General features: G+C 37.9%; 1 protein-coding gene across 1 annotated transcript; it reads right to left on the bottom strand.

Moving 5' to 3' along the window:
* Nucleotides 1–33,191: 33,191 nt before the first annotated feature.
* Nucleotides 33,192–44,523, bottom strand: LOC149200907 (uncharacterized). Its single transcript, XM_089401121.1, has 3 exons — nt 43,433–44,523; nt 40,909–42,685; nt 33,192–33,329 (listed from the first exon to the last, which is right to left on the bottom strand). The coding sequence occupies exons 1-3, from the start codon at nt 44,521–44,523 to the stop codon at nt 33,192–33,194; spliced, it is 3,006 nt and encodes a 1,001-aa protein (XP_089257247.1).
* Between the last annotated feature and the right edge of the window lie 27,566 nt (nt 44,524–72,089).

Raw genomic sequence — 72,089 nt, 5'->3', positions numbered from 1 at the left:
TTGTCTCAATTCTTTTTTGTTACATTTTAATAAACCGTTTTGTTATATCTTAATAAACTGTTTTATATTGAACATAATAAACTATTTTACATGAATATAACACGTTGAATCCACATATCATAGCATCACTGGATGCAATGAGTGTTAAGTGGACTATTCAAAAATCATGAGAAATTAGTCAATTATGGCTACCTCTCATGGAAATGGTCATAGATGAATGACTTACTTAACAAAGTTGAATCCCAAAAATGATATCTAATATTAAACTTGTCATTTCTCTGGTATCTTCATTTTTGGATTTAATGTAATATTACAAACGTGGTTATGTATGGATGTTTTCTAATGCAATACAAAAGAAACAATTTAAAAAAAATAAAATCAATGATTTATAGCATTAGAATTTTGATAGTTTCATGGTTTTAGTGTAAAATTTGAAAAATAAATAAATTATAATTACTCCTTGAAACCTTTTTAACAACAAAGTTTGTATATGAAAATTACATTGAAAGAAAGAAATACATTATTTTAACATTCAGGAGGCTAAAGATCTATGGGACAGATTGATTTTTCATCTGCTTGATGTATTCAACCCTTTTTCTGTGAAGCTTCACTATAAATGCTCCCACCTTCTCGACAAACCCCTTGCTAAATAGATTATCCCAAGAGCTAGCTGCCATCACATCTGCATAGCTTTCCTTGTCGTCTTTGAAGGCCTCACATTCTAAAATGAAATGCTTTTTTGTTTCCACTTTTCCGGAAGAACAAAAAATGCACTCTCTTTCCTCTCACACTTCTTTTGGCCTTTTCCAGCGCCCCGTTTCACAACGGAGTTGATGAGAATTAGTTCTTAACTGAGCAATAAGAATTTTGGCTCTCCAAGAGATATTGACCTCTATGTATCCTTGTGGTTGATGACTATGAGTGGGATTAAACACTTCAATATAATATTTTTTTCTTTCTTCCTAGTTCCTTATCCCAAGTATGCTTGTGGAATTTATCCATAACAAAAGCTTTTATCTCTTTGCTGTTTATGGGACACATGTTCAAACAAATACCCCATTTACTAAACCATTTGTTATTTTTTGTATCCAAACTTTTTCGTTGTTGCACAATTTGTTATTAAAGACAACCTTAGGCCATTTACCCTCTTCCATTTGCTCAATTTTTTTTAAATATCTTATGACTCGCACCATAGCAATTGCTTCAATAGGAGCAACCCCTATTTCACTTAACAAGATAGCATAAGGAACTGCATTTTTAATCTTGAATTTGTTTGTAATCAAACGCTTTTGAATTTTCTCAATTTGTTTCCACTGCATCTCGGATGCACTGCTGGCCCATAGTTCACAACCATAGAGAATCATCGGAATCACTAGAAGCCCAAAAAGAGTTTGAGTGGTTTTCGAGTCCCATAACTCTGCTTTTCTACACCTACTTTGAAAAGCATAAAATGCTTTTCAACCCACCAAAGTTCATTTTTTTCTACAACCATCCCAGCTTAGATTTTTGTTGAGTCAATTCCAAGGTATTTGTAATCCGCAACTTCTTCCAAAATGTTTCCTTCAAAGTAGAACTTATGTTGGTTATGTTTTCTTTTTTAGAGAAAACCACTACTTTCATTTTGCTGATATTGACTTGCATCCCCACACTTCTATAAAAATGCTCAAGGGATAGTAAGTGCTCTTGCAAATCAAGAACCGATTTGGCAATCAGAATAAGGTCATCTGCATACAAAAGAAGCCTTATAACAAACTTGCCCAAATAGATACCATCACCCCCTTGCGAATTTAACCACTCCTCAAGCTTGTCGATATATAAACCAAAAAGGGTAGGAGACAGTGGGCAACCTTGCTTGACCTCGATATTGCTTCTAAAACTTTTAGAAATGCCTGCTGAAGTTATAATTTTGACTTTCACCTCTTCATACAGCCTATGCACAACTGCTCTCAAATGTTTAGGAACCCCAAGTTCCTCCATTCTGTGCCAAAGCTTATCCCTAGGAACCGTGTCAAACGCTTTTCTGAAATCAACAAAGCAACAAAAGACGTCTTCCTTTTTCTCCCAAAATTTTTCAATGATTTGCCTTAGAGTTATACAATGATCAATTGTGGAATGTTTAGGTCTAAAACCTACTTTCCCTTTAGCACACTTATCTCTTTCTTCTACCCATTTGCTAATTTTATTCTCTAGCATGCTTTCAAATAGCTTTGCAAACAAAGAGTTTATCATGGTGGCCCAATAATTGGAGGGATTATTGACGTCGCCGCTCTTGAAAAGAGGTATTGCCATACTAGTTGTCCAATTTGTGGGGAGCCCTTGTTGTATGATGTTGTTGAATTTTTTTGTAATGTGAGGTGCAAGGATCTTTGAGCCCCACTTTAGATATTTTTCTTGGAGTTCAGCTGAGTCCTTCGCTTTTCCAACACCCAACTTCTTGATACCCATCTCTACCTCTTGCACCGTGAAGAGTTCAGCATCAATGTTAACCAAGGGGGGAGGGTCAACCTTAGGATCTTGGTCATAGAGTTGTCTTGCATAGTCAAACTATTTAGAAACTGTAATACTATTTCCAGTTTGTATCTTTCTCGGTTGGAGCTCCTTCCAAAATAATTTGGGATTATTTTTTCCAAGGAAGATTAGTTCTTCCCTCCATGAAACCATGAAATCAACCTTTTTCTTGCTTAATAGCTGCTTGTAATATTTGAGCTTTATGTTATCCTTGTTTGACTCTTTCCATGTTCTCCTTGCTTTTTTGCAATCTTTGTCAAACCAAGCATTAACCAGAAAGAAATTTGTTTCAGACTTCTTAATTTTTTCTCTGTTGCACTTTGCAAGTGTGCATTGAATTAAATGTTTTAATTCATGACTATTAAGGCCATGAATTGTGGATTTTATCCTTCTCGAAGAGCCTCTCTAGTGTCATTTTGAAGGTATTACAATTTTCTGGAGTCAAAAGAATTCTGCCCTGTGGGAGATTTTGTTGGACATGCTAAATTTTTTACTCTAATTGTTTCTTTCCAGTCCAAGAGAAACTTAAATAAATTGGCTTGTGTTATGATTTTAAGTCCCACAATTTATCTCTAATCAAAACTTCCTCCATTTTCTCACACAAATCATGCGAGCAAATTACATAATCTACTACAATTGCTCCATTGTAAGTATTGCAAGTGAAATTACCAGACTTTTCCCATCAAGTCAAGCCATTACAAATGACTAAATCAAAGGCCCCACATAGAGTAAACAATTGTTCACCAAAGAGATTGCAACCCTTCTCCTCTGAAATTATTTTCCACTAATGATTACTCTTTTCTGTAAGCCAAATAGGGTCGCAATCTTCTTTACATCAAAGAATGCTAGCTTGCTCACTTGCAGTCCTAGCATCGAAATCACCCACTGTAAGGACTTCACCTAGCTTTGTGGTCAAGCCCTCTACTTTTGACGGTTTCCATTTTCTGATATTTTAAACCAAATAAATTTGCTTATTTGAGTCTTCTTTTTCTAACTGAATGAGACGACCTTCTTTCTCTCTTACTAAAACCATGATACCCCCATGCCCTTTGCCATTCCCCATTGCCCTGTTCCACACTGCCATCTTCCAGTATCCTTCAAACAGAGGTGTCTTGCACCCTTCATGCTCATGTGTTTCTATGAGGCAAATTATGTCTCTTTTTTCCGCAATAGGCCCTAACCCAGGTCCTTGTCTCCATGGGTAACCTCTGCAGTTCCAACAAACTAATCTTAAGGAAACCTGGGTATGACTTGATTGCTATTTATTTTGACATGCAAGACTCACATTTGAGTCTTTGTCCCTCATTTCCTATACTAAGCTTGCTTCCCGATTTTCTGTTGAAGAGTTTTTTGCCTCTTCTTTATTCCCATTTTGCTGCTATGCTTTGGAAGGAGGTCTAAATCACGCTATCACAACTTTGCCTTTATAAACCCATGCTCTCTTGCATTCATCTCTTGCTGCCCTAACTTGTTGGGTCCCTATAATACTAGTGATTACCCCATTGCTATTGTAGTTATACCCCTTATTTATATTTTTGTGCCCCTATTACCACCATGTTGTTATTTCTGTGCCCCATAGATTCCCTCTATTGTTATTTTTGTGGCATATATTATTATTGTTAGGTCGACTGGATTATATTGTGACTCCTTAGGCTCCTATAAATAGAAAGGAGGTTTTGTCATTTCTATCATCAAATAATTGTTCATTTATGTAATGTAAAGGAGGTTTCCCCCTCGAAGAGGCTGAATTCTAAGGCGTTGATCTATCTTTTCTATCTTTTCTTGAGCTGGTTTCATAACATTTGGTATCAGAGCTTTGGATTCTAGGGTTTCGCTGCTCCAAACAGGTCATCGTGGAATTTTCGCTATAACTTTTTTTCTGTGATGTTTCAGAAGTAGCAAAAATAACCCATTTGAGAAGAAATTGCACTGAAACTTGGGTCCGAATTTCAGAGCTTTTCGCGCGATATTTGTGGAGATATGATCTGAGGAAGTTGGTCTTTTTGCAAACTCCTGAATTACATTCAAAACATGTGACCTGGGGAAAATCGTCATAACTTTCTCTTTGGGGATCGGATTGAAATTTCGTGAGAAGACGGACTGTAGTTTCTTGTATGCGTGTTTCAGATTCAAAGGTTGAAACATTGACTCGTGGCACATTGTACAAGTTCGCTCTACTGAACTAGTCTAAAAGAAAGTCACTGTGGGAGATTTCACATAACTCTTCCTTGGAGAATCCAATTTAGGTCAGACTTTTGGCATTGAAAAGAGGACGCAAAAGGATACTACAGGTCGCAATTTCAGAACTGGATGATCCGAAATTACAGAGATACATCAGATTTAATATCAGGCTTCTATAAAGTGAAAAAAGGTGTGTAGTTTTTTTAAATTTTTGTGTAAGCTTGGTTTAACGGAATTAAAAGGGAATAGTAAAGCATTATTATCGGTAACTGATGCCCCGAGGAAAGAAAATACAAACACCTAGTAAGGAACCTGAAAGCTCTAGCATGACTCATGAAGAAGAGGAAGAAATGCTACATGATATATCAAAATTACAAGAACAAGTGCAACAAATGTCACGCTCACAAAAGCTAACAGATGCTAAGATAAGTGGCGTGGAATCTAAGATAAATGGCATGGAATCTAAGATAAAGGGCATGGAAGCTAAGATGGATGATTTGAAGACAGATTTGAGGACAGATTTGAAGACAGACATGGCAGATTTGAAGACAGATTTGACAAATTTTCTACAAGAAATACTTACTCATGGTGAAAAGGTTGTAAAGGAAACTCATGATGTGAACAAAAGTAATGTTAATCATGATTCCATAGACGCTAATGTTGGATCGAAGACCCACCATATTCCAAAAATCGATATGAGGAAGTTTGATGGCAAGGATCCCGCCACATGGATATTACAGATGGAGCAGTTCTTCGATCTCAATAATGTGAAAAACACACAAAAGGTACGTATGGAAACTGTATATTTGGAACCAAATCAGTTTGTATGGTATCAATGGCTTTGCTCTCGTAAAAAAATTATCACTTGGGCAATTTTTACGGAAGAATTTATAGCACATTATGAAGATACAAAAAGCAACACTTTTTTTAGCCAATTGATAAGTCTCAAACAAAAGGGTTCAGTAACGGAGCACATTGAGGAGTTCCAAAAATTGAATATAAGGGTAAAAGATATTCCAGAGGAGCATAAGATTGATGTGTTCATAGGGTCTTTAAAGGATAATATCCAACATGATGTTCGCCTTTGGGAACCTGATTCATTAGAGCAGGCATTCAGGTTAGCAAGAAAAATGGAAATCAAAATTATGGCAACCAGGAAGCATACCACTCACAACTATAAATACGAAAGTGTTGTTGCCCCTAGTCTTCCACAACCTATAAGGTTGACACCACAACAATTGGAAGAAAAAAGAGCAAAAGGGCTTTGTTACAGTTGTGATAACAAATACACTAAAGGTCATAAGTGTGCTGAGAAGAAATTATTCTACATAGATTGTGAAGAGGAAGAAGAAAAGGAGCAAGAAAGGTCAAAAGAAGAAGATATACTCCAGGAACAAAGCCTAGATGAAGAACAAATAAATCTGACCATATCTTGTAATGCATTGGCGGGAATTACCACTCCTCAAACCATCAAGATAAAAGGACAAATCAAGAAGAAAAAGGTAATAGTGTTGATTGATTCAGGAAGCACCCACAATTTTATTCATTGTAGGGTAGCAAAAGAATTGAATTGCTTCCTATATCCAGCACCAAAGTGTCAAGTGATGATTGCAAATGGAGGAACAATAAATTGCTCTTGAAGGTGCCATAATATCAAGCTATCCATGGGAGAATATGTATTGACTAGCCCAATGCTTTCCATTCCAATGGGAGGTGCTGATGTTGTACTAGGAGTCCAATGGCTACAATCCTTGGGTACAATAGCTTTTAATTTTCAAGAACTTTTCATCAAATTTTCTACGGAAGGAAAGGAAGTTGAATTAAGGGGTATTGTAGGGAAACCAAGAAAGATAATTAGCTCTAATGGTATGACAAAGCTTCTAAAAAAGGAGCAAAGAGGTGTAATTGCACAATTATGTTCGCTAGATGTTTCCACATCGGAATCATCTATTTCTCCAGATCTCCAAAAAGTCCTGGACAATCATTCCAAGGTATTTGAGACTCCCAAAGGTCTCCCACCTATGCGTGATCATGATCATGCTATTCATTTGATTCCAGGAAGTGTTCCTCCAAACATCAGGCCGTACAGATATCTCTATATCCAAAAAAGTGAAATTGAACGTATGGTTGCAGAAATGCTAGAGGCTGGTATAATTCAACCGAGTTAAAGTTCTTTCTCTACTCCAGTAGTATTGGTGCACAAGAAGGATGGATCATGGCGCATGTGTCCGGATTATAGGGAGCTCAACAAGCTCACTATTAAAGATAAGTTCCCCATTCCTGTCATTGATGAATTACTGGATGAATTGCATGGATCAATTTACTTCACCAAGTTGGATCTTCGTTCGGGATATCATCAAATCAGAATGAAGATTGAAGACATTACGAAAACGACATTTAGAACTCATGAAGGTCATTATGAATTTTTGGTCATGCCTTTTGGCCTTACTAATGCACCTTCAACATTTCAAGGTTTGATGAATTCAATTTTCAAACCATTCCTTAGAAAATTTGTGTTAGTATTTTTTGATGATATACTAATCTACATCAAGACTTGGAAGGATCATGTTGAACATGTTGACACGGTGCTACGCTATTGGAGGAGAAACAATTATATGCAAAAAGATCCAAATGTTTCTTTGGAGTCCAAGAGGTGGAATATTTGGGTCATATTGTATCTCATGAAGGAGTTAAGGTAGACCTTAGCAAAATTAAAGCCATTAAGGAATGGAAAATCCCCACATCCATAAAGCATCTGCGAGGATTTCTTGAGTTGACAGGGTATTATCGCAAGTTTGTTAAGAATTATGGGAGAATAGCAGCAACTCTAACAACATTATTGAAGAAAGATGTTTTTTCATGGACTCGGGAAGCAACAAAGGCCTTTGAACATCTTAAAGAGGCAATGTGCCAAGCACCGGTCTTAGCTACACCGGACTTCACAAAAACCTTTATTGTGGAATGTGATGCTTCAGGAAATGGAATTGGTGCTGTTCTAATGCAAGATGAAAGACCCATTGCTTTTGAAAGTCGTCCAATCAAGGGAAAGTTTTTAAGCAAAGCTATTTATGAGAAGGAAATGTTGGCAATACTCCATGCACTTAAGAAATGACGACCCTACCTAATGGGAAGACACTTCAAGGTAAAAACGGATCATGATAGCCTTAAATACTTTTTAGAACAAAGATTATCCTCTGAAGAGCAACAAAAGTGGGTCACAAAGATGTTGGGTTATGACTTTGAAATCATCTACAAAAAAGGGAAGCAAAATGTGGTGGCAGATGCACTCTCAAGAAAGGATGATGATGTGGAAGCATTGTTGTGTGCCATTTCTATTATCCAACCAGATTGGATAAACGAAGCAAGGGAGGAATGAAAGAATGATGAAGAAGTGTGGGCACTTATTCGAAAGCTACAACAAGATCCCAGTACGTCTGATACATTTAGCTGGCAAAATGATTCATTATGGTACAAAGATCGCTTATACCTCTGTAAGAATTCCCAGCGAAAACAAAAGATTCTTATGGAATTGCACACTTCTCCCTTAGGAGGGCACTCGGGATTTTTAAAAACTTACCACAGGGTTAAGAAGGATTTTTTTTGGGATGGACTTAAATCAGATATTCAAAATTTTGTGGCGGAATGTTTGGTTTGCCAACAAAATAAAGTTGAAACAATTAAGACACCGGGTCTATTACAACCTTTATCCATTCCAAGCCAACGTTGGGAGGAGGTTTCGATGGATTTTATCACAGGTTTACCCAAGTCTGAGGGAAAGAGTGTCATCATGGTGGTAGTTGACAGACTTACCAAGTATGCACATTTTTGTGCATTATCACATCCATTTAAATCTAGTACAGTTTCTACTGCATTTATGGAAACAATTCAGAAGCTACATGGAAACCCAAAGATTATTGTAAGTGACAGAGATCCCATTTTCACTGGAAATTTTTGGACAGAATTATTTTCTTGTCTTGGTACTCATTTAGCTCATAGCTCATCTTATCATCCTCAATCTGATGGGCAAACTGAGATAGTAAACAAATGTTTGGAAGGATATCTTCGCTGCTTTGTATCTGATAAACAGACACAATGGGTCAAATGGTTGCCTCTGGCTGAATAGTGGTATAACACTTCCTTCCATACATCAACAAAAATGACCCCATTTATGGCACTTTATGGGTATCAACCACCATCCATCACATCATATTTAAGAGAAAATTCTAAGGTTCAGGCAGTGGAACATCACATCGAACATCAACAACAAGTCCCCCAACTCTTAAAGGATAACCTCGTGTTGGCACAAAATAGAATGAAACAACAGGCAGATCAACATCGCAGTGAAAGAAGTTTTGATGTAGGTGATTGGGTATTCCTACGGCTACAACCATATAAACAAATGTCCCTAAAGAAAGTTAAGAAGGATAATAAATTATCACCAAAGTATTATGGTCCGTACAAGGTGTTGCAAAATATTGGTACTATGGCATACAAATTGAAGCTTCCTGCAGCTTCTCGATTGCACCCAGTTTTCCATGCTTCATGTTTAAAGAAGGTTATAGGCGACAAGCTCCCAGTGCAAACAATATTGCCAGAACTTGATGAGGAAGGAAAAATTATATTGGAACCGGAAGCAGTCACAGAAACAAGAACTCGACAGCTACGAAATCGGTCAATTTCAGAGTATCTTATCAAGTGGAAGAACTTATCCGCTGAAGATTCCACATGGGAGGATGAGAATTTTATGCAGAAGTATCCAGAACTACTCAAGCGTTGAGGACAACACTTTTTTGAAGGAGAGGGGCATGTTGGGTCCCTATAATACTAGTGATTACCCCATTACTATTGTAGTTATACCCATTATTTATATTTTTGTGCCCCTATTACCCCCATGTTGTTATTTCTATGCCCCATAGAATCTCTCTATTGTTTTTTTTGTGGCTTTATATTATTATTGTTAGGTCGGCTGGATTATATTGTGACTCCTTAGACTCCTATATATAGAAAGGAGGTTTTGTCATTTGTATCATCAAAGAATTGTTCATTTATGTAATGTAAAGGAGGTTTCCCCCTCGAAGAGGCTGAATTCTAAGGCGTTGATCTATCTTTTCTATCTTTTCTTGAGCTGGTTTCATAACAAGACTAATCTTAAGGAAACCTGGGTATGACTTGATTGCTATTTATTTTGACATGCAAGACTCACATTTGAGTCTTTGTCCCTCATTTCCCATACTAAGCTTGCTTCCCGATTTTCTGTTGAAGAGTTTGTTGCCTCTTCTTTATTCCCATTTTGTTGCTATGTTTTGGAAGGAGGCCCAAATTGCGCTATCACAACTTTGCCTTTATAAACCCATGCTCTCTTGCCTTCATCTCTTGCTGCCCTAACCTTTAACATTTCCTCCCTCCTTTCTTCTTGTTGTCTTACACTTAAATAATGTACATTAATTTTTCCCATAGTCTTTCACCCCTTTAATAATTATGTTTGCTGCTCTATTTTGTCTTTCCTTGCCTTCTCTATCTTGCATGTTGTCAATCCGAATGTTTGTTTCTCCTTCTTTATTAGTAGAATTGCTAATAACTTGAGCGCAAGTTTTGGAAACTTTGGTGGAATCTCCTTTACTTTCTTCTCTTTCTTTCTATTCATGGTTGTTTATTTGAGCAATCATTTTCCCTTTATCCTGGGATGATTTTGTATTCACCACCTTTGTACTTTCCACTACATATTTCTTTATGTTTTGCACATCTGCCTTCATGCGTTACCATTCTGTCTTCCCTATTAGGAGAGCTTCCTATAGCAACGTCACTTGTTCTTTCAAAACTTTATTGATTTATGCTAAAGCCTTGTTCTCAGCTATTATTATATGAATTTTATGAGCTCTTTCATGCTCTTTAGCTTCTAAAACCTCTAACCTTTGTTTTGCATTTAACAATTCTTTCACATAAAGATAAGATGACCAGGTGAGAGGTGTGGATGTGGGACTAAATAAGGCATAATCATCAATGACTTTTCCTGTGGACTTCTTATTGCCACGTGCTTGTAGATGGGACTTGTTTGAGTGCTTATTGCGAAGGGTTCAAGTACTTTCCTTTTGAGACTGTTTTTTCCTTGTCTGCTCCCATTTTAGATGGGCTAGTCTTCGTTTTAAAATGCCTCAACATTGTTTGGCATTGACCCAAACCCACTTCCAAGCTTTGGCGGATGAGGCAATTTTCACTTGTCCTAAATCATTTGTCTCCACATGTTCTCAAATTTTTTGTCTCTTTTTCATGTTTGAATGCATTTTCCTTCTAACCTATTCTGAGAAATATGTCATTTGTCTCCACATGTTCTCAAATTTCTTGTCTCGTTGTCATGTTTGAATGCATTTTCCTTCTAACCTATTCCGAGAAAGATGTAGGTCTATAAAATGCCAAGATCACTTCACACTGCTCCCCGTTGTTAAGGTTATGGTTGCTCTCTGTTAGGCTATAGGCTACTCTCTGCTTGCTGCTCGATACTTCTGCTGCATAAAAGCTCCTTGCTCTCACACTACTCGTTGTTCATTGCTTGCTGCTCTCACTGCTGATCAGGCTGCTCACATTGCTGTCCACACTGCTCGCTGCTCGTCAACAAAAAAATGCAAAGATTAGAGTCCGACATTGATTGCCCATGAATTACTGAAGTAGGTGCGGATAAATTCGTCGATAAACAAAATCTGCCCATGAACAAAGTCTGCCTTCTCAATTTCTCAGAGATCATAGAACAACAATTTAAAGCCACATTATCATTATCTGCACAAATAAACATTCATTACATCCGCAAGTTGAAGGCACAAAGTGTATAAACTGAAAGTTGCAGTGCCCTCACACTTGCAATTGATGTTCGTGTTTCACTCAAATCAGATACCGAGCAAGAGATCTGATGCTGGACCTTCCTCGAATCCGGCTGATACAATCCAACAGTTTATCCAACACGTTGATAATCTATCAACTGTTTGATGTGTGCAGAGAAACACTTATGATCTTCACATTGCACTTCGACCAACGCCGTAGAAAATGCTAGTCCAAATATAGATCTATGTGAAATATGGCCGACTGCAGACAAACACTCTGTTTATTTGATTCCAACTAGAATTTTACTGCGTCCTCCTCATCATATCAACCACAACATTTCGTCATAAAATACTATTGTCCACTCAGCTGCTTTGCGAACCAAAATTATTAAATCACATCGAAAGGGCTCGTGGTGATTTACTCGAATCCGACTGATACAATCCAGTGGTTTATCCAACACGTTGATAATCTGTCAATTGTTTGACGCATGCAGAAAAACACTTCTAATCTTCACATTGCACTTCGACCAACGCCGCAAAAAATGCTAATCCAAATGTAGTTCTATGTGAAATATCTCCAATAAAAGCTCGCTCCTAAAACAAAGTTTGTATATGAAAATTATGATCCCAGAGAGCTACTGATTTGGAGGGTAATGGTATTGAAGAGAATCTATGTATGTGATATATTTATTTATAACAGTTCGAAGATATCAAACTAAATCATCATTTCACTGGAAAAAATTGGTATGTTTTAAGATGCAAACTTCTTTTCAAGTGCAAAATTTGAAAAACTTTTGCACTTGAAGATATTTGATTCCTCTCATAGTTTGGTAGATCCTTAGTTAAGATGCATCTATATTTGTTCTTAATAATATTATTTATATTATAAAAATTTCACACTTCTATTTTCACTGTGAAATGAGTTTTGGTTTTTGGGCATCTGGTATTAATAAGTCATGGTATTAGCTCATGGCACGGTAACAAAACCTATTTACAAGATAATAATATCCATTGTAAAGTGGGGGTATGGTTAAAAAGCTTGTTGTATTGTAAGTATTAAGTTTTTAAGTACTTATTAATTAAATTTAAATATGGTTGTGGAATCATTATTTTAATATATATGATAAAATTGATCATAATTTATAGCTGTCATATTATATATTTTAATGAGATATGTATATTATGATTTTCTTTTATCTAAAAAAAATTTGTTTGTAATTTTATTAATAAAAACAAAATTATAATATGACAGATTGAATTTATTATTTTAAAATATTTACGCCCATTTTTAAACACTACCACATTTTTCTTAGTTCTAAATTACTTTTAGCTTTTTATTACTTTATTACTTTTTATTATTTTTTAACTAAACAAACATATATATGTTTACAAATATGTATATAACACTTGTGATAAAGCTTCTTTTATACGCTGATGATATTGTATTGATATCTAAATCAGCCCATGGATTGCAAATGCACTTATATACCCTTGAGCATTTTTGTAGAGGAGTGGGGATGCAAGTCAATACTAGCAAGACCAAAATAATGATTTTCTCTAATAAAAGGAAACAAAGCCAACATACTTTCTTCTTTGAAGGTAAAATTCTTGTAGAAGTACACGAGTACAAGTACCTTGGGATTGATTTCAACAATAAACTCAATTGGGAGGACTGCAGAAAGAAGAGAATTTTAGGAGGGTGGAAAGCATTATATGCTCTTCAAAATACATGTAGAGAGACAAAGTTATGGGATTGAAAAACGATTAAAGTGCTTTTTGGACTCCTAGTTTGTCCAGTGATGCTATATGGGTGTGAATTGTGGGCTAGCAGCTCTCCTGTCTCAAAATGGAAACAAATTGAGAAAATCCAAAAATGCTTGATCAGGAGCAAGTTCAAAATAAAAAGTTCAGTACCTTATGAGATAATGTTGAGTGAAACAGGAGCAACTCCCATTGAATCAATTGCTATGGTGCAGCTCATAAGATATCTAAAAAGAATTGAGCAAGTGAGAGTAGGTAGATGGCCTAATGTTATCTTCAATGAAGGCATGAGTGAAAGAAAGAAAACATGGATGAAACAAAACTACACATGGATGTAAAAATGGAACATCTACCTCAATGCTTGTCCCACAAATAGAAAAGAGCTAAAGGATTTTGTTATGGAGAAGTTTCTAATAAGGTATGGGGAAAATAGTTGGGTAGAAAGAAGAAATATTACATTGAGGAATTCAACCCTATGTGTGATCTACAACAAAAAGAGTTCATTGGAGTTAGAATTTTGTGGAGGGAAAAGGTTCTTATTACTCAATTAAGGACCAACTCACATAAAATTTGGTGTGAAACACGACGGTGGAAAAGGCCTAGAGAAGCTTGGGAAGAACAAGTGTGTATATTTTGCACGTCTGGGGCTGTGGAATCGGAAAAACATTTCATTTTGGAATGTGATGCATTCAAAGACATCAGAGAAAGTTATGAGAACATGTTAGCATCAGTTCCTTGGCATTTCCTTTTTAGCAAGGGGATTGTTGAAAGGTTGGGCCAACTCATCATCAATTTGAATCAGAAAAGGATTGAATTGTGAAAAGAAAAAAACAGGGAACTAATGGTTTGATAAACTATTTTTAGTCTCGCGGACCTTAAAATATCATTTCATTTCCCAATAATTTTGAAAACTAATAATTTGACTCTTTGTATTTCATCTCACACCTTTTAGATGAATAAGTGCACATGGCCAACAAAATATGTCTCCCAAAACTTTGCAAATCAACAACTTAATGAAAATAATGTATACCTTCAGATGCAAATGGACTCCATTTCCTTCACAGTTTCACTCTCAATTTCACCTCTGTGGAACCAAGATTCAGTTGGGAGAAAATCATTGAATCAGAAACGAAAATACAGGTCTCGCCAATATTGATCGCAAGGAGATGGCACTGGTCACTACTTTAGCGAGTACGGTGGTGAGATATAAAGTAATACACATATCCCTGCCACAGATGCAAATGAAACAATGAGGCCAAATAATACTTGAGCCATTCAAACACAACCGACTAAGAATCCTGGAAAAATGGGCATTGGTTGAGCCTACACGAAAGCCTCTTCAGCTCCGCCACCTAGCATGACATTCAGACTCAGAAAATTGAGCAGCCTGAGAGAATGGCCTTCAAGTGTTTTTCTGCATGGGAAACATCGAGTGGGTGGTGGCTCTCACTGCATCTTGAACGATAAAAAATGGGAGTCTTCCATCCATCCTTATTTCTTTGTAGGGTATCTCTCTACTGCAAAGTGAACTGGAAATATAAGGGTTTAGGAAAATGTTGTACTTTTTTGAGTGGAGAGGCTTATTCTACAGTGAAGTATGAGAGTCATGTGTAATGTGTAATTTGGTTAGTGTTCAACTTAAGTTGACATGTGTTTATTTTAAAAATGAAATATATAATAAAATATTCAATATAAATTATCAGTAAAATATTTTAATACGAATTATAATAAAAATTTTAATAACAAAAAGAATCCATATTAATGTGAACTCTTTAAATATCTAATGTCAACTATGTATATATTTATTGAGAAGTGTATATATTATATGTTGTTTTAAAAAACTTATTTATATATGATATAAGTTATTGAAAAAACTAAGATATTTTTAAAACTTATTTATATATTATTGAAAAAACTAAGATTTTATGGTTAAAAAGTTTGAAGTGTCTTAATATTTTACAATTTGTTTTTTTTTAGCTTATATGTTTTTTTTGTCAAAAAAATTCTGCACCCAAAAAAATTTAATCCCTCTAGATTCATGAATACTTAAAATGGATCTATACTAGTTGATTTCCATATCAATCTCATCTATACTTAAAACATATCTATACTGGTTGATTTCCATGTCTGTCGCCTCTAGTTTCCGTTGTTGTTCATAGCCATCGATTTTGAGAGATTTCTCCCACTAGATTCTCCTCAATGTAAGCTGCCAAACTCCAACTCTCTCTAAAATGCAAAGCACTTGTAATATCCTATTGACAGTGCTGGATCACCAACATGTTAGGGGATCTCCCCAGTAAGAAGTCCCAACTATACCTAAGGTTGTTTGGAGTAGGAGTCCCAGCTGTGGGTAGTATGGTATCACGTTGACTGCGATTGCGTGCAGAGGTAAGTAAGATGTCCTTGTTGGAAGCAAGGGGGTGACCTTGCAACAAGTCAAGGAAAGTGAATGAAAGGCTCTAACGCACGGAAGGGGGGAAAGTGCGCCCCTTAGAAACCTGTGATAACACGCAACTTGAAAGGGAACACATGAGCATAAAGACATCACAAGATGGGAAGCAAGATAGCCGATGATCCAAAGTGATGGATTGTATCACAACATGCTTTGATAAGATTCATACAAACACATACAAAATAGTCCATACATACATGGGTAAATTACAGCTACATACATCATTAAAGTAACTAGGATCACTGAACTACAATAACAACATATGCATGAAACGTGTTGGCTCTGTTATATTAAAGAGTGAAAGATCTAATCATACATACAACCATGACAACCACTAGCTCCGATAGCGGAACATTACAATCACTGCCGCTTGCACCTCCAAAGAGATGTACTAGCTCTGCACTGTGGAGAAGCCAAGGCTCGTTACAATACACTCCAAGATTTCTCTAAGTTATACCTATTAGAAGCTTGGCTCCCAACATCTTGTACAATGAGTTATGAAGTTCTATAAATAGCAAAGGGTGGGGTGACCCTTGAAATTCCCCTTTGTGACTCTTCACTTACCCTCATGACTCTTAACTTACACATGACTCTTACATTCTACTATTGACACTTGATCTTTCACTTTAAAACATGTTTACAATACAATCTGCACATGTACCCATGTGAGAGAAAAATGGGCTTGAGTAAGCCGTGCAAGGCATCACTAAGAATTGGAAAGCTTTGGGAAGACTAACTCTTCGACATCCTCTCGATGCTCGATGGTGGCGAACTGATGCCAAGCTTGGTAGTCCGTTATGGTGTCTGCGTACTCTGTGGTGACATTCTTATGAAAGCGAACTCTTTCCTCCGTTGCATCCGGGTACACTGATTTGACACCTCTATCCAACTCATCGGATAACATGCACATCATGGTCTTGAGTGCAACTGGACCAACGACATAGTCATGTATAATGTCTGTGCTCATCTGCAAGTCTGCGTTGGTGGCTATGCACATCAAATGATCAAAGTACATGTCCAACTCCAGTTGGACTTGGTTCTTTGCTTTCACCTCAGTGAGTGTGCCAATGGATGGGATCGCATGTGTGCGCACAATGACATCCATTCTCCTGAACACTTGTGTATGTGAAGCTTGTAAGCTGGTGATGAGCTGCGGGAGTTCCTCATAGTTCTGGATTTGACTCCGGATGCATGGCATCAACTCCACTGCCTTTGGCTTCATCATCTTTGGCAAGTGAAATGGGACTCCCTTATACCTCATTGTCCATATTTGCATGTGATTGACAACAATGTGTATGTATGACAAGATGCATGCTCTCCTACCACAATGCTGCAGCCAACCATTAAGATAGACAACTGACTTATGCACGGTGACGAACCTGAAGTACAACTTCTGCATGACTGTCTCAAGAGACGATACCTCATCAAGTATCGCTCTCCTCAACTCTGCTCTGGTGGACGCTGTAACTTGCTCTTCTCCCTACTTGGCCACTTGTAACTCCTTAGCCATGCGCTCATTCTCAGCTATCAAGAATCTACGACCTCTGGTGGCTTCGACATATGCCTTGGTAGAGTCGGCCAATGCAGCTGGATGTCTATGCATATCAGACATGATCACTTGTTCTTTAAATTGCATAGGAGATACATGGACATTTGGAGTGGGCACTCTGCGCGACTGCACAACTTTTTATTGTGACTCGTCGAAAGATATGTTGTGCACATCCACTTTCGGAATGTACTTAAGGATTTCAGTGTCTCCTTGATCGCTTTGAACTTGCTCTGCTCCCGGATCTGGTGAAGCCGGTGGGGTGACCTCTTAGTTTTGAGGCATGAGGTCAATGCCTTGATCTAGCTCGGGCTGAACCACATCTGTGTCCATCTGTTCCAACATCTGTTCAATCTCCTGAGAAAAGTCATGCTCCTGCGACTGCTCACCCTGTCTTCTATGCGCCAGCTGTTCGGATGAATCAATAATTTGTATAGGCACAATTTCATCAATATGTGCATGTTGCACCTCCTGCTGTTCCTATTCCTGCTGTGCTTCCTTCTCTCTTCTACATAGCTCTTGTTCTTCCCTGAGTTGTTGTTTCAACTCCTGCAACTCCTTTTCTACTTCCTCCAGCTTCTACTTCTCCCTTTGCCCTTTTGCGATCCTTCTGTCGCGCTGTCGCCTCTTCACCTCAATCTCCAAAGGTGCTCTTAAAACAGGTGGATATGCTTTGAAATTGCAGCTTTGCTCCACCTATGCGCTATTAGCAACCTTCCTCTTGCCATTGTCAAGGTCAGGTTTGCTGCTGATGATGCTGCTCTCTGAGATGCTACTGCCTTCTACACTGCTAACCACTCTACAACCATTCTGACCGGTTCATTGAGCCTTGAGAAGTTATAGCAGTATCTCTATGGGTTTTCCTCAAGCCAATGACAGGCCGCGTGGACCCAAGGATGATACACTCTTGCACAATGTTCCTTCACTAAGAAATGTAGGTCATATGGATTGAAACTTCTGGTGCTGAAGGTGAATCTCTTGAATTCCTTTGTCTCAGCCTCAGCATGCTTGAGATTATGAATATCATACAACCCGATCCGCAAAGAATGAGTGGGCCAAGGTGTCTTCTTCTTCCTTTGCAGTCTTGTTGACAACCCTGTCGAGATGTGCTATGAAACCTCTTGCATGACCAACTTATCCTTGGAAAACTTCGACAAAACATGCAGAGCCTTCTTCGTGCTATACATCCAGATGAAGGTGCCAAGGGGTGAGACATACCAATCTTCTATGCTAACCAATGCCTCCATTGCTACTTGTGACATGCAAGGTGGATCCTGCCCAAATATCATCCTGTACAACGGGGTGACGAAGTGGTTTGATAGCTATATAATAACTCCACATAAGCTGCATTTGGAGAAAAACTTGCAATAAGTGTGCATAAAGGTTTCTGAAGGTGTCCATGCCCAACCCAAGTGTGGGAGATGCTGACGGGAACATATTGCATAAAGTATGCAAGAAGACATGAAAAGATTTGCTTTTTGACTCTTGGGCAGATGCCAGGCATCTGTTACTTGTCCCTTCACCTGCAGAGCCAACATGTTGGACCAATTGAAAGGTCTTCCTTCATTTTCCAGCTGATCGAACACAATCACCCAACTCTGCGGGATGGTCTTTGTGCTCTCTTGGCCGTATAAGTGGAATGTGAAGATGACCAAGAGCGTATAAGCCTTCCAAATTATCTTTATCTTGTAAACTTGGTTAGGTGTCATCCTGAACTTAGATGGCTTTCTCACCTAGCTCTTCAAGATGTCTTTTGAGTTTGCACTACTGCTGGGCCTAGTGAAGGGTTCATCCATTGTGACCACCCACTGCTGCAACTGATACATTACCTCAAAGTTCTTTGCCCTAAAGGTATAAAGTTCTATTCCACTGACAGTTCTCAACACCATTGTCTCTGGATTATTATGCGAGACAATCCAGTGGATCATGTCTGCGCATGAAAACACAGGATACCTGTACGCAATCCAGTCCTCCAGATTCTCCTCAAAAGTGCCTGAAAAGATGTCATTGATTTCCTTCCATTTCATCTTGATCTCCTTTTCTATGAAAAAATTAGTGTCTTCATAGATGGGCAATCTCATAAACACTTGCTCGACTGCATCTCTAGTTGCACTCTCAACGGTGTCCTTTGATCCTACTCTCTTGGAAGCCATTGTACATGTACTGATTAGAGATTGATGAACACTTGTGATACCTGGATACAATGCAACACTAATGGAAAGTAATCTGTCAGTTGAAAACCAAAAGCAACTTGAGGAATGACATGCAACACACCTGGGTGACTGACTAGAAAATTTGCGCAATTTTCACCGGGAGGCTGGCAGATTGACTGCCAAAACTGCACAGAACATAGTCCAGACTGTCAGTGAGATCACTGATTGCTGAAACTGCGCAAAGAATAGTCCATGTTGGCCTGTTGAGGACTGAAACTGTGCAATGCGCAGTGTTAGTCATCATGACTGCAACTCAGTCAAATTGTATCTGCGCAATTCCGGGGGCCAACGGGGCACTGCCTCTCAAAATTGCGCAGAGCCTGGGAGGCCAGTGTGAGGCAATATCTTCGCAATTCTTGGGAGGAAGGCAAGGCCTTCGATCCCAGAAATACACAGTGCAAGCCGAGCAAGGCAAGGTCTGGGCCAACGTAGCCAGACCCACCGACGAGCGACTAAAAAACGGTAAAGGCTGAATGCATGTGTAAAGCTGAGTGTAGACATGAGTGAATGAACATGCATGCAATAAGTGAGTGCAGGATTTAGTAAACATGAAAACAAGTAAGTGTGTGAAGTGAGTTTCCACAACGGTGATCATTAGTGCAAAAACAATGTCATGCATGTGACAACAAGGAGATGCAATGAAAAACTTGAAACAATACTTCTACAAGCTAACATGCATCAAAACGACAACAAGTGTTCAAAAAACTAAGAAAACAACACTCACACAAACCAAAATACAAAAAGCGATAGAAAAGCAGCAAAAGACATGAAAAGAGGGCTTACTCGAAAAAAGTTGAGCTGAGTGTGCCGAATGCTCCTAGATGCGATGGGAATGCCAGAGCTCCAAGGATCGAAGTGAAGAATGAGATATGAAGCATCAACATTTATAGTTTTGATAAGATCGAGGTTTATGACGCGCATGCCACAAATCTAGGAAAAATTGACACTTGGCGGGAGGTTTCTAAAAATACTTTTTCATGTAACCCCCAACTGCTAAAAGTGGATCCCTAAAATATATATATTTTTATATATATATATATATATATATATATATATATATATATATATATATATATATATATATATATATTGTTGTGAAAAATCATCCCATGCATGCAAAGCAAGGTTGGTCAATCCTTGAGGGAACGGTCAACTTGGGAGCACATGCAATGGATTGTAAGCCCTGGAGTGACTTCTGCGCAGTTTCTGGGATGAGTGGCTCTGGTTGCCCCTTTGGCTCTATGCAATTTCTGGACTAAAGCCAAGGTTTTCAGCTAGATCTGCGCAAATTTTGAGAGAAAACCCAGTGATGGGCTGCTCTGTGCAATTTTTGGAGGGAAGGCAGTCTGCTTGCTCTGTGCATTTCCTGAGAGCAACAGGCTGCCTTGATGCTCTGTGCAATTCTCGAGAGCAAGGCATGTTTCCTCCAATTCTGTGCAATTCTTCAAATGAGCACAACAACAGTGAATGACTGAGTCATGAGATGTCAGCTTGCAGGTGGAAGGAAAACAAGCTAGCAAACATAAGCTGATAAGCTAAATAAACTCAACTGAAGCATATGTACTTGTCAATACAAGACATGCTGCTAAGTATGGTTGGTAGGGAGGCTCCAAAATTAAGCTAAGGAAAAATTTTGGAGGATGGTTGTAGTTGCTACAACACTTGGCAACACACTAGTAGAACTCCAGCTCTCTGAATGGACCTTGTTTCGTGAAAAGCAAGTCTAACTCCTCTAGAAGTATTGTTCAATTCTTCGATCATCATGGTTTCCACACTAGCTTGAGTGAAAGATGTAGCACCTACCATGCTCTTTATTAGTCAGCACACATTCCAAGCTAGGTCAACCTAGTTGTTTCGATTGGGGATGAGGGGCATATTGTTGCACAAGTAATATGACCGTCAGAGTTTAAGTTTCATCTCTAGTGTTTCTCCACTGCCAGCAGGTCTGGACAGTACCCCGATGGATTCACGCAGGAAAAAAAGCATCGCTCCACTGCCAGCAAGCCTGGTCAGTACCCAGGTGGAGTTACTTCCATCACCTCTCTGCGTAGGAAGCCTTTCTCTTCTTTTGCCTTATTCATTTTTTTCAATTTTTTTCACATTTTCATTTTTATTTTTTTTTTTTCAAGAACTGTGCATAGGCACTTATTTATTTCAGAGGCGGAAGAGGGATCTCGACTTACTGAGAGCAGAATAGGTTGTTGCTTCAGAGAAGTATTTTATATATACCTATGACATACTTCTTAAGGTTTTCCCCCTCACCTTACTCTACTTGACTGAGTTGACAAGGGTTAACCCAAAAATACCAACTCGAGTAGGTGGTACTAGTTAGAGCACAAGCATTGTGTTTTCACCAAGATTCACTTTGAACATAACGTATTTTCCATGGGTGTATCATTGACTGAAGGCAAAAAGTTCTGCATAAAGAGAGAGGACGACAGATAACCAAGTGTTAGTAGCTGCACAAGTCCTCTTCTACTTCACCCTGCTTATTTCAAGAGATGTACACAGTTTCATGCGAAACTAACCTACGAGTGTAAACAAGCAAACAAAATAAAACAAAGAAAAGAGCACAAGCAAATGCGAAAGAAAAGCAAGTAAGAAAAAAAAGTAGGCAAGCAAACATGCATGCAAGCAAACAAGACAAAAGCAAACACTACTCCTACTCCTAAGCTAACGGTGCATGGGTCTGCTCATGTGAAGTGATACTTCCAAAGTAGCCACCGGCGCATTGGTTGACCCATGATGGTGAAGGCATGGTTCACAAAAAGCATAGTCAAGCGAACCAACAAACATGAGAGATATACAATGAAGACCAACATGCTCCGAGTTTAAATGCGTTCACAGAAAAGAAAACAGTAAACCACACAAAAATCACTCTGTGGACTTACCATGGTGCTGTGACACATTGCGTGAAGATGATAAGAATATGCACTCTCTTGATTGTGACAGAAAAGAAAAAATGAGAAAAAGGGACAACTTTCGTCTTGCAAGTGTGCTTGCTGTGTAAGATTCCTCCAATGCATGAACGATGGGATCATGTGATTCAGGTGGAGGAAGTGAAATCTGTGTGTTGGATTTATCTTCAATGCATACGGATGAGTGATGAGGAGCCCTGGGTAGTTCAACAATTTCTTGATCAGGAGTGAAACCAACCTCAGGGCAGTGAGGGCCTGACATAACCATCATCTCAGGCTAAAGTGCCTCGACAACTTGTGGGGTTTCGGCTTCATCGACATATATATCATCATAAATAGGTGGCTTTGAAAGATTAACAACGATTGAATCAACATCATGATCGAATACGAGAGTAAATAGATCACGACAACTACGATCAGAAAAAGCAATGAGTTCATCGACATCCTCGGATCTAATAAATCAAATAGAGGGGTAGATGAGAAGAAAGAATGTTCACCCTCTGCGTTTCCAGAAAAAGTAGATGAAAAATAGTGTGGATTTCAACGAATAATTTTTCCTCTCTGCTGTCAAATGATGGACTGACATTGGGTGTGTTCTGTGAATGATCGTAAGTAGATGCATCCGTCGATGAATTTACACAAGGAACATCAGAGATAGCAGAATCACCAAAGATGTTAGGAAAAAGCAGAGGAGGTGCGGACAGAAGGAGGTCATCCTTCACTGTAGGTTGATGCTCAAATTCTCAGTCATACTCATCGTAAATGACAACATAGGTTGGTTGTATAACATCAACTCAATCAATGGTTTGATCCTCGTTCACAATAGGTGTAGAGTCTGGAATGGGAGAATACAAGACAATACAATTTGGGGGATCAGCGGAACACAGAGACAAAGGTTGAGGCAACAAATGCATATGAAAACCCATGGGCTTCCCAACCAAATATGTGTATAAATTAAGAGTAGTGAGGGTGGAAGCATGTACTAGTTTAATAAATGTGTGTGCACGCTCTACAACATCACTCTCCGGGGGTGGAGCTATTTGATGAGGGGAAGGCGGACAATCACTTGTGACAAAAATTGTGTTTGCTTGTGATTGCGCAACTCCATCATCGAAGTATGTTGAGTGGGGTTTGAAATTTTTATTTACCTTGGGATATTCATTTGTGACAATAATATTCAAATTTATCCATAAGATATTGGAATTTCATCTGACTTTTCAGAGCTTCAAACATGAGTAGATGAAAGTGCTTCCAAAAATCCATAGACGATTCATGCGGGGCTTTCCATTGTTTTAACATTTTTTTGTCAAGAGATTTAGGATCAAAAGGGTGAAAAACAGATTCGATTAGATCACTGAACTGCTTAAATGAGTGCATGCAATTGGGAGGCAGGGTGCAACACCAATGTTCCAGGAAGCTGCAAAGTGTGTATGCAAGCAGCATGCTGACCTCTACGTCATCAAAATATTCCTCATTCCCCAACAATGCAAGGAAGTCATGTAAGTGCTCGGGCCAAGCCACTTCGCCTTCACCATCATACATGAGTTCCGACAAGTGATCAAAAAACTCCTTTGTGACTTCAAAGGAATGTGAGTTAGACAAACATCGCAGAGGGTTAACTACAACAATATCCATGATATATGTGTGAAGATTCAAAACAGGATGTGGGGAATCATCTTGTCATCTGGCCCTCCTTCTAGTGCTAGAAATGTTGACAGTGCTGGACTCACCAACATGTCAGGGGATCTCCCTGGTAAGAAGTCCCAACTAGACCTCAGACCGTTTGGAGTCGGAGTCCCAACAGTGGGTAGTTCAGTGTCGCCTTGACTGCTATTGCACGCAGAGGTAAGTAAGATGTCCTTGTTGGAAGAAAGGGTGTGACCTTGCAGCAAGTCATGGAAGGTGCATGAAAGGCTCTAACACATGGAAGGGGGGAAGAGTGAGCCCTTTAGAAACCTGTGATAACATGTAGCTTGAAAGGGAAACATGAGAATAAGTGCATCATGAGATGGAAATTAGGATAGCCGATGATCCAAAGTGATGGATTATATCAACAACAAGCTTCGATAAGATTCATACAAACACATACAGAATAGTCCATACACACATGCGTAAACTACAACTACATACATCATTAAAGTAACCAGGATAACCAAACTACAATAACAACATATGCATGAAACGTGTTGGATCTATTATATTAAAAGAATGAAAAATCCAATTATACATATAACCATGACAACCACTAGCCACGATAGCGGAACATTACAGTCACTGCCCCTGCTCCTCCAAAGAGATGCACTAGCTCTGCACTGTGGAGAAGCCAATGCTCATTACAATACACTCCAAGCTTTCTCTAAGTTATACCTATTGGAAGCTTGGCTCCAAAAAGCCTGTACAATGAGTTATGAGGTTCTATAAATAGCAAAGGGTGGGGTGACCCTTGACATTCCTCTTTGTGACTCTTCACCTACCATCATGACTCTTCAACTTACACATGACTGTTACATTCTACTATTAACACTTGGTCTTTCTATTTACAACATGTTTACAATACAATTTGCACATGTACCCATGTGAGACAAAAACGGGCTTGAGTAAGCCATGCAAGATATCACTAAGACTTGGATAGCCGTGGGAAGACTAACTCTTCGAAATCCTCTTGATGATCGACGGTGGTGAACTGATTCCAAACTTGGTAGTCCGTTATGGTGTCCACGTGCTCTGTGGTGAAATCCTTCTGAAAGCGAACTCTTTCCTCCGTTGCATCCGAGTACACTGGTTTGGCACCTCTTTCTAACTCGTTAGATAGCATGCACATCATGGTCTTGAGTGTAGCTGGACCAACGACATACTGATGTATAATGTCTTCGCTCATCTGCAAGTCTGCACTGGTGGCTATGCGCATCAACTGATCAAAGTACATGTCCATCTCCAGTTAGAATTGGTTCTTTGTTTTCGCCTCGGTGAGTGTCCCAATGGATGGGATTGCATGTGTGCACATAATGACATCCATGCTCCTGAACACTCGTGTATGTGAAGCCTATAAGATGGTGATGAGTTGCGGGAGTTCCTCATAGTTCCGGATCTAACTCCGGATGTGTGCCATCAACTCCATTGCCTTTGGCTTCATCATCTTTGGCAAGTGCAATGGGGTTCCCTTCTACCTCATTGTCCATATTTGCATGTGATGGACAACAATGTGTATGTCTAAAAAGATGCGTGCTCTCTTAGCACAACTCTTCTGCCAACCGTTAAGATGGAAAACTAACTTCTGCAAAGTGATGAACCCGAAGTACAACTTCCGCATGACTGTCTCAAGAGACGATACTTCATCAAGTATCGCTCTCCTCAACTCTGCTCTAATAGATTCTGTAACTTTCTCTTCTCCCTGCTTGGCCGCTTGTAACTCCTTAGCCATGTGTTCGTTCTTAGCTATCAAGAACCTAACACTCGAGTTGGTGGCTTCGACATATGCCATGGTAGCATCAGCCAATGCAGCTGGATGTCTGCACACATCGGACACGATCACTCGTTCTTCAAAGTGCACAGGAAATACATGGACATCCGGAGTGGGTATTCTGTGCGACTTCACAACTCTATGTTGTGACTTGTCGAAAGATATGTTGTGCACATCCGCTTCTAGAATGTCCTTAAGGATTTTAGTGTCTCCTTGATTTCTTGGGACTTGCACTACTCCCGGATTTGGTGAAGCCGGTGGGGTGACCTCTTGGTTCTGAGGCATGAGGTCAATGTCCCGATCTAGCTTGGGCTGAACCACATCTGTGTCCATCTGTTCCAACATCTGTTCAATCTCCTGAGAAAAGTCCTACTCTTGTGAATGCTCACCTTATCTTCTATGCGCCAGCTGTTTGGATGAATCAATAACTTGTATAGGTTCCGTTTCATCAATATGTGCATGCTGTGACTCCTGCTATTCCTGTTCCTGCTGCGCTCTCTTCTCTCTTGTGTGCAGCTCCTGTTCTTCCCTGAGTTGCGGTTTCAACTCCCGCAACTCATTTTTTGCTTCCCCCAGCTTCTGCTTCTCCCTCTACCTTTGCACGATCTTTCGGTCGCACTTTCTCCTATTCTCCTCAATCTCCAAAGCTTCCCTTAACACAAGTGGATCTGATTTGAAATTGCAACTTTGCTCCGCCTATATGCTGTCATCAACCTTCCTCTTGCCTTTAAACACAGGTCTGCTTTCCTTTACTGCTGCTGATGATGCTGCTCTTTGAGATGTTGTTGCCTTCTACATTGCTAACCACTCTATATCCATTCTGACCGATTAATTGAGCCTTGAGAAGTTATAACAATATCTCCATGGGTCTTCCTCAGGCCAATGACACGCCCCTTGGATCCAAGGATGATACACTCTCGCACAATGTTCCTTCACTAAGAAATGCAGATCATATGGATTGAAACTTCTGGTGCCGAAGGTGAATCTCTTGAATTCCTCTGCCTCGGCCTCAACATGCTTGAGATCTAGATCTTATACAACTTGATCCGCAAAGGAAGAGCAGGCCAAGGTGCCTTCTTCTTCCTGTGTAGTCTTGGTGACAACCTTGTCGAGATGTGGTATGAAACCTCTTGCATGACCAATTTATCCATGGCAAACTTCGGCAAAACATGCAAAACCTTCTCTGTGATGTACATCTGGATGAAGGTGCCAAGGGGTGAGGCATACCAATCTGCTATGTTAACCAGTGCCTCCATCACTGCTTGTGACATGCAATGTGGATCCTACTCAAAGATCATCCTGTACACCGGGTGACAAAGTGTTCTGATAGCTGTATAATAACTCCATAGACGCTGCATTCGGAGAACAATATGCAATAAGTGTGCACAAAGGTTTTTGAAGGTGTCCATGCCCAACCCAAGCTTGGGAACTGCTGACGGGCATAGATTGCATCAAGTATGTAAGCAAGCATGAAAAGCTTTGCTTGCTCACCCTTGGACAGATGCCAGACATTTGCTACTTGTCAATTTAGTTGGAGAGCCAACATGTCAAACCAATTGAAAGGTCTTCCTTCATTCTCTAGTTGATCCAACACAATCACTCAAATCTGAGGGAAGGTATCTATGCTCTCTTGGGAGTATAAGCAACATGCGAAGATGACCAAGAGCTAATAAGTATTCCGCAAAATCTTTGTCTTGTAAAATTGGTTGGGTGTCATCCTGAACTTAGATGGCTCTCTCACCCAGCTCTTCAAGATGTCTCTTGAGTTTGCACTGCTACTGGGCCTGGTGAAGGGTGCTTCCATTGTGACCACTTGCTGCGGCATGTGATACATCACCTGCAAGTCCTTTTCCCTAAATTTAGCAAGTTCTGTTCCATTGACACTGCTCAACACCATTGTCTCTAGATCAATATGCGAGACAATCCATTGGATCATGTATGAGCATGGAAACATGAGATACTTGTATGCAATCCATTATAATCTAGACTTGTGTCTGTTGACATAGACACTGCGGTCCTCTAGATTCTCCTCAAATGTCCCTGAAAAGATGTCATTGATGTCCTCCCATTTCATCTTGATCTCCTTCTCTATGAACAACTTAGTTTCTTCATAGATGGGCAATCTCATAGACACTTTCTCGACTACATCTCCAGTTGCACTCTCAACAGTGTCCTTTGACCCTACTCTCTTGGAACCCATTGTATGTATTATGAGAGACTGATGAAAACTTGTGATACATGGAGGCAACACAACACTCATGGAAATCAATCTGTAAGTTGAAAACCAAAAGCAACTTGAAGACTAACATGCAACACACCTGGGTGATTCACTGGAAGATTTGCACAATTTTCATCGGGAGGCTGGTAAATTAACTGCCAGAACTACGCAGAACATAGTCTGGACTATCAATGAGCTGTCTAACTTCTGAAACTTTGCAGAGCACAGTCCAACTTGGCTTGTTGAGGACTGAAACTTCAAAATGTGTAGTTTTAGTCAGCATGAATACAACCCAATCAAACTGTATCTGCGCAATTTCGGGGGCTAGCGGGGAACTGCCTCTCAGAATTGCACAGTGCAAGCCTGGAAGGCTAGTGTGAGGCAATTTTTGTGAAAATCCTGGGATCGTTAGTGCAGAAATAGTGTCATGCATGCGACAACAAGGAGATGCAATGAAAAAATTGAAACAATGATTTTACAAGCTAACATGCATTCAAATGATAACAAATGTTCAAAAAATCCAGGAAAACAACACTCACACAAACCTAAATAGTAAAAGTGATAGAAAAGTAGCAAAAGACATGAAAAGCAGACTTACCCGAAAAAATATGAGCTGAGTGTGCCGAATTATACTAGATGTGATGGGAATGCCAGAGCTCCAAGGATTGAAGTGAAGAATGACTCGCTCTAAAGCATCAACATTTATATTTTTGATAAGATCAAGGTTTATGATGTGCATACCAAAAATCTAGGAAATAGCGACACTTGGTGGGAGGTTTCTGAAACGACTTTTGCATGGAAACCCCAACTGCTAAAAATGGATCCCTAAAATCTGGGGATGCTTTTTCTTTTTTTATTTTTTGGGAAAAAACATCCCATACATGCAAATCAAGATTGGTCAGCCCTGGAGGGAACCAATCAACTTGGGAGAACATGTAATAGACTGCAAACCCTTGAGTAAATTCTGCGTAGTTTTTGGGCTGAGTGGATCTAGCTGCCCCTCAAGCTCTGTGCAATTTTTGGACTGAAGCCACTGTTGTAAGCTAGATCTGCGCAAATTTTGAGAGTAAGCTCAGTGATGGGATGCTCTGCGCATTTCAGAGGGAAGGTTGTCTGCTTTATCTGCACATTTCTGGAGAGCAACAAGTTGCCTTGATGTTCTGTGCAATTCTAGAGAGCAAGGATGGTTTCCCTCTAGTTCTGCACAATTCTTCAAATGAGCACAACAACCAGCTAATGACCAAGTCACGGGATGTCAGCTTGTGAGTGGAAGGAAAACAAGCTAGCAAACACAAGCTAATAAGCTAAAGAAACTCAACTGAAGCATATGTACCTGTCAGTGCATGACATGTTGCTAAGTATGGTTGGTAGGGAGGCTCCAAAACAAAGCTAAGGCAAATTTTTGGAGGATGGTTGTATCCTCTACATCATATCCCTACCAAAACTCATGTGATTACATAATATTATTATTTAACTTGTTGACGTCCATAATCAAGAAGTAGTTATGGAACGAATTGTAACTACCATTGTTGATTCCAGGAAAATGATTGAGAGCGGGTGGAATGGTTGGGTTTTTTTTCCTTCGAGTGGATTGAGGTCTATAACCCTACACTCAAACTATAGGTGATTTTTTCGCTATAGCTTTGGGCATGCGTCTTAGTGAGGCTCAAGCTTGGTCCTATCTATACATTTAGATAATTGTTTCTTTCTCATTTCAGTAGCATGATTCAGTGTGGTGAAGGGTCAGTTTGTTGGTTTGATTTCATGCTAATTCACCTTAGCCATATCCCTTTCATTTTGCAGTTGGTGAGTTGTTGGATCAAATCTTGTTTACAACGATTATTATTTGGTTGAGGACATGGATGCAGTGGAGACACCACGATCAAGTTCGATAGGTAACGGTCGCAAGGACCCGAATTGGAGAATGCCGCCATTATTATTCACCCTTTTTCCTTGATACTCCTCGTTGGCCTTAATGTCCTCTTCATAGTGGGTCAAGAAAGAATTGCCAATCATAATCATGGACTACTGAAGGGCACAATGTTATTATCTAGTATAGAAGAGATTATCAGATATATTTTACTAAGATATAAGTAATTACATTCCTTATTGAGAAGAATAAGTTGTTTTTGAGATTCTTTGGAAAATATCATGTTGTTGTGCTTAGTTATATATGTCACTCTTGAATGGAAATATTAAGCAATTATGATAGATTTTGGGAAAATAATATATATATATATATATATGTGTGTGTGTGTGTGTGTGTGTGTGCAGTAAAAAGAAAATATAATACTACATGTAGATAAATATTGTTATTATATATTTTTCTTGGTAAAGAAAATATATTACTACATGTAGATAAAGATTGTTATTATATATTTTTCTTAATAAAAAAATATATTACTACATATAGATAAAACTTATTATTATATAATCGCAGCATTAGAAGATAAGTAACCTTGCTTGTATTTATATAACATTTCATATGTCTTTTATGTAATAAAGTATAGGATTCATGCTTTTTTATTAAGAAGGGATTTCGTACTAGTGTATGAAATAATAACAAATCCAAGTTATTTTCTTGGAAGTGAATATGATTAAAGAGGGTAACTTGTGAAATATTTTCATGGGCGGTGAAAAATAAAAGAGAAAAACTAATTAGATTATTTTCTTGGAAAGTGGGATTTCATTTGAAATGTGTAGTTTTAATAACTACCTTATGTGTTTATAAGACATAAGTCTTTGTTGATGAAATAAATAAGTAACTATGACCTTTTTGTTAATTAGAATAAATACATTTTGTGGTGTTCTTAAAAAAATTACACAATGGTTTTGTGCTTAGTCATGGTACAATATTTCCATATCATTGGAAAAAATTAGTTATTTAATTAATCCATGGAAAATATTCCCATAGATTTTCTTGGGTGAGAGAGTTCTTTTGAAAAAGAATACATAGTTATGAGAAAAGATAATAAGCTATGCATAGATCAAATGCACAAAGATAATATAAGTCATAGAAATATTCTTTGCAAAGAATATGTTTTTCTTGTAATATAAGTCAATGGTGTTAATTCCTTTGCAAGAGTTTGCAAAAGTTACACGTTTTGGCGAGTAAAAAGATAAATGATTTGTGTTGTATATTGGATAGATTGATTTAATTGCATGGTTTAATGCATAAAATGTTAACATTATTATTATTTTAGTTCTTATGCCCAAAAGAAAGGTTGATTATGATACTTTCTTGAAAACAAATGCATGAAAACTTTATTATGACACTTTCTTGGAAACAAATGCATAAGAACTTTGTACATTAAAATATAGAGAAACTATGTTGGGTTCTTGAAAATAACTATGTGAAAAGAACACATATGTAGAAGCATAGAAATAATAGTTGATTACATACATGAAAATAGAACTATTGTGTTAGATATTTTAAAGAGAAACATGAATTTGTAGAGCTATTATGTTAGATATTTTAAAGAGAAACATGAATTTGTGTGCAGAAAAGAATAAGTATTATGTTAGATCGTGGAAATTAAAACAAGTAATTACTTGCAATAAATGCAATAGCTTTCATTTATAAAATACATATATCCGCATGCAAGAAATAATGACTAACACATTAGTTTTGTTTTAGAGCAATGCATGTCTTTATGCATACAATAGATTTTGTAAATAACTCTATCTTGGGAAAGATGCTTTTTGAAAAGGGACTTGCATTTGTTTGCACGATAATGATGTCTATCATGTTAGCCTTGCCTTAGAAGGGGGAATGTATTTTTATGTATTATAATAATATCTATTGTATTGGAAATATTACTTAGTTACATGCACAAAGAAGAAGTTAAGGGGTTAGTTCTCTTTGAATAATATTTTATCTAATTACATGCACAAAAAACAAAGATAAGTTGCTAGTATCCTTTAAATGAAATGAATGGTTACAATGGTTTCCTTTGGATATGAACTTGTGCTGGTGTGAGAATGATTACAATAATGTGGTAATTATTTTGACATGCTTGATAATTATTTGTTTATACATGCACAATGTTGTTTTTTTTTCTCCGTAAATGCTAATTCTATTAAAGAAAAGTAAAAATATATACAAAGAGGTTAGAACCTCTGAGGAGGCCGCGGCCATTCCTCTATCAAAAACTCAGAGACCTTATAGATCAGGCTTAATGCCGAATTTACAAAACATACTACAAAATTTCTGGTTCGAGCACTGACATACTTAAAAAGATTACCCAAACTGAGCTCATCATGCCCTGTATTGACCACAAAAATTGAGAAGCAGCTAACATAACCATATCTATAGCAGAAAACAGAGACTGGAAAGACATTGGCCTCTCTCCGTAGCCAGAGTATGGACTAGACAAAGACATCTATCCTCAGAATTAATGACACATACCCAAAATTACTTAGACCACCCGGCAGAGAGGAAACAGTTCTAATCTGCATGCTTTGATGAGTCTAGCATTTCCACTTCCGCTTGACTGGTAGAAGCAGCCCAGGTCACAAACCCACTGTCATCATAAACAGGTTCGCCACCATCAGGAGTGGTCACCAAATTTAAAACACCACCTGCCCACTGAGTCGGGCCGCAAGGCACAATATCATTTTGAGCCGGATCCACGGGATGTTGTGGCACCTCCGAGACATGGCCACCTTCTTGTTGGTTATCTGCCTGGAACACCATCCCTGTCAGGTCCCCAAGAAGCACGCTGTCTCCCTGAGACTGAGAGGGGGTAGTATTAGCCGAGCTAACCTGATTACTGTCTTCCTCCGCGAGAATGATAGTGAGGCTTGCTGTCAAAATGGGCCTATTAAGCCGACTTTGGAAAGTGAATCTGGCGGTCTGGAATGAACTGTTCGGAATGGGCCTGCCTTGTTCTAGAGGCGGAGATGAAGGAGACGCAGAGGCAATAGGGATGACATTTTGAGGAACAGGGCGAGAAGGTTGGCCTCTATTCCCTGTATGACTGCCTCTGCGAGGAACACCGCGGCGTCGGGGCATCCTCAAAAGCACAAATTGACTAGTAGAGAGATTGAAACAGAGAAGATCTATAACCTGAGGAACGCAAAAAGCTACGAGGAGATTACCAATCCACGCTAATAGCCAGATTCAGAACACTAGACAGAGGTTCTGAGACAGCTCTGCCGCACAATGAATCGCTCCAGTGACTGAACCAGGTGTGATGAACCGATCCATGGAAATATACCAAATTCTCTGCCGATCACGCATGCCTGCATTTACTCCGGCCTGCAAAACCAACATTCGAGACTGCCCATAATTGAATTCACATACCCTTAAGCACTGTTACCCACCTGCGACGCGTCCTCGGCAAACATTCCACCTGCCGTTTGCCCTGCCAGCTGCCTTTGGTGTGTGGCTTGTCATTAATATGACTTGATACCACCCGCATCCGGGTATGCACAATGTTGTTATAAGAAGCATGTTGTGATATTATATTTACATCTCATGTAAAGATCGCTCTGATTGTTGATTGATTAATACACTATCTAATCATGTTACCAAAGCTTGTTGACGACAACAATGACATGAAATGATGGTGATTTGTGCCAAAGAAAAATTATGTTGGTAGATAAAAACTAGTGATCCATGCTGATCAATATGAGCTGCATGATGGTCCACTGATGGAACAATCATGCCACAAGGATATAGAGAGTGGTGATTTGTGGGTAAAGAATTCATGTCGATTGTAATAGCTTTTAGCTAGGTATGTTGTATTTTAATGATATTTTTTTTTAATATTTTATAACAATGGATAAGGGATGGAATCCCTTGTAAGCCATTGAGTGAGGGGTGAACACCCTCACAAGCGTTTAGTAATAAAATTAAACGCTTGCTGGTTTTCACCTTACATGGTTTCCAAGGTATATTGGTGTTCAATGATGTGATTGACTAATGTGTCAGTTTGATGATGTTGATTCCTTACCTGATGTGATGTTCATAATGTAAAGCATGTGATTAATTAATCTGGTTAAGGGAATCATGAAATGGATGCAAGGTTTATCATACAACTTATGTTAATATACTACAACAATGTTTGTTAATGGTTATGCAACTTACTATTCCTCTACCGAAAGTTACTCTATGTAATGATGAAGATTCTATCTAATGGTTAATGAGGAATCTAGATTAATAATTTGGATAGTTACTTGTGGATAAATTGTGAATTTTTTTTTAACTCCATGCATTTTCATGCGAGGTTACCGGGGTATGTTACAAGTTGTATAAGAGCTAAAGGTTGCAACACTGGTGCCTTTGGGGAATTGTTAAGCAGACAATAAATCAAGGTATGCTACTAGTGGGCATCAACTCAGGTATGAGTCTAAAAATCTATATATTGATATATGCAATAGACTACTTTGACTTGAGATGCATGGTGCATGTTTATAACCACATTGAAGGGTAATAAGTAATAAGTTTGTTGCAAAATTGTATTCATGATATTTGAATTCCGATGAGGACAAAGAATAATAAAACATCTATCAAGGGCGAAATTTAAGGGGTTTTTCATTTTAGAGGGGTAATTTTTTTATAAAACACACATTTCATATATTTAGCCCAACTTTTATTTAATATATCTATATATATATATATATATATATATATATATATATATATATATATATATATATCATTTTAGCCCAAAAAAAGGGGCAGATAAATGATGAAAAGACTTATTTGACCCAATTCACCCGGTTTGGGAGGTTATATTTTATTACAATCGCCTGATTTTCTGCTTTGCAATGTTAAATTCGTTTGCAATCGCCCATTTTCTAGTTTGGGAGGTTGTATTTGGTCCCAATAAATAAAAATATAAATAAAGTGGAGTTATGGTAAATAAATAAAACCTCTTTTTATATTTAGTCCATAACCCTCACAATGGTCACTTCTTTCCGTTAGTTCCTCTTTAGGCCTTTGGGATACCTACTACTTTCTTATATTATATAATTAGGGCTTGCTACTTGTTTGCATGTTGTGGTAAACAAACTTGATGTGTTTTTTTGATCTCGCAGTTGGAGTCTATGGAATAAGAAAGAAATTTGATAGCTTGACAAAAGTGGTAGCTTGACAAAAGGGGTAGAGAAAAGATTAATCTCTCCTACCTTGATAGAACTAGTGGTCAAGATCAACACCTACAAGAACTTTGTTGTGGAATATTATCAAAACTAATAGAAGGATATGAAAGAGTGTACAGTAAGAACCTTGACAAAAATGGCCACTGAAACTTGCAACATTGTTTGTAGGAAGAGAAAATTATGTTTCTTTTTTCCAAACATGTATGTTAGTATATTATAGTTTAATGAATATGTTTTTCTATTATCATATATGGTTTCATACTTTAACAAAACATTCGCCAAGATTTCCCAATGTTTTATTATCCAGTGAAAGATTTGCCAAGATCTTATAAGATTTTATAATTCAGTGAAAGATTCGCCATGACTTTACAAGATAATATAATCTGGTGAGAGATTCACCAAAATAGTTATATATACATATTATATTATTGATTAAATCGCCTCCCATTTTTCCTTTGTATCATGGGGATTCACCAATTTATTAGACATATAAACTTAGGGTGGTTCTTAAAGTTTTCCCTTAACTCTATTACACCTATGAAAAATCTTGAACACTCACTGGTGAAAGTGAAATTTGACTACCAACCTTTGCAAATATGGAAATATTAATGATACATTCAATGAACATGACTAAAGTTAAAATGCACTACATTTAATGAGTGAATGCATGAATGTAAAATATGGGGAATTTCTTTGAATAAGACGATAGTGTTTTAAAAAGGAAATTGGAAGAACCCTAATTAAACAATGAGTCAAGTAGTGAGACTTGACTGTAATAACTAATTGTTGATTAAGTCTTGGCTGCATTAAGATGTTTAGTAGCTGTGATTGGTTAGTGTTGCATGACTAACAAATAAAACATATATGCATGAATTGAATTTGATTTAAGATTAATACAATTCGTAAACAAGTGATTATGGTAGTTACTTCATGTATCGGTCTGTTGATGACAATACCTTGTGGGAAATTGGAAATGTTTAGATTGCTACCTCAACTATTATTGGCATTTACACATTAATGAATATTTTCATATATTTGTATGCATGAAACTAAAGTGATTTGGAAAGTGAATACTTGTTAAATAATGCATATGTATGACTAACATTGATGATGGGATTAAGTAGTGGTAGCTTAATGTCAACAAGAAAATCTTTCAAGGTAAAACATTGTAATGTGAACTGCAATTGTAAATGAGAAAGTATAATGTTATATGATATGCATGATTTTGTTACTTGGAAAATCTGAATTCATACAATATGTATGTTAGTTATGTTTCTTTTCAATCTAGATATTGTTGACCCATGTTGAGGCTTAAGTATAAATGCATGGTGTGCATGAATGTTTCTTTTGTTAATGATAATGTGCATATGGTTCATTTTGTAAATTACTATTGGAAAGAGTGCTAAAAGACAAATTTAACATGCTAGATAGTTGTGAAAGGCCAGAAGGCCTTGGGTTTCTTTCCCAGAGGGGTTGATGGCACTTGCCTGCCCGGATTTCCTCTCTCTAGAGATAAATGATCTCAGTAAGGGAAAATAGTTGGCCAAGATGATGAAGAGGGTAAAAATCATGAGGTAACTCTATTAATTTGGAACTTGTTAGAGGAGGCTCAAAATTCCTCATAGACGGGATGCTGTCAGAGGAATAGGCGGGACGTTGCTAAGAGGAATCCTGTATTGGACCTTATGTGGTCATTGGAATTCTTGAGCTAGTTGGCTAGTGGAATTCCATACCAGACCTAGTATGGTCTTTGTTAGAGAACTGCCTGGATGTGAAAATGACTCGATATGGCTATGTAAACCAATTCCCATGGGTTAGGATGAGCATTCTTTTGCCATTGTGGTTATCATAATAGAACAAATTAACTAATAAGTTATGCATTATGTTAAAAGTGAATTTTCTATATAATTTTGTAAATATCTTATGTACATTTGGATTGGAAATATAAGTTCCTTTATTGTATTAATAATCTTTTAATTGTCTTAGCAGGGGTTAGGACATTATGCACTTGGTGCATTTATTGATCATTTCGATGATTGGAGAGCTAGGTGCTCTATGAGTACTTTTATAAGTATTGTGTGGATGTCTTTAGCAGGAGCTAAGACATAAGACAATTTTCACATGGTGCAATGATTTGTCATTTTTCTTATTAGAGTGTTGGTGCTCTCTAAGTACTTGTAGAAGTACTGTGATTGAAATTTCACATGACATTGCATGAATGATTTATAGTTAAGAGTATTTTATTTAATTGAAAATGTTGTGACTAATATGATTATGTTGGATTTGTTAGTCATTTATTACAGGGTGTTTTCTATGGAGTGCAGATGGGTTGTCAAACCATTCTTAGAGAACTTTCATAAAAGTGACCATGAATTTAAATGGTAATGGGTAAGTAATGGTAAGATGGTATACAAATTTTCTTTTGATTCTATGAATTTTAATAATGGCTATCTAATGGAAAGTATAATTTGGTTATTTTTATAGTTGTAATTGATTATTCTTATTGATAAAACATTATTGTTTTTTCTTATGAGTCTATATTGGAAATAAAATTATTCATTTTGAAGGTGAAGGGCTACCTTTTGATTGTTTTAATTGTGATATTGTGAGTAAAAGTTAACAATAAACACCGAGGATGGTGTTTACTTCAAGGGGGGAAGTATGTAATATCCCTACTGAAACTCATGTGATTACATAATATTATTATTTAACTTGTTGACGTCTAGAATCAAGAAGTAGTTATGGAATGACTTGTAACTACCATTTTCGGTTCCAAGAAAATGATTGAGAGCAGGTGGAATGGTTGGGTTTTTTTCCTTCGAGTGTATTGAAGTATATAACCCTACACTCAAACTACAGGTAATATTTTCGCCATAGGTTTGTGCATGTGTCTTAGAGAGGCTCAGGCATGGTCCTATCTATACATTTGGATAATTGTTTCTTTCTCATATTAGTAACACGATTCAGTGTGGTGAAGGGTTAGTTTGTTGGTTTGATTTCATGCTAATTCACCTTAGCCATATCCCTTTCATTTTGCAGTTGGTGAGCTGTTGGATCAAATCTTATTTACAACGATTATTCTTTGGTTGAGGACATGGATGCAGTGGAGACACCACGATCGAGTTCGACATGTGATGGTGGCAAGGACCCAAATTGGAGAATGCCGCTATTAATATTCGCCCTTTTACTTGATACTCTTTGCTGGCCTTAGTCTCCTCTTCATAGTGGGTCAAGAAAAAGTTGCCAATCATAAACATGGACCACTGAAAGGCACAATGTTATTATCTAGTCTACAAGAGATTATCCAGATATATTTTACTAAGAGATAAGTACCTGCATTCCTTATTGAGAAGAATAAGTTGTTTTTGAGATTCTTTGGAAAATATCACGTTGTTGTGCTTAGTTATATATGTCATTCTTGCATGGAAAGGTTAAGCAATTATGACAGATTTTGGGAAAAGAATATATATATATATATATATATATATATATATATATATATATATATATGCAGTAAAAATAAAATATATTACTACATGTAGATAAAGATTGTTATTATATATTTTTCTTGGTAAAGAAAATATATTACTACATGTAGATAAAGATTGTTATTATATATTTTTCTTGGTAAAGAAAATATATTACTACATGTAGATAAAGATTGTTATTATATATTTTTCTTAGTAAAAAAATATATTACTACATATAGATAAAGATTATTATTATATAATTGCAATGTTAGAAGATAAGTAACCTTCCTTGTCTTTATATAACATTGCATATGCCTTTTATATAATAAAAGATAGGATTCATGCTCTTTTCTTAAAAAGGGATTTCGTACCGGTGTATGAAATAATAACAAATCCAAGTTATTTTCTTGGAAGTGAATATAGATTAAAGAGGGTAATTTGTGAAATATTTTCATGGGTGGTGAAAAATAAAAGAGAAAAACTAATTAGATTATTTTTCTTGGAAAGTGGGATTTCCTTTGAAATGTGTAGTTTTAATAACTACCTTATGTGTTTATAAGACATAAGTCTTTGTTGAAGAAAAAAATAAGTAACTATGACCTTTTGGTTAATTAGAATAAATAAATCTTGTGTTGTTCTTAAAAAAAACACAATGGTTTTGTGCTTAGTCATGGTATAATATTTCCATAGTGTTGGAAAAGATTAGTTATTTAATAAATCCATGGAAAATATTTCTATAGATTCTCATGGGTAAGAGAGTTCTTTTAAAAAAGAATACATAGCTATGAGAAAATATAATAACCTATGCATAGATGAAACTCACAAAGATAATATAGTCATAGGAATCTTCTTTGGAAAGAATATGTTTTTCTTATGGGTGAAAGATAAGTCAATGGTGTTAATTCCTTTACAAGATTTTGCAAAAGTTACATGTTTTGGTGGGTAAAAAGATAAATGATTTGTGTTGTATATTGGATAGTTTGATTTAATTGCATGGCTTAATGCATAAAGTGTTAACATTATTATTATTTTAGTTCTTATGCCCAAAATAAAGGTTGATTATGATACTTTCTTGAAAACAAATGCATGAGAACTTTGTTATGGTACTTTATTGGAAACAAATGCATAAGAACTTTTTACATTAAAAGATAGATAAACTATGTTGGGTTCTTGAAAATAACTATGTGGAAAGAACACATATGCAGGAGCATAGAAATATAGTTGATTACATGCATGAAATAGAACTATTGCGTTAGATCATTTAAAGAGAAACATGGATTTGTAGAGCTATTATGTTAGATCTTTTAAAGAGAAACATGGATTTGTGTGCAGAAAAGAATAAGTATTATGTTAGATCGTGGAAAGTAAAACAAATAATTACTTGCAATAAATACACTAGCTTTCATTTGTAAAATACATATATCCACATGCAAGAAATAATGAATAACACATTAGTTTTGTTTTGGAGCAATGCATGTCTTTGTGCATACAATATATTTTGTAAATAGCTCTATCTCTTGAAAGATGATTTTTGAAAAAGGACTTGCATTTTCTTGCACACTAATGATGTCTATCATGTTAGCCTTGCCTTAGAAGGGGCATGGATTTTTATGTATTATAATAATATCTATTGTATTGTAAATATTACTTAGTTTTTTTTTCCCTTGGAAAAAGTCGTAATTTCTATTAACTTAAGAAATTACATTTTGTAGATGCCGAGGCATATGCATATGGAGGCTTTACTTGCCTTATCAGGAGACATATAAGTCTGTTTACAAAAATTTAAACTGCTGAGTGGTAGATCTCCTCGCAGGGAGTCTGGAGTCAGTGTTATATCAAAACTGCCCTCAACAGCTAGAGGGAAAAAGAAGCGAAAATATATATATATTCTCTGTACAGAGAGAGTACTATGTCTGTCTATACATGAACTGTTTTTACAGCCGACTGATAGAAAAACTAATACATTTTTTTACAATGAGCACTTCAAAAAACATGGGCTTAGAGCCCAATTTGTCCCTGTTCTATAAACGGTCTGTGGTAATATTGATGGTGGGTACCATCAATCTCCTCCTGTATCAACCAGACATTGTCCTGAAGATGCGTTGCCTCTTTTGAAAGTTGGTCAGCCTCCGTGTTTTGTTCCCTGTAGATATGTCGACAGACAAAAGAGTCAAATATGTTTATCAACCTGTGAGCTTCCTCCAGAATATGTCTGAGAGAATATGCATTGCATTGAGATGTATTATTGAGCCAATTACATACGATTTTTGAATCACCAAATAACTGCAGATGTGTACAATGATGAGATAATGCAAAATGTATGAGGTGTTTTGCAGAGCAGAGTTCGGAAAAATTGTTCGTGCCCATCCCCAAGTTTATTTGGATTTTGAAGCAGTGTTTATCATTCAGGTGTAAGATAAGTCCCCCTCCACAGCCAGCTTCCTGGGCTGAACCATCAAAATATGCCCAAGGTTTAGATTTTTCTATGATCTCCGAGGAGATGATGCGCTGAGGGGCAACGGGGTCCTCTTCTGGAAGGTGATCATAATCTGAGATTATGTGCTGAGTGATGGATGGCCAGTGTGGTTCTCTGAGATTGAAGATGGATTGATTCCTAGCTATCCAGATGGCCCAGTTGACAAGGAGAGGCATGTTCCTGGCTTTGCCTTTATGAGCAAGGCACCATGAGTTCCAAGCATCTTGGATGTTGTTGCCTTGCCAGGGGAGTAAGGAAGGGTAGTGAGCAGATATACCGTTCCATAACTCTTTAGATGAAGTGCAATTCAGGAAGAGATGTTCGGTGTTCTCATCAGCCATACGACACAGATGGCATCGGAAGGGGCCGTGGAAGGATCTCTTCATCAGATTGGCACCCGTAGGGATCTTGTCTAAGAGTATATTCCACATTAACAGGCGGGTGCGAGGGGCGGCCTTGAGTTTCCAGAAGGATTTCCAAGTAGGGTCAATAGATTGAGGTTTATGGGGTTCCATGAGGCAGATGTATCCTTCTTTCGGGGAGTAAAGACCAGTCTTGGCAAGGGCCCAGATGATTTCGTCGGGCTCCTCTGTTAAGCGAATGTGGGCCTGTGTGAGGGCTTCAATATATAGCAGCCAGTCTTGTCTCCAATGCACAGGTATGTCCAAATCATAAGCTGTTTTCCAAGCTTGTTGAAGGACAGTGGAGTTGATGTGGTCGCCAATGTGCTTGATGTATATGATGCCTCTATCATTTAGGTAGCTAATTAAAGCGGCAGGTAACCTGTGAGCGTTTCCGCATCCTACCCAAGGGTCCGTTCCAATGCGGACAACGTTTCCTTCCTTAATTCTCCAGGTAATTCCAAGTCGCAGCAGGGGGAGAGCGTTCATCATTGCCTTCCATATGTTGGAGATATTGCTAGCTGGGGGACGAGACTGTCTGAGCCAATCCATCAAAGTTGTAGGCCATATATATTTCGCTAGTGCTACCCGGGTCCAGAGACTGTTAGAGCTGATGAGCTGCCAGCCCAGCTTAGCAGCCAAGGCTTTTGAGAATAGCTCAAGCCTTTTTATGCCCCATCCTCCCCATCGTTTAGGTATAGCGATGCGATCCCATTTTACCCAAGCAAAAGTTTTCCCAGGTTGATTTCCCTTCCATAAGAATCTGCAACAAATGTTTTGTAGTCTGTTTAGTATGCCTTTTGGTATCCATGCAAGTGTCATCCAGAAAACTGGAGTGGCCTCAATAACAGCCTTGATGAGAGTTAATCTGCCAGCCCTGGATAGATATTTGTGGTACCAGATCTGTAATCTTTTCTCCACTTTTGCAATAAGCCATGTCCAGTCTGCTATCCTATACCCGAGAGGCTTTAAACGAAAGCCCAGATATTTAAGCCCATCATCCAAGTTAAGAGCAGAAAAAGGAAAACGCTGGGTAGTATAAATAGACTCATGCTGAGAACAACCAATAATGGTGATGGTGGATTTACCTTCATTAATCATCATCCCCGTAGCCTGTTGGAAGAGCTTGAAGATATTGTACATAATTGAAGAATCTTCGATGCTTCCGTTTAAAAAGATCAGAACATCATCAACAAACAGAAGATGAGTCAGATAGAAATTATCCGTGATATTGATGCTAATAAGCTGATGTCTGTCCTTCGCTGTAGTGATGGATCTGCTCAGACCTTCCATAATGAGGAGGAAGAGTAGCGGGGAGAGGGGGAAACCCTGTCTGAGTCCCCTTTCTGATAGGAAGAAGGGGGTAGCTTCACCGTTAAGGAGGACACTATAGGAAACATCCTTAATACAGCTCATAATCCATTTAATGTAGGTATAAGGGAAGCCAAGGTGGGTAAGAATTAATCTGATGTAGAGCCAATTTGCTCTGTCAAATGCCTTAGAGAGGTCCAGCTTGAGAATCATGCCCTTCTACTTCTTAGTCTTCAGAGTGTGGAGGAGTTCTTGTGCAGTGGCAATCGCTTCATGTATCTGTCGATGTTGGAGAAAAGCAAATTGTTCGGGGGATATATGACCAGACAGTATAGGCTTCAGGCGATTTGCTATAATTTTGGCTATAATTTTGTATAGAACATTACAGAGAGAGATGGGTCTAAAGTCATTAAAGGAGGTAGGAGAATCAGATTTCGGAATAAGGGCAATGAAAGTGGATTTGATGGCTGCATGAATACTACCTTTCCTCCTACTGTCCTCCACGATTCTGAGTAGATCATCTCCCAAAATGTCAAAAAATGCAATAAAGAATTCGATGGTCCACCCATCCGGTCCAGGGCTCTTGTCTTTTTTGAACCATTTAATGGTGGCCTCTAGTTCCTCCTTCGATACAGCCATCGTCAGGTTCTCCGAATCCTCTTGTTCCACAAATATGGGGAAGTATTCAGCGACCCGCATTATCTCTAGTATGTTAGCCATACCGGGTGCCTTGTAGATGGATTTGAAATGTTCGTTAGCAAGTCTAGCCAGACCCTGCTGATCAGTAATCCTCTGCCCCTGAGCATTTTGTAGTTCCCAGATGGTGTTAATGGCTTTTTTTCCATTTGCAAATTTGTGGAAGAACTTAGTGTTATTGTCTCCATCAGACAACCATATGGCTCTACTTCTAAGGTGCCAGCTCTCCTCTCTTTCCTTTAGAATTTGTGTGCGCTTAGATATAAGAGTAGAATATAGATCCTTGTTTTCCGGTGCTGTGAAGGTGCCATCTGACGAATCCTCAAATGTTGCAATGGCTCGTTCGGCCTCCTTCAGTATCTTGTCATCATTAATCCGCTTCAGGTGTGCCCAATTTCTGGAGAGGCTTTTGAGTTCAGATAATTTCCTTAAAAAACCAGTAGTATGCTCCTCCTCTTCCGTGATAGGATTTGATCTCCAATACTCCGATACAAGCTGATGATAGCTGGGATCCTTGAGCCAAGAAGCATTGAATTTAAAAGGGCTTTTGATCTTCGGGATATCCTCAGAGAGTTCCAGGAAGATAGGTCTGTGGTCAGATAAACCCCCGGTTCCAACCCACTGTCTAATACGAGGGAGGAGAGTGAGGAAAGCCTCTTTGATGAGGAATCTGTCGAGTCTTCTAGCTAGGCTCTGATCACCACTTCTATTATTGGACCAGGTATAATGTAACCTGACAGGAGGGATGTCAACCCAATGATGATCTTCAAGTAAGGTGGAAATCGAGTCAGACAGGTTATCCGCTTGGGCCGAGTGTCCCCAGGATTCACAGTGTCCCAAGGAGAAGTTCAAATCCCCTCCCAGGATGATGTTGTCTGCCCGGAAAAGTTCAGAAGCAAACAAGGTTCTCCAAAATGGTTCTCTGTCCACACAAGGTCCGTAAACATTGATGATACGAAACTCAGTGTTAAGAGAGCGGTCCAATAAGTCCATACCGATGTAGCCTCTGCCTCCCCAGGAGTTTCGAAGAACCAAGGATTTATTACAGAAACCGATAGCAATACCCCCCGATCTCCCAGATGCATCCAAAGCATGGAATGTCCAGTTCGGAAGCCAAGAGCAAAGAATAGGAATGAGGGTGTCAGCCGAGCAGAGGGTTTCCTGAAGAAAGATCACTTCCAGGGCAGTCGAGGTGAGCAGTCTTCGCAGGGCTAGTTTTTTATGGGGGCTAGCAACCCCTCGATAGTTAAAGGATAGAAATTTCATGGAGGGATAGGCAGAGGGCCGTCTCTAGCTCTAAGGGCCCTGTCAATCGTTTGTTGTCGCCCAAGGGCAACTTCTTCCCCCGCTGTATGTCTGGCCTTAGTGAGTTGGGAGGGGCGGCCTCTAGCCGATTTAAAGGAGGTCGGGGGGAGAGTAGGTTCAATGCCTATCGCGTCGGCATCCTTTCCCTTTGTTCTGTATCGTAGAGGGTATCGAGGGGAAGAGGGAGGGGGGATGGAGGAGGGAGTGAGGGGGGGTAAGGTGGGTAGGGGGGGGGGAAAGGAAGGGGAGGGGGAGGATATCAGGGAGGGGGGACAGAGGGAGGGGGAGAGTGAGGGAAAGGGAAGTGTGCATAGGAGGGAGGAGGGGGGGGTGATGCCCAGTGGGAGGGGGGGAAGCTGGAGGGAGCCAGAGGGGAAGGGGGGGGGAGGAGATACCCATGCAAGAGAGCGATGTAAAAATATGAGATATGCTAGATACAGATGATGAAGTAGGGAAAAACGTACCCGCGGTCGAGGCGACATCTCTAGTGGTGCCAGAGCTGATGGGCGGAGGAGGCGAGGTAGGTATGGAGTCCACTGGACACTTATCAGCTGCCTTTGTAGCAGAAGTGCCCTGTAAGTCTCTTGGATTGCCTGGTGCATTATCCACCGGTAGTTGTGATGGCTCTCCTTCCTTCTCCTGGGGTTATGATGGTCCACCCTCCGTCGATTCCGGATCTCGGTTCTGCTCAGGGCCCCTTTTTTGTGGAGGAGGGGGCAGTCCCTGTATAGGTGCCCAACCTTGTGACATCTGTGGCAGCGATATGGAATGCCTTCGTAATCAATGATCTGCTTGCGGGATGTGTCCCGCCATTGGATGGTGATGTATTCCAATAGACCTCCTCTAGTGTAGAGATTAATAAGAATTCGAGCGTAGGCCATCATACCTGTTTGCAAATATGATTTGTCGTATTCCATATAAGTGCCGATGGTGTTACCAATCCATTTGAATATGTCCTCGGATCAGTATTGTAGAGGAAGGCCTGTTAGTCGAATCCATATAGGTCCAATACCGATCTTCTCAGTCTCGGGGTCAAAAAGTGGTGTCCAACGTTTCAGCAATACCGGGGCATGCTCGAAATGCCAGTATGAGGATAGGACCCAATTTGTGTGGTCGGCACGAGCGAATCTCAGGGAGAACCATCCCCTCACAAAGGTTTGCACGAATGGGATGTCGACCAGATGGTGACCCCATACCTCAGTTGCCCAGGTCTTCAGTCACGCGACCGAGTAATTTCTTCCCCTGATGCGACCGACAAGGACTCTGTCCGCAAAGTCCATGGCTTCTCCCCACTGAATGTCCTCTTCCAGTCTCAAGAATATGTCATCTGCCTTGGACTTAAAGCACTTATGCTTCTTCTTTGAACCCTGTGGGGGGTGGGGGGGCGGAGCCCCGATATGAGACGGACCCGGTGAAGAGTGGGTAGGTCGGTGGCTGTGCGAGGAGGGGGGCAGATCAGCAGATTGGAGGGATCCGGCGAGCGGCGGGACAACGGAGTAACTACCGGATGGGGGAGCCTGAGAAGTGAAATTGTATGATGCAGAAGGGTAGTCGGTCACCGGAGGCAGAGAACTAGGGTTTGTGCCCGGGTAAGGGGGGTATAAACCAGGGTTAGGGTTTAGAAAAGATGAGACAAACCCAAGTGTGGACAGAGATGCCGGAGGAATGGAGAGAGCTGGCCAGGTGGGGGGATCGTCCGGCAGGACCACAGGAGGCCGGCAGGGTTCAGCCAGGGAGAATCCGGAGCTGAATAAGCAGGTCGACGCGCAAAATGGGGTACGCCAGATGGAAACCCCTTCCAACGGGTCATCGGAGTAATCAACAGCATCCAAGTCCTCCATGGTGACAGCTGCGCCTAGGAACGGAGAAGCCCTCCTTTCGACTGCAGGAAACAGAAAGCAGGCACCCTCGAACCGGTCAACACAGTAATCGCAAGCACACCACGAGAGGAGCGGTTGAGGAGACAGAGAGAATAAGACCTGTGAAACCCGCACAGTACAGATGCCTCCAGTGTAGCGACCACAACAGGTGAACTGAAGGCGGAGAGTAGCGACAGTAAACGGGATGCGAATCGAGCGGGATACAACGACCGATCTGAGTAACCGCTGCAGAGAGAAAACCCTAACCGAAAACTTCATTTGCAGACTTCATCCTTCCATCCTTCTCCTTTTCCTTCTAACATCCATGAATCATGTTAAACAAGAAAGCTTTTCCGTAAATATTACTTAGTTACATGCATAAAGAAGAAGTTAAAGGGTTATCTCTCTTTGAATAAGTTTTTATCTAATTACATGCACGAAAAACAAGGATAAGTTGCTAGTATCCTTTAAATGAAATGAATAGTTACAGTGGTTTCCTTTGGATATGAATGTGTGTTGGTGCGAGATTGATCATAGTAACATGGTAATTATTTTGACATGCTTGATATTTATTTGTTTATACATGCACAATGTTGTTAGAAGAAGCGTGTTGTGATATTATATTTACATCTCATGTATGCACATGAATAGATATTAAAAGATCGCTTTTAAAGATTGATTTTTGATTGATTAATACTCTATCTAATCATGTTACCAAAACTTGTTGACGACAACAATGACATGAAAGGATGGTGATTTGTGCCATAAACAAATTATGTTTAACATTATGGCATATAAGAACTAATGATCCATGATGATGAGTACGATTTGCATGATGGTCCATTGGTGGAACAATCATGCCACAAGGATATATAGAGTGGTGATTTATAGGTAAATGGTTTCATGATGATTGCAATAGCTTTTACTTGGGTATATTGTATTTTAATGATATTTATTTGTAATATTTTATAACAATGGATAATGGATGGACTCCCTTATAATCCATTGAGTGAGGGGTGAACACCCTCACGAGCGTTTAATAATAAAATTAAACGTTTTCTGGTTTTCACCCTACGGGGTTTCTAGGGTATATTGGTGTTCAACGATGTGATTGACTAATGTGTTAGTTTGATGATGTTGATTCCCTGCCTGATGTGATGTTCACAATATAAATCGTGTGATTAGTTAATCTGGTTAAGGGAATCATGAAATGGATGCAAGGTTCATCATACAATTTATGTTAATATACTACAACAATGTTTGTTAATGGTTATGCAACTTACTATTCCTCTATTGAGAGTTACTCTATGTAATGATGAAGATTCTATCTAATGGTTATTGAGGAATTTGGATTAGTAATTTGGATAGTTACCTATGGATAAATTGTGATTTTTTTTTTTTTTAACTCCATGCATTTTCATTCGAGGTTATCGGGGTATGTTACAACATTCTAAAGCTCCCCATGTGGTTGCTCCAATGATTCCTCCATGATCCTCGTAGGATTCTAGCACTTTCAAAGAGATTACACAAACCAAAATTACCCATACTAGCATTCAATTCCACAAACTCACTAGCTAAACAATCTTCTAAATGGAATGCCTGCTTCTTTGGCTAAAAAAATAGGAGTCTTCGCTATCCCAGGTACTCCTAGAGGATAATTCCTTGAGGAAGACGACCACCGAGACCAGTTTCCAAATCGGTGGCAAGAGCGACCAGAGTTTGGGACTCAAATGCCTTGCAGGTCAACGATACATAAGACATGATTTTCCCATTTTGTGCTATTGGGCTATGAACACACTTTCTCCACCAATCATCATTAGAGGGTGGACAACTACATTGGCTTAGAGCGGGGGAAGAAACTTGCAGTTGAAGTTTGTGGGAGCTCGAATCCCGAGATCAAGACTTCTACTCGTTTGACAAAGCCTTTGTCTAACAAGGACACAATTTCAAGCTACTGAGATCAAGATTTCAACGAGTGAGGATAACATAATTTCCTAAATTTCTCACTGAAATCTGGTGCATTGATTTTCAAGAAATTCAATTGTGGGAGTGTTTAAATCTTTTCTTGATGGTTTAAATGGATTTAGCATTATCAAGAACCCTTGGGAACCCAAAATAATCAATCAGCGATAATCCGAATTTTCAAAAATTTATACCAGATTTTTTCAAAATCACACATAAATTTCTATTGTATATTGTGTTTCACATAAAATTGTGATGGGTTTACACTATGCATTTCACAAATGACAACTCTCTTCATGCCACACCATAATTTACGGCACTTTAGCATTATCAAGAACCCTTGGGGACCCAAATCATCAATCAACTATAATCCAAAATTTCAAAATTTTCTACCAGATTTTCTCAAAAACTTACCTAAATTTCTGTTGTATATTATGTTTCACGTAAAATTGTGACTGATTTACACTACACGTTTCACAAACGACATCTCTCTTCATGCCACACCATAATTGATGGCACCTTCACTACATCTAGCGCGCCACGGTGGGTGACAACTTCAAGGAAGATAACACCTAGGGTTTTTCTTCAACAATGGTTCTTCTATATATGCATCTTATCTGCAACAACGATCATAGTGGTGGGAAAACCATTGATATGAAAAACTAATTTATTCGCAACTAGTCTACTCCACTTTCCATTTTAATCTATTCCTATGGTAGAATTAAATTTAAAGGCTTTCGTTTTTTTGGGCCCTCTCATGAGGGAGTCATGTTTGGCTTGCTGTAAAATCAAATTAAAATTGTATAAACGTTTTCTAATAAATTTTCAAGATAGTGAAGCTACTTTGATGGCATAATCAATAAATCAACTAAATCTTTCAACCACATACCAATTTAGAAAGTCTCTAATTGAACATACTCCTCGACCCTACTATCACACCTAACATAAGTAGGAGTTACATATTAAACAAGAAATTGGTCACACTACATGGTAACCACCGCCACCATTTTCTTCATTGAAATGCCCATATTCTTAAACAAGTAAAATACTAATAAGTAAATAAATGAATATTGGATTACGGAAGAGTTATTACAAAATTAAATTATGACAAATGGATCTTAAGGATGAGGTTCTTTATAATGGATGGAGTCTATATAAGGAAGGAGAAGGAGGGACTCAAGGTATCTAGGATGGAGATGAGAAAAGGTATCATTTTGGTGCTTACAACAATAAACCAAAAAATCTAGCATAATGATAAATTGGGAGTTAGGGGATGACCAATTATAAAAAAACGGACTCTTAACCTTGTAGGTAAATTCCACAACTCATTTAAACTTCATAATTAGGAATAAATTGATTTTTATCTTTACAATTTTTTTTTTATGAAATTCTATTTATATGCTTAAGGTTGTAAGATAGGCTATTCATTAAATTTTTTAGATGTATTATTATTACAAGATTTTATTTATTTATTATTACAAGCTCTATTGTTATCTATTATAAAATCTATCATAAATTGTAAGTTTTATCATTTATCGTTTAAAGAAAAAACAACAAACTTCTTATAAATGTCCATTTATGGATTGAAAATATGCTTTTAAAATTTAACAATTATAAAAAAAAAATCACACTCCTAATCTATTAAGTCTAAGATGCAAATTTTTTTTTGAGTGCAAAACTTGAGGAAATATTTGCACATCAAGATATTTGATTCCTCATAGCTTGGTAGATCCTTAGTTAAAATGGATCTATGTTGATTCTTGATAATATTACTTATATTATATAATTTTCACATCTCTATATATAAAAGTATTGTGCATTTAGTACTAGGGAGGATGGAGGGTTTAGATATATATTACCTATTTCATTGGGATCCCCATGAAAATGAGTGAATCCTTTCATAAAAACTGGAGATCATCATATGAACAAATCCATCCATTTATACATTAATCCATTTTCCCTACTACCAATATAAATCCATATTAATCACTAATCTAGTAAGTGCCATAAAGGATCAAATTTCTTGATGTATAAAGCTCTTAAATAGTACAAAATTAAAAAAAACAAGTTTTCACTTCTAGAGATTTCTAGATCTGTAATGGATGTTTGATATATATATATATATATATATAGAGGGTCAAAATGGACTAGAATTACAAACTTTTTAACCATAAGAATTTATTTTTCTATTGCTTCTATACACACACCCACACACATATAGAGAGATCCATGTTACGGCAAGAGCTAACTAGCCATACATTGGGTATTAAATGCCGCTATGCACACTGGCCCATCTATGTATGTGAACGACCCATACTTGACCTCATGTTATACATACCATCTACGCATAGGGATTTTCGGGCGACTACACCGCACCGGCTGCAGCATGGTTCACTGCTCACTTCCCGCTCTCCGATTTAGTTAATGACATGTACCCACATGTATTTAATGTCAAATTCTGTGTGGAGGAGTTCAAACTCCACAGTTGGGCGCGCAAAATTCATATCAAATTGCACAGATGGGCGCGCACATTTTTGAATTGAAAGTTCAAACCTTCCACGATTCATCCGGACTACTTATTCGCAGGGCATGTTGTGTTAAACGATAAGTTCTGCAGAGGCTCTCCACGACATTAGCAATTTGGAAGAAATCCGCGCCTCGGCAATCAAATCTGCTCTCATGACTACACGTATGATTCTGGGAAGCTCAAGTTATCAACAAATTTGAAAGCCTGGGGTCAAATTCCAGAAGCCCAATTTCACTTTTGATTCATTTTTTCTCATTTCTGCAGCAACCACAATGGACAATGCGAATGCTCATATAACAAATGACACGGGCTCTTCAACCACAGCATTTGACTTGGGAACAGGGGAGCTAAATCCCGTGAAGCTCTGGACCCCGGGCTGGTCTATGAAAGCGATTCAAAGGACCATTTTCTGTTCCTCTACTATTTTGGTTACAATCAAACCCAGATCGGCAGCATAAGTGGGAACAAATCCTTTGTCTATCCCCGGGATTGGAAACCGGAACTCATCAGCAACCTCAACTATCCATCATGGAAGGCAGATGGATCCTGCATTGTTAGTGACTGCAGCACATGGAGGCCTCCTTACAAATGACCACTGAAATCTGTGTGGGCGGAAAGTACACTGGCAATGGAAGAGGAGTACAGTGGCAGGAGAGGGATTTTTGCCAAACAGAGAATTATTAACAGTATCTAAGACTAAATGAATGAAGCTGGTTTGCCATTTTGATCGTCTGTAACCTAAATACATGTATAAAATTCAGATGCGTTGGCTGCTTGCAGTGGTTAATAAATCGGGAAGTCCATTGATTAGATGCATCCAGTGGAGTCCAGACAGGCCTGACAGAGAATTGTTGCACAATACGACTTGCTGGTAGAAACACATGACTGCTGCTGCACGAACCCAACTTGCCCATGTTCGACCTCTCAGTGTCTTTCTTCGTCGAATCTAGTAGTTGTTTGAATGCTTTTGGATACGAAGTGGGGATTTTTGAGTCTTAAATTTACTGGGAGGATAAATTAAATGAAGTGGATTAAGATGCAATGTTTTGGGTGGTAGTTTTTATTTTTAAATCTAGTTAAGTTCATAGGCCTGGTCTTTTTAGAATGGGGTTGCAGAATTTTCATTGATAGGGGTGGTCTCTTTAAAATGAAGTTTCAGAATTTCCATTCTTTAAAAACTGAAAAATTATGAACTTATGGATTTAGTTTAATAATTTAAGAATATGTTTAGTGATATACATAATTTAAAGATGAAGTCAAGAATTTCCAAATTAATTTTTTGTTTTCCGCCTTTATTCTTAACTAGCCTCACAAATTCTCAACCTTATAAATCTTTTGATAGCTATCAACTTTCATCAGCCATTCTAGCGTGAATTTGAATGGTTGGAATGGTATAGTAAAAGTTTGCAGTTTCACAATTGAATTCATTTAATAACGGCTCCACGAGAATTAAGGAGATCCACCGGGTTTTCTAAACGCGGAAATGAGAGATTTTGACTTGTCGCCTTCCAATAGGTTTCTTCTATTCCATGGAGAATAATCTCGCACCGTTAACGTTTCGGCCCAAGAAAAACAATGTTTGAAAAATATACCCGGAGATCAATGAAGATGTATGGGCGTGGGGAGCTCAAGATTCTGACTGTAGCGCTGTTTTCTTCCTTTGAGTTTATTGCATAAAGTATGTTGGAGATTTGAAACGGAGGAGATCTTTGTGAATTTGCCTAAAGCTCAAAGAAGTCGCCTAGACATGACCCATGAAGTTGTTTGACGATTCAATTATTTAGCACTGTTTACATAAAGCTGTTGGAAAGGCAGAAGACGTATGAATTCACACATCAAACATGATAATTATAATAAATCTGGTGAAGGGTATTTATCCTTTCCAACTAACTACTTGCCTAAATATCTTGACATGCAACCACACACTCAAAGTGGTCTGTCACTTAATTTGACTTGACTCAACACTCAACCACTCAATCATTTAGTTAATTCACTCTCTATGTTTAGCCAACTCCACATGCCGGAGTAATTACTATTTCTAACAAAATTCCATATATATACGGTGTTGATGATATTCACATACATGTTCCAAAGTCGACGAGATTAAATGTAATTACCAATAATCTCCCAACAAATTCCCAACTCCAAAACGAAACTGCAGGCAAGTGGAAATGTCACAGGGGAAACTTCAAAATATTTCGTGTGATTATGATTAATCCAATATTGAACTGTCAATAGCAGCAACAATCTGTTTATCATAAAGTTTCATGGCATTATTGTATCTGAGAGAAGTTAAAAAATAGCAGCAATGCCATGTTTCATTATATTGTTGCATGGAGAGAAGTTCAAAAACAGCAGCGATGCCATGTTTCATTGTATTGTTGTATGGAGAGAAGTTCAAAAACAGCAGCCATGCTATTATTGTATTGAGAGAAGGTATGGAAATAATTATGCATTTTACAATTGAGGGAGAAGTTCAAAAATATTAAAATTGAGAGAATTATGTATTTTACAATTGACTGGAAGTTCCAAAAAATAACATCAATGCCATGATATTATTTAATTGAGAAAAGCTATTGAATTTTCTTTTGCAGTGAAGTTCAAAAAATGGCAGCAATGCTATAAAATCTTTTAATTCAGAAAAGTTAAAGAATTATGCATTTTACAAATGAGTGAAAAGTTCAAAAAATTAGTGACAATGCCATGATATCATTTAATTTAAAAACACTATAGAAAGACTTGTGCAGTTTACAGATGAGTAAGAAATTAAAAAATAGCCATAAAGCCATGATATTATTGACTTGAGAGAATGTACAAAAAGAATGATTTATTTTACAATTGAGTATTACTAGACATTTGGTAATTAGTTATATTTAACCGTATTTGTTATAATTAATTAATATTATTGGTTATAATTAATTCAATTAAAATTTTAAAAGTTATATATAATAAAATAATAAATAATAAATTTATAATAAATTAATAGATTTAATATAATGGGTTATTTCAAGTGGTTGGGCTCAATGGTTATTATCTTCCTAAGGGTTTGAAACTCCACTATTGACATAATGAATTATGATGGGTTGATTAATATTGCTGTAATGACTTCATGCCTTTGAATATTGTTGTATTGGCTTAGAGATTTGTGATGGTTGGAACCTTTAATGTTTGGTGCCTTAGAAGCAATCAACAAGGGAATAACAAAAATAGTAAATTGATTTTTTAACATTATTGGAATAGTGGAATTAATTTGTTGAGATTGTGCTCTATTACATTTTGGGACTATTTATATGTGTTTTGATCCATCAATGGGATCAAGAGCATCCATTTCAATTTTTGTTTTGAGTTAAATTGGTACAATATATTCCACTTATATCTTGATAGCAAAAAAATCTAATGCAGTTGTCTTGATCCATAAATTCTATATTTTTTTTTTTTGTGAGAGTAGGAGGCTACGTAATGGTGTGAATACAACCCTCTCCTTGGATGAATAACCTCCTTGCTTTATTTCTGCAGCATAAGCCTACTTCCAACAGTCCTCCTCAATGCTCAAGCCTGTGTTAGCTTTATAAGTTGGGGGGGTCGGTGAGGGGCGCGCAGTTTGGGATCCATTTCCAAAGGGATGATATCCACAAATGGTTGGATAGTGGTTCCACAAAGAGAGGAAAGTAGCTCCATGATGGGAGGGATCGGGTCTGAATAGGAATCCATTTAAAGCTTGTTAGTTGAGAAAGATTCAACTAGCAATGCTTCTAGACTTTACTTTTTATTTTTACATGCATTAAGTAATGTGTGCAGGCCATAGTGTAAGACAGTGCATAGCTTCTAATGGAATTTTATGCGTATGTGAAAAATTTGACTAGGGAAGTGCGCATGATTCCTGTTGTGGATATTCCACTAGGCAGTTTGTCACAGCAAATCTGATAATATTATATTAAAAATATGAGATTCTACACTATTATAGTCTTATTTAATTTCTAGATCTGTAAAATTAACTGTAATTATTGCATGCATGTAAAATTAAATCAAAAAGAAAATTACAGAATGAAAAAATAGACTCACACACACATAATACACAAGATATTCTCTCTAGGAAACCCTTTCAGGAGAAAACCCAACAAGAAGGTGAGATCGCTTCACTCTCTTTCTCTGTCTGGAAATATGGTTGTAGAGACAAAGAATTAATGTATGTGGCCTATGGGATGGTACAATGCACAAATCCTCTCTCTGTGCTCTATCTCCTATCTCTCATGGCTATCTTTGCTCAACTATGGAACAAAATTCTCTCGAAAGAATGGAATGCCTCTTCCTCCTAGTGGATTGGTTATAACACAACTCGATAGCCTATTAGTGGTTAATTTTGACTACAAAAACTATTGACTAAAGTTATAAAATAGACTCTTATAGAGTATTTTACATCAAAAACACGTGGCTAGCCCCTTTTCCATGAAAAATGGAGGTTGATGTGACATCCTCTCGAACTACAGATGTGAAAATAGGAAGGTCAACTTCTGAGTTGCATAAATTTTGCATATAGGCTCTGATTGACATAATTCTTGCACCATTGGAAAGATTTATGTGTGTAGAACAACACGGAAATGTGTTGCAATCAAGCGGAAAAGTTTTACCCCCAAAAAGTGTCATTTGATTCCTCAAAATTCTCCCAGAATGTTTCAAACCCCATTTCGCCAAACTAGGTCCTGTTGTTAAAAACAGTCTCGTGAGCTAATTCCTCCACTTTTTCTACTCAAAATGCATCGAGAGGGATGACCAAAAATATAATGATCCAATTTGGATCACACCTCCCCATTTTGGGAGGATTTTTGTCTCCAAACGCTTTTACTGAATGAGTTGAATAAATTTTTCCTCCGCTTTCTCTTTGGTGTACCCTTTAGCTTTGCCTGAAAGTTGTCCCTTCAACCCAATCTACCAAAGGTCTTGTTTCCCTTGTCTTGTAGTTTTGGACCTCTTCTACAAAATTGTATCTTCTATCAACTCTGCCTGAGCGTCTGTTCCCAAATCCTCCACAAAAGGTAGGACCTGTTCCTCTTCCTAATCTAGCATGGAAGGCTCATAGAGTTTCAAATTCTCCACATTTACAACTGAGTAGATGCGCATATATGGTGCTAAACTGAGTCGCTAGGAATTATCACCAACCTTTTCCAGTGTCTTAAAGGGACCATACCTTAGAGCCTTAATTTTCTTACCAGGCCCCTACAGCCTCTCCTTGTTCAAATGTAGCCGTACTTTGTCTCCCACCTTGAATGATTTCTCTATTATGTGCTGATCAACCTGGCCTTATACTTCACCTATGAATTTTGCAGTGTTTCCTGTACCTGTAGATGGATCTGCGTGATCTTCTCTATAAAATTTTCAACCCTCAAAGCATCTCTTATAATGTCTTCCTTCAATCCTCCTCATTACCCATATGTAATATCCGAAGGTGAAGGTGGAAAATATCCAAAACAAATTTCAAATGGGGACTTTCTTGTAGAAGTGTCAGCCACTTTGTTATAATAATGATGTATATATACCATATTTTCATCCCAAGTTTTTGAATGCTTCTCATTGTAACTCCTCAAAAGCTGCACCAAATTCATGTTAACCACTTTTTTCTACCCATTTGTGTGTGGATGGAATCTTGTAGATCTCTTCAAATTCGTGTCGATCTTCTTCCACAATGTACTCTAGAATGCACTGATAAATCATGTATCTCTGTCTAAAATGATGCTCCTTGGTATCCCAAAGTGTACCTAGACTTTTCCAAAGAACAAGTTTGTTGCTTCTTGTTCATTCATGGTATTTTTACTTGGCATCACAACACACATCTTGCTAAACCTATCAACTACCACAAACAGGTATTAATGTCCCTTCCTGGTTGTCAGTAAACCTCCCACAAATTCCATGGAAATGATTTCCCAAGGACGAGTAGGTACAGGTAAGGGATGATTCAAACCCTGTTTCTTGTTGCTAGGCTTGATGGTACAACAAAGCATGCATCCTCTTATGAACCTAGCTACTTGTTCTTGCATCTTGGGCCAATACACATACCTCTACAAGTTAGCCACGGTCTTCCCTACACCAAATTTCCCTAGAACCTTGGAGGTGTGAGGCTCTCTAATCAGCGGTAAACACTCACCTTTAGGAACACATAGCATAGCCAACCTATAGAGTAACCCATCCTAGAGATGGTAGTCAATGGTGATGTCACCATTGTGCACATGAATCTGACTCTACAAATGCTGATACACCTCCTTGAAATCCTCATCTTCTCAATATGCCTCTCTATATGCATCATGGGTGAAAAGCTCCATGTGCATAAGAGTCCCCAAATCTTGTAATATTTGATGTGGGTGGCCTTGGAAGCATATTGGCCAACTTGTTTGTGTTTCCCTTCTTATACTTGATCACCAAATGAAACTGTTGTAAGAACCACATCCACTTGTAATGCATAGTCTGTTGTAATTTATTCTGGGCCTGCAGGTATTGTAATGGCTGGTGATCCATGTGGATTATTGTCTCCTTACCCATCAAATAGTGCTTCCACTGATTAACATATTGCACCATGGAATAGAGCTCCTTATTGTAGATAGGATAGTTAAGAACTGCCCCATGAAATACTCTAGAATGGTAGAAAACGGGCCTTCCTCCTTGCATCAAGAGAACTCCCAAAACATACCCACTTGCATCTGTCTCCACTTCAAAGGGACGTTGCAAGTTTGGTAATGCTAGAACTAGTGCTTCACTGATCTTCTTCTTTAAATCGTCAAAAGCCTTCTTCTACCCTTTTCCCCACTAGAAACTCTTGACACTTGTTGTTATGGCATGGAGCGGTGTTGCTACTACTAAAAACGAGGCTATGAATTTCCTCAGGTATTGTGTCGCTCCAATGAAATTCCTAACCTGAGTAACATTAGTAGGCATTGGTCATTTCATGATGGCCTCCATCTTGGAAGGATCTATCTTCAATTCTCCTCCACCAATCACATATCCTAAATACACCAAGGACTGCTGCGCAAACTCACACTTCTTGAGAATTGCTAGAAGTTGGTGCTTCTTCAATGTTTTGAACATCTACGACAAATGTGAAATATGCTCCTCCCAGGTAGCACTATATACCAGTACATCATCCAAATATACAATACCAAATGAATCTATAACAGGGTTCTGTACAACATTCATTAATCTCATAAATGTAGCTAGTGCATTACATAGGCCAAATGGCATAACTAACCACTCATACAAACCTTGCCTGGTTTTGAAGGCGGTCTTCCATGTATCTTCTTCTTTGACTCGAACCTGGAGATATCTAGGCTTTGAGTCCAGCTTGGTGAAACATTTTTCTTGCTACAACTGATCTAGTAGATCATCTATCCTGGGCAAGAGGTATTTGTTCTTGAGTGTGATTTTATTCAATGTCCTGTAATCTATACACATCCGCCAAGTCCCATCCTTCTTTGGCATAATGGTGATGGGTGACCCACATGGTGATGTACTTGGTCAAATGAAACCCTGCTCCAGCAGCTGCTGCAGATGTTTCTTCACCTCACTTGCTTCTATAACAGATTTCTTATACAACCCAATATTTGGCAATGGTGAGTCTTGCAATAGATGGATCTCATGCCCTAATTCTCTCCTAGGGGGTAGCCCTTTAGGCTCTCGGAAGTCGTCCTTGTATTCCTGTAAAAACTCCTCAAATTATTGTTTTTTTTCTTAGTACAACCCTCTAGGGATGCCTTGCCTCTATTGACTCCTCTATAGACTGATTTTCTCTTAAAAACAATAAAACATACTTCTTTCTAGAACTGATCAATTTCTTGGCTTGGTTGTCATTTACCAGTGAAATTTTCGACTTGCGTTTATGCGCATTGATGATGAATTATTTTCCATCCTTGATGAGCCATTACTGGTTAGCTCTCCTCATAAATATTGCATCACACATGTACATGTATGGAATCCCAAACACGACTCCACATACATCAAGGGGAACCACATCCAGATCTACTTCATCAATAAAATCAACACTAATAACAAATCTAATTTTACATTTTTATTACCTTCAACTCTACATTCTTATGTACCCATTTGAGTGGATATGGATTTGGATGACCACAAACTTCCAGCCCCAACTACTTGATCAAATATGCTGCAATGAGATTTCATTGTGATCTTGAGTAAAAAAGAGAATCAATCTTCGTCTTATTGACCTATACCTTTGCATGGAAGATTTTGGTCATTCTTTCTCTTCCTGTTGCTGAAGGCTGATCAAATTCACCTCCTTCTGCATTGATGTACAGATGATCTTCTCATCCACGTCCGAGCTACTTTCAACTTGGTTTCTCAAATTAGTGGCCATGAGATTCTTCTTCTTATTTTCTTTCTTTTGGTTCTTCGAGTTTAGCTCTGGATGCAACTTCCAGCACTTCTCCTATGTATGGCCATCAATGTTGCAACGGTTGCTAAGATCTTTGTACTGGTGTGTTGTGGCTGTCGTCTTTCTATCTTCTCCCCCTTTCTTCTTCTTCTTCCCATCCTTAGAAGCGTCGTGTTGCTCCTTTTTCTTCGATCCACTTGATTGCACTCTTTTAAGGCCTATGTTCTCTAGGTATTGTGCCTGTACACAAGCCTCGTCCACCATTTTGGGCTTTAACAACATCAATTTCTCATGCAGATGGAGGTACAGACCCCCCAAATACTTGAGGAGTACATCTGGGTTCTCTGGAGAGATACCCAACATTATAGCCATCTCTCTGAATTTTGTGGTGTACTCCTACATGCTTTGGCTTGGCTTTTGCTTGAAGTAACGCCACCAAATCCACTCATCTTCCACATATGCAATGGGATAAAATTGTGAATTAATGAGGGTTTTAAAATCCTCCCACTTAGTCACTGGAGGTTCTCCATCCAACGTCAGGGTTTTTGTGTGGCTCACCCATCAAGTCAGTGCATGACCCTCCAATTTTAGTCATGCGAATGAGATCTTCTGTCCTTCCTCGATCTAATGGACACTGAAATAAACTTCTAGTTGCTACAATGAGTGGTTCAGCTTCAAAGCATCAATCTCATCATGGTATGGCTTGATATAGACTTTTTCTTCCAATTTAAAGAAGGATTGGTTCACGACACTCAAACTAGGTGGATCTTTTCTGGGTTCTTTCTTCGAATGGTTATTTGCATCTTCACGATCATATTATCCCCATTCTTATTTGTCCTCTACATTCGAACCGCCTTCTTCTCCAAATATCCCCAGCTTATTTCTTAGGGTAGCCATGAGTAGGTTGACATTGTAGTTCATATCCACGAGTTTTTCTTCGAGATGCGAAAACCTCACCTCTGCAGGATCATGAGGTTCGTTTACATATTTGTCGCCCATGATTAGGGTTCTACGATTTTTGCCCTCATCAATATAGATCCCTACAACATCCACAAAATAAACAAATAAACCTGCTCTGATACCAAATGATCCGTAAACTACTGTGGATATTCCTGTGGATAGTTCATCACAACATATATGATAATATTATATTAAAAGTATGAGATTCTACACTATTACAGTTTTATTTAATTTCTAGATCTGTAAAATTAACTGTAATTAGTGCATGCATGTAAAAGTAAACCAAGAAGAAAAGTAGATAACTACAAAATAAGCTCACACAAGCATAATACATAAGATATTCTCTCTGGGAAATCCTTTCGGGAGAAAACCCAGCTAGAAGGTGAGGTCGCTTCGCTCTCTCTCTCTCTCTGTAAATATGGATACAAATACAAAGAAGTAATGTATGTGGCCCATGGGCTGCTATAGTGCACAGATCCTCTCTGTGTGTGCTACCTCCTATCTCTCTTGGCTATCTTTTCTCAACTATGGAACAAAATTCTCTCGAAAGAAGGTGATGCCTCTTCCTCCTAGTGGTCCGTTTATAACACCACCCGATAGCCTACTAGTGGTTAATTTTGACTACATCAACTCTTAAATAGAGTTACAAAATAGACTCTTCTAGAGTCTTTTACATCAAAAACACGTGGCTAGCCCCTTTTCCATGAATAATGGGGGCTTATGCGACATCCTCCCAAACTATAGCTGTGAAAACGAGAAGGTCAAATTTTGAGTGGCATAAATTTTGCATATGGCCTTGGATTGACGCTATTCTTGCACCGTTGGAAAGATTTATGGGTGTAGAATAACATGAAAAGGTGTTGCATTTATGCGGCAAAGTTTTACCTCCAAAAAAACATCATTTGATGCCTCAAAATGTTCCTGAAAGGTTTCAGACCCCGTTTCGCAAAACTGGGTTCCACCGGTAAAAACAGTCCCTTGAGCTGATTCCTCCACTTTTTCTAGTCCAAATGTATTGAGATGGATAGAAAAAAATATAACGATCCAATTAGGATTAGTGTATGAAGCCAAAAATAGGTTTTTTAGCCTTGGGATCCAGGAATTTCATTCTCTTTGGGATAGTTTGGATTCTAGCCTTGCAAGGAGATGCTTTGGAAAAAATTGATGGGTACTGAAAGATCCAAATCAATGGTCATTTGCCTAATGTGACAAAATGACATGTAACATTTATTTTTATTTCTATCTCTATTTTATTATTTATTATTTCCGTTTACCTAATAGGAGAGGACAAGACATTACAACATCTCTTCCATATGGAACGGAGAGCACCTCTTAGTGAAAAAAGAATTAATATAGTGGAAAGAGATTTGATCCCTCTTGAAGCTTGGCAGAATTAGAGTTGAGATGGATATTCTCATATGTAATTATGTAATAATTGAATTTACAATGGTAATTTATCTTTTCTAGATTTTAATTTTTTTAGTATATTCTTTAACTAATTTTACTTATTATAAAATTGCACGAACCGATTAACATCAAAATTAAATTAATGTTTGAAAACACAAAATTAAGTAAACCCTTTCTCAGTAGCGATTTCTCCTTGAATTATAATATCTTAAACAATATTCTAAAAGAATAACTCAAAATGCATTGAAAAAGAAAAGGTGAGCATATTACCTACTATTCAATGTTATGACTAATGTAAGTATCATTCTAAGAGAACTTTTATATTATTAGTTTTTATTAAAGCTATTATGATATGTGTGCATAGATTTCTCTCTATTTTATATTTAAAATAATTTTGTAAATGTTTCTTTAAAATAATTTTTATTGATTTAAAATATTAAACATATTCTTGTATCTATTTGTGCAGTAATTGAATTTAAAGTGTAATTAAAATTTTATAGATATAAAAACCTTTTTTGAGTATATTTTTTGGCATAGTCTAACTTATATCTAAAATGGCCATTTTTCAGAGCATTTTTCTGGTTAATTTTAATCAAAATCTGAGAGGGATTTTAAAAACTTGAGTTTAAATAGTTTATATGTAGAATTCAAATGTGGAGGGGTTTTCCAGTGTGTTGAATCCATTTATGTATTCAAAAATGTCTTCCAAGCAACAAAAAACCACAATCTTGCTTGAGATTATGTAGATTCTTGATTAGATTTTAACTAAACAAACAAATTTCCTATAAATTCTATCAAATTAGATGCAAGTAAATATTTGATTATCCCTTATGATGTCAATCAATGGTTGGCATTTCTTCAACTCATATGCTTTCATTACAAACCGAATAATTCCTCCCTACCTATCTAGGATCAACCTTGTCAATTCCTAGATCTAGAGGACTTTGAGTAAAGGGGTGATAGTTCGGTAATGTAGGGACTCGAATGAGAGTGTAGGCGAAACATTAGAAGGACATCATCAACCAAGAACAATGTAAACACCCTTATACTCTTATGAATGAAAACTTCCTTTTGGGAGCGTATTTGTAGTAGGGAGAGGCATATGAGGATTGTACCAACTAGCCTTGGGAAGACTAGGCCCGTAATGTGTTTAGAACCAAATTGAAAATGTGCCCAAGTACTAGACACCACATACCATGACTAGACAACTAAACTAAATGAAATGTATCCAAAGTTAGAAGTTTGGGAGGATGCAAAAGGCAACACAAGGACCAGCTCAAAACAAGGACCCATCGTTGTGTTGTGTAGAAAGAGAACAAAAAACATGGGCACTTGCAATAACAAGCCAAACTACCAAACCAAAGAGATACACAGTGACCCATGAATTGAAAACAAACATTGAAACAAGGAGGTAGTTATATAGAGCGACGTCTAGCGAATTTGCAGAGCGCCAACAAAATATTGTGTCAACCACTGCAATCCTGGAAACCCTAGTGAAGATTCGCAACCGTGGGGCTAAATTCCTGCGCTTATAAAGAAAACCCAAAACTGCCTCAATGATCATAAGCCAAAGAGGGATAAGTGTTCGTTATATATACTCACTTAACACTCGCATTACACACCCACTTCATGTGAACCTTCCTCTAAAATGCATCCATGATCAAACTCGAAAGCTAGAAATTGCAAACCAAGAGGTCCCTCTCCCACCACTTGCCTACAGTTATGGCAATTTGACAAAGTTTGTTGTGGTTGAGCCCTAAGAGGGTAAAATCACCACACATAGGTCATAGCTAGATAGGTGGTGACCTCAGCTCTCTTCGTCCTTCTTCTTCATTGCCTTATAACACATGTCAATCATGCGTGCTCACGTGGTTGGAAACCTTAAAAACACCCCATCCGTGTAATTTGATTTAAAACCTTAATAGACAATTGCTTTCATATTTTATATAAAGGCTTAAACTACAATTTCTCTTCGCTTTTGTTAGAAATAGTAATTACTCCGGCATGTGGAGTTGGCTAAACATAGAGAGTCAATTAACTAAGTGATTGAGTGGTTGAGTGTTGAGTCAAGTCAAATTAAGTGACAGACCACTTTGAGTGTGTGGTTGCATGTCAAGATATTTAGGCAAGTAGTTAGTTGGAAAGGATAAATACCCTTCACCACGTTCATTATAATTATCATGTTTGATGTGTGAATTCATACTTTGTGTCTTCTGCCTTTCCAACAGCTTTATGTAAACCGTGCTAAATAATTGAATCGTCAAGCAACTTCATGGGTCATGTCTAGGCGACTTCTTTGAGCTTTGGGCAAATTCACAAAGATCTCCTCCGTTTCAAATCTCCAACATACTTTATGCAATAAACTCAAAGGAAGAAAACAACACTACAGTCAGAATCTTGAGCTCCCCACGCCCATACATCTTCATTGATCTCCGGGTATATTTTTCAAACATTGTTTTTCTTGGGCCGAAACGTTAACGGTGCGAAATTATTCTCCATGGAATAGAAGAAACCTATTGGAAGGCGACAAGTCAAAATCTCTCATTTCCGCGTTTAGAAAACCCGGTGGATCTCCTTAATTCTCGTGGAGCCGTTATTAAATGAATTCAATTGTGAAACTGCAAACTTTTACTATACCATTCCAACCATTCAAATTCACGCTAGAATGGCTGATGAAAGTTGATAGCTATCAAAAGATTTATAAGGTTGAGAATTTGTGAGGCTAGTTAAGAATAAAGGCGGAAAACAAAAAATTAATTTGGAAATTCTTGACTTCATCTTTAAATTATGTATATCACTAAACATATTCTTAAATTATTAAACTAAATCCATAAGTTCATAATTTTTCAGTTTTTAAAGAATGGAAATTCTGAAACTTCATTTTAAAGAGACCACCCCTATCAATGAAAATTCTGAAACCCCATTCTAAAAAGACCAGGCCTATGAACTTAACTAGATTTAAAAATAAAAACTACCACCCAAAACATTGCATCTTAATCCACTTCATTTAATTTATCCTCCCAGTAAATTTAAGACTCAAAAATCCCCACTTCGTATCCAAAAGCATTCAAACAACTACTAGATTCGACGAAGAAAGACACTGAGAGGTCGAACATGGGCAAGTTGGGTTCGTGCAGCAGCAGTCATGTATTTCTACCAGCAAGTCGTATTGTGCAACAATTCTCTGTCAGGCCTGTCCGGACTCCACTGGATGCATCTAATCAATGGACTTCCCGATTTATTAACCACTGCAAGCAGCCAACGCGTCTGAATTTTATACATGTATTTAGGTTACAGACGATCGAACTGGCAAACCAGCTTCATTCATTTAGTCTTAGATACTGTTAATAATTCTCTGTTTGGCAAAAATCCCTCTCCTGCCACTGTACTCCTCTTCCATTGCCAGTGTACTTTCCTCCCACACAGATTTCACTGGTCATTTGTAAGGAGGCCTCCATGTGCTGCAGTCACTAACAATGCAGGATCCATCTGCCTTCCATGATGGATAGTTGAGGTTGCTGATGAGTTCCGGTTTCGAATCCCGGGGATAGACAAAGGATTTGTTCCCACTTATGCTGCCGATCTGGGTTTGATTGTAACCAAAATAGTAGAGGAACAGAAAATGGTCCTTTGAATCGCTTTCATAGACCAGCCCGGGGTCCAGAGCTTCACGGGATTTAGCTCCCCTGTTCCCAAGTCAAATGCTGTGGTTGAAGAGCCCGTGTCATTTGTTATATGAGCATTCGCATTGTCCATTGTGGTTGCTGCAGAAATGAGAAAAAATGAATCAAAACTGAAATTGGGCTTCTGGAATTTGACCCCAGGCTTTCAAATTTGTTGATAACTTGAGCTTCCCAGAATCATACTTGTAGTCACGAGAGCAGATTTGATTGCCGAGGCGCGGATTTCTTCCAAATTGCTAATGTCGTGGAGAGCCTCTGCAGAACTTATCGTTTAACACAACATGCCCTGCGAATAAGTAGTCCGGATGAATCGTGGAAGGTTTGAACTTTCAATTCAAAAATGTGCGCGCCCATCTGTGCAATTTGATATGAATTTTGCGCGCCCAACTGTGGAGTTTGAACTCCTCCACACAGAATTTGACATTAAATACATGTGGGCACATGTCATTAACTACATCGGAGAGCGGGAAGTCTGAGCAGTGAACCATGCTGCAGCCGGTGCGGTGTAGTCGCCGGAAAATCCCTATGCGTAGATGGTATGTATAACATGAGGTCAAGTATGGGTCGTTCACATACATAGATGGGCCAGCCTGAATAGGGGCATTTAATACCCAATGTATGGCTGGTTAGCTCTTTAATACCCAATGTATGTATGGCCTCCATGTTACTAGGCGAAGAGGGATCAAATCTCTTTTCACTCATGGATCTAGGTTGGTGGATATGGTTCTAATATCCATGTATGTTTTTTAGATATTTTTGTAGTAACTTTAATTACCATAAGCTACTTCCCCCATAATTTAACCAAGCCCCTACATAAAAAATACGTAGAAAGAGTCACTTCCCACCATTATTTTTGTTTTTCTTGAAACTTTTGTAGGAGCAAAAAGTAAATGTGTAGACTTATTAGTGGTTACTACTATCAAAATTTATGCAAGTCCTTATGCCTCAACAATCAATTAATTTATCCACTTCACATCTCAATTTATTAGCTCATTCCAAAGCAATACTATAGGATTGCAAGAGTTGTTTTAATTTATATGATATAATGGATCTTAAATTATAGCTACTATTTATATGTTATATATCTCAATTAATTTATCCACTTCACATCTCAATTTATTAGCTCATTCCAAAGCAATACTATAGGATTGCAAGAGTTGTTTTAATTTATATGATATAATGGATTTTAAATTATAGCTACTATTTATATGTTATATATCTTAATATGGTATGTATATTATGACTTTCTTTTATCTAAAAATTTGTTCGTAATTTTATTAATAAAAACAAAATTACAATATAACAAATTGAATTTTATTATTTTGGTTATTTTAAACTTTTTATTATTAATTGACCCGACATTAAAATATTTTTACACTCATTTACGGACACTACAATATCTATCTCATATTGGGCTCTATATTACTTTTAACCTTTTTTTTTTTTTTCTAATTGAACCGACACCTAAATGTTAAATGTTTATAAACATTTAGACCAGTATATTACCCCATACCACACCTATAATTTTTTTATTTTTATTTTTTAAAATTTTCTACATTATTCCTACACCCCTCCCCACCAGCTATAGAGTGCTTCTAGATGCATAAATGAATTTTTTGCAATTAATATATTTTTAAATACACATCAATATTACTTATATATTATTTATGAGAGATATTGAATTTTAGTATTATTAATATATTTTTTAAATGTCATATAATAATTTTATCTTAAGAATTAAATGGTTTGTGCATTTACTTTATTATTTTTTAGAAAGTAATTGAATTTCTTTACTTCAATAATAATTGAAAGTTATTTTGATATTAAAATATTTTATTATGGTGAAAATTAAAATATTGCAAGGAGAGACAGTTATAGCACAATGTTGAAGAGATGTTGTAATGCCTTGTCTTGTAGTGCAAACATTTTGACTTGGTCAAATTATATAAAAATAAAATAAAAAATAAATTAATAATTTGAAAACAATTTTAATATGTCAAAATAAAATAAAAATAACTTCATGGTATTCAGCCATGGTATACATACAATTAATAAAGTGAAAATATTTTTAGTTAGTAAAAAAAAATTCTTTAAAATTAAAATAACTTCATATTCACTCATAGTATTGACTCATGGTACAAGAACCCATTGTATTGATCCATGATATTCATGTGAAATATAGCCTATTTAAAAGGGGAAATTAAACCAACCTAGATCCATCTTAACACTGGATCTACCTAGGGCGAGATGATCAAATCTTAGATGCAACCGGATCTACCCAGGGTCTAGATGATCAAATCTCAGATGCAACCGGATCTAACGTCGAGACGATCAAATCTTAGATGCAAACCTCTTTTAAAGTGAGAAAAGAGATTTGACCCCTCTCCGCTTGGTAGATGGAGAATTAAGATGGATCTAGGTTGGTGTGGAAGAGATGTGTTGTAATGCCTTGTCTTGTAACCTCATGTAAAAAAAATAACATCATAAAAATAAAAATAAAAATAAAAATAAAAATAAAAATAAAAATTACCTTACATTAAAATAAAAACTACCTCAAACAAATTATTTTGAGTCACTCAAATTATGGACGGATTTTGAGCTCAATGTTGATAGAACCCATGGTATTCACGTTGAATATAACCTATTTATAGAGGGAAATTAAACTAACAAACTATATAACCCATAGTATTCATGTGGAATATGCCCTGTTTAAAGGGGTAAATAATGTGTTGTACAATCATGTCCTGTAAACCAAAAAAAATAATAAAATAAAAAATAAAAATAACCTTACTTTAAAATAAAAATTACTCCCAACTAATTAATTTAACTCGGTCAAATTACAATTGAGCTCAATGTTTATGAGAACCCATGGTATTCATGTTGAATATAGCTGATTTAAAGAAGGAAATTAAACCAACAAATTAATAATTATAATTATAATAATACATTTTTTAATTATAATTAACAATTAAACTAGTCTAGATCCATCTTAACTCTAGATCCACCAAGTGTTGAGAGGGATCAAATCTCTTAAGGTGCAAACCTCTTTTAGAGTGAAAAAGATTTGATCCCTCTATGAACTTGGTAGATCCAGAGTTAAGATGGATATAGGCTTGTATATATATACTAGTACAACCACATTAAAAATATTAATGTGGTTGATATAGCGAAGGATTCATAAATATAACCAAAAAACTATTGCACCACGAAGAATGCCTTATTAATGCACACATTTACCTGATTAACCATGTATAAAGTCAACTTTAACTTAAGAAAAAAATAAATTACACATCTTATTGTAGAATGTACCATTTTGCTAAATAAAATTTGCTTATATATAAATGAATGCTATAAATAATAATGAATAAACTATCAAGGAAGAACTTATTAGAATTGGAATAATCTCAAATCCCTAAGAAATTGGTGGGTGGAGAGCCATGTGGCACAAATATAATTTTTATGCTATAAGACGTTCCCTCTAGGAAAAACTCTCCTAGGTGCCACCTTGCACCATTCTGCACCTTCAGATTTAATGTTAGATAATTGAACAATAATTAACTGTTAAATTAATACTTAATAATAATTCAAGGTAAAATGCCAATTAATAATTAATAATAGTTAACTATTAACTACTCCCTATTAAAACCTATATGATTAACATTTTGGGAAAAACTTTTTATAAAGTTTTTAATGTTCATTTTCAGTGATAAAAATAGATGCAGGGAATTCGATTTTGTAGTAGCTCGACTTTTGATAGGCACAAAGATGTCATCCCTCGCCATTCCTTGCTTGATCTTTTGCAACATGCTAATTTTGCCAATCTCAGAATGGTAATGCATTCCATGGTTTCTCATATCCTCTTTTGTCTTTTCTGCCAATCTTGATAAGAAGTTTTTAATTGCATTTTTTTTTATAGAAGTTGTTAAAAATTTAGGATGCCTTTTTGATTCAAAGTATTGAATGTTGATATAATTGTAGTTATTTTGAAGATTTTGAGGATTTAGAAGTATTGCAATGCATTTTCATTATAGAAATTATTGAGTGCTAAAAGAATTTCACTGGATTTGTGATGGGAATTATCAAGCGCTAAAAGAATTTTTTTTTTTTTCCACGAAAAAAACGAACTTTTTATAAGAAGGAAAAAGTTACAGTCCGTAATGAGTTAACATTCTGAAGAAAACATTCAAACTGCCTGCTTCGAAGCAAGCCCCTCTGAAAGTGATACCACGCGCCCCTTCTGAGCGATTCCAGCAAAGACTATAACTGGCTAAAACAGCCACAGAACAGGAACATAAATGCTCCAAAAACAGAACCATAGTGCCGCCTGGGCCTCCTCTCTTGAGGAAAACAGCCCAAGCACAAAAACTAAAACATGTTTTTCAAGATAACAGTCTGCTCTCTACATCAGAGCTTACCAGAAAAAAGAGTTTTGAAGTATCAACAAAAATGACAGCCGCCACCATATACTGAAGGAAAGAAACAGAAGAAAAACGAAATAGTGCAAATATAGATACGGCCCAAAAAGAAATTTTATGAGTCTGGGGGGAAATCCGACACACGGATCTGATCATGGTCCTGCTCAGTTATTCTCCAAGTGCCCACAGCTTGCTGCAGGCCTTCTTTAGATAGTCGATCCGCTTCCTCATTGAATTCCCTGTAAATGTGATCAATAGTAAAGGAATTAAACTGCTGTTTTAAAAGTTGTATCTCTTCAAGTAACGGCATCAACATATAGTGCTGGCACCTATGTTTTCCCAAGACCCAGTTTACAACATTTTTTGAATCACCGAAAATCTGAACAGTGCGGATGTGTTTGTGAACAAGCCAACAGAGGAGCAGCTTTAGAGCTGTGAGTTCAGCAAAGTTATTTGTCCCCCTTCCTATGCCCACTGATGCTTTTAGGGAATGTGTACCGCTAAGATGAATGGATAGGCCGGCTCCTGTGGTATCATTTTGAGCTGCCCCGTCAAAAAATGCCCAAGGAATTCCTTCTCTGATTAAAGGTTCCTTTCGCTGGACCGCGTTTGTTGATTCCTCCTTTACCGGAATGCTCTCAAGAATGGCACTGCTTTGAATGGCAATAGCTGTCCCCGGGATTATCTGATCTCGAAAGATACTACGGTTCCTTGCTATCCATATCCCCCAACAGATGATGGGAGGAAGATTCCTCAAATTTCTTTCTTGAAAATGATTCCACCAATATTCCCAGGCTGTGGCCAAACAGTCTCCTTCCCATTTTATTTTAACATTTATTAGTTTTTCTGCTTCAGCCCAAACCTGTTTTGTATAAGGACAAGATAGAAACAGATGAGAGACCGATTCTGAGTCCGAAAAACACAAGGGACATCTACCAGGACCATGTTTAAACCGCGCTTGCAGAATTTCCCACGTTGGGATCCTATGTTTTAAGGCACACCAGAAAAATATTCTAGCTTTTTTAGGACATTTTAGCTTAAACAGAGGTTTTGACCACCAGACAGGAGGGTTCCAGCCTTTATTTTTCATTAATAGACTGTAGCCAGCCTTTGGCGAATAATGTCCAGCCTCCGCATGCGCCCACACCAGAGAATCTGGGCTATCCGAAATTCTCACATTTGATCTTTTGAGCTCCTGTATGAATGACTGCCATTCAATTCTCCAAGCTGGATCAATTCCCAAGTTTGCCTCAGATCTCCAAACCTGTCCCCAAATGGAGTACTGGTCCACATTTGCAATTTGCCTAAGGTTCCTGATCCCAAGATCATCCAGGTGATTGAGCAATTCAGGAGAAAGAGCATAGGCCTCACTACACCCCACCCATGGGTCCCTGCCAATCTGCACATTCTCTCCATTTCCAACCCGCCACGCCAGCCCTTGTTCAATAACCCTAAAAGCCTCAGCGGTGGCTTTCCAAATGACTGAGCAGTTTCTTCCTTTTTTGTTTGGCATTCTGATCCAATCTTCAAGCGGCATGGGATCAATATATTTCCTTTTTACAACCTTCGTCCAGAGATTTTCCATAGCAATTATTCTCCATCCCGATTTTGCTGCTAGGGCAGTGCTGAAATCAATGGGGCTTTTCAAACCCCATCCACCCCATTCCTTTGGCCTAGCAATTTTATCCCACGCAACCCAAGGAAGAACGGAATCCTCCTTCGACCCTGACCACAAAAACCTACTGCAAATCTGTTTTATTTTGTGAAGAGTCCCTTTCGGAATCCATGTCAATGCTGCCCAGAAAACCGGAATAGCCTGAAGGACTGAGTTTACCAGTGTAAGCCTTCCCGCCCTAGAAAGCCACTTGAAGCTCCAATGAGCAATTCTTTGTTCAATCTTTGCTATTAGCCAATTCCAGTCTTGCTTTCTATAAGCAGATGGTTTTAGCCAAAAACCCAAATATTTGAAAGGCTGCTCCATGTTGCATGTTCCGAAAGGCAGATGGGCAGCAATCATATTCTCCTCGTGTCTGTTGAAACCTTCAAAGATTAGCTGAGACTTCCTCT

Source organism: Pinus tabuliformis, chromosome 2_1 (assembly GCF_031772625.1).
Source record: "Pinus tabuliformis cultivar Carrire ecotype Pingquan chromosome 2_1, CPIR1, whole genome shotgun sequence".
Classification (NCBI taxonomy): domain Eukaryota; kingdom Viridiplantae; phylum Streptophyta; class Pinopsida; order Pinales; family Pinaceae; genus Pinus; species Pinus tabuliformis.
This window is presented reverse-complemented; position numbering and strand designations above follow the sequence as displayed.

Coding starts and splice junctions, on each gene's coding strand:
- LOC149200907 (XM_089401121.1), bottom strand. CDS start 44,523: ATGGACTTATTGGACCGCTCTCTTAACACTGAGTTTCGTATCATCAAT. Junction 42,686..43,432: donor CTAGAGGCCACCATTAAATG/GTTCAAAAAAGA, acceptor TTTAAACGGAAG/CATCGAAGATTCTTCAATTA. Junction 33,330..40,908: donor TATTTGGTGATTCAAAAATC/GTATGTAATTGG, acceptor TTGGTTTTGCAG/GCCGGAGTAAATGCAGGCAT.